We start from the raw sequence: 57472 nt of genomic DNA on the forward strand, positions 1-57472 counted from the left end.
AGAACATTAGCCAAACAGAAAATGTAATCTGCTCATTGAATTACCCGCTCGACTGCTACCGTTTGTGTAAGGCTTTTGATCGTTCCACGCTCACCATTCCCTTTCCAGCTGAACTAGCTGAACCGTGAAGAGGCGATTTGTATCTCTTTGGTCCAGTTCCTGGGCGCAGGAACGTTACCAAGGATCTTCTTTTGTCCTTTTTAGATGGAATGCCTTCGATAGTCGATGAGAGATAATGTTTCAATTATCTCTTCGGACAACTTTGCAGGACATGATCAAGCAGGAAGGAATTTCACGCTGTTTGACTTTTGAGTATTCGTCCAGTACAGCTGCCGAACGCTGTGAAGAATTGAAAGTGTCACAGCGACTGATCGGATTAGGCGCCTGTTGAAATGTAATCCTCCAATGACGGCAAATCTCTTCAACTAACGAATGTGCCATCATCGCGATCAAGTTTCAATCAGACCAGACGACGACAAACCAATTAAATTGTACAATTGCTCGTACTTCACAAAACACATTTTCCCAAGCATGTTTGAAACATAGTAGAACATGAAGGTCACAGTTACGTGCATACGGCTTCCACGTGTTGTACCATCCAGTTGGAAAACGCATGTCCCGAGCGCATCGGATTAGCATCAACTCTTACCTCATCTAACTCTTCATTTTCATGCTAGACACCACGCTGTGTTATGGAACAATTTGTGTTATTTTTGAAGACTGTTATTCAAAAGAAGCATTTCCCCAACATGATTACGTTCATTAGTTGTAGGTATAACCACTTGCCGGTTGTTCACGGTACAATTCAATTAGAACCCACTGGAGACACTTGAAGGGATTCTCCATTCGGCCGGCATAGTTTTCCTGGTGGACATCACTTGGGGACAAATTTCAGTTGCGGTTTTCTAGTTGAACGGTGCGGTCGAAAAAGCTGAAGGAAAAGCTAACGGTAGGCAAAAGTGATTCAATAGACTTTGGATTTTAAGTTGAAATCTTGAAAGGACTATTTTTGGATAAAGTGATGTTCTGGAACCTGGAACTCTTCATAACTTATTTGATTAGAGTGTAGCTTTAGATCATGACAATTCTGAAGACTTCTGTGTTCGGTAAAAACAAATTCGTGGAAAATCTAAGAAGATCTACTGTTGAAAGCAATCAAGCCTTGAGGCAGTAAAATGTTGTACTTAGAATACTTCGTTGTGTAAAATAATTCTAACGAAATATTTTAACGAAAAAGATCCAAAACAATTCAAGCTCAAATGAGATTTCGCTACTTTTCAAAACTATACTAGCATCAAATACGCAAAGCTTGCGCATTATATCAACAAAACTCTAAGAAAATTCTTTCTTTCTGCAATAATTAATATTTGTTTCAAACTATGAAATGAATTAAATACATTTATTACTGTTTGTGCATCAAATTTGGAGAAACTGTCTCATAATAGTAGCACCATGAGTTGCGATGAATCATGAAGTGCAAAATCGATACCTAACAGGATTAAATGTGACGAAGCCACTAAAAGCCAATCATCGACGATCGATACCGTTACGTGAATGAGAGCGGTGTATCGTCGTAGAAGGAAGACTCGAGTTCAACCGTAACTTGCACTAAAAGTTGTTCCAGACGAATAAGCAACAACAGAGTGAAGTATGGACATAATACAAACGTATGAAAGTTTAAGATCTTTCGAGGAACAAACTTATAACCAATAAAAGTGGACCGAAGCTTTCTCGTAGACTAGTAGTGATGTTTTGCTTAATGTGATAGTTTTAACTGTGACTTACCTGTGAAATGTAATTATAAGAATCATTCATGAAAAATTCTAAAAATCCGTGACTTCATGATGGTCAAGCATCCAAAAAAATATCCATAATACAGTTTCCAACAATTTTTCATGGAATTTACAGTAGATTTATCCAAAATTTCGGCGCATATTTATAGAGTTTACAGTTCATTCAACGTTTTTATTTGGAATTGTTCAAACATTTATTGAGTGGTTTTCGTAGTTTTCAGTGAAATTTATCTATTCATCAGCGATTTTTTCCGTAAATTCTTCTCATTCTGGGAATTCAGCAGTTCAAACGTATAGTCGGTCAAATAAATGGGGGCAAATATTTAGAGGATTTTTAAATAATTGCTCCAGGGAATAAGACACTAACTCCACAATAAAATCTTTCTGTGCTTCCTTCCATATTTTTTTTTTCTAAAACTTCCAGCAAAGATGTTTTTTTTTGAAATACATCAAAATATGTTTTTACAATTCCCAGAAATGAATTTAAGAATCTTCCAGATGTTTGTCCAAAAAAACATACATTCAATAAAAGTTTGCAGGATATCACGTTGAAATCCTTTGGAAGTTTTCTGAAAAAAGTACTCGGCTTTTAAGGATGTTTATCAGTAGTTTTGTTAAGGTGAAAGTGAATAAAAGCCAAATCTCAATTACTCAATAACACTAATTTTATTTTATTTTTTTTTTATTTTTTCGAGAAAGACCTTTCCAGATTTCTTCAGAAACTTACAAGCTTCACATTTTTTTTTTTGGATTCTTCCAGGAAATAACTAATTGAATCATTCAGAGATTCCAACGTAATATATTCAGTGTTTTATATCGGAGATTTTTTCAAAAGCCTCTTCAAATATTTCTGCAATTAGTTATCCATTTTTTTCTAGGACTCTTATACAGAAAAGGTTCTTCCATATATTATCTTGTTGATTCTTTCTGACACTTCTAAAGAACTTTCTCTAAAGTTCTTATAAGTTAATAAGAGATGATTAACTTTGTTCCTATACTATTCAAAGTGATTTGTCTGAGTACTCCTCAGCAAAATTAATTATCACAAGAATGTCCATTTCTTCTTCTAAACATATCTTTGCAAATATCTAAGTTTCTGAAGTAATTCGATTAGTAGTTGTATTACCTGAGATTTGAGGATTGGTTGTCATTTTGATGAAACGTGAAATGTTTGAAGATGGTTGGATTGTTTGAATCTGAATGAATTTAGAAATGTTTGTATGATTTTATTATGTGAAGCTTCGAAGGGATCCTGGAAAAGTTTCCAGCAGGAGTTTCGTCGTAGCTCTATAAAAGAAAATAGAAGAATGCCTTGCAAAACTTCTGGAAAAACTCTTTGAATAGCTCCAGACGGAACTATTGGGAGAGTTATCGCAGTACTTCATGCAACGGCTTCCAAAACATTCTTTTCATGAAATCTATTGTAGAATCCTTTATGATGTATTTTTTAGGAGTGTTCAGCCCGAAAGTTCAAGAAATTTTCTGGCTGTTGAATATGCGTAAAAAAATCTCAGGAGGGAAATTTCTGAAGAAATTTTTGGCGAAATTACTGAAGATATTACTGGCGATATTCCTGAGGAGGTATTGCTGGTAAAATTTCTGAAAGAATCCATGAATTAATTTCCAAAAAAAGCAAAAGACCACGTTTCATATATTTTTTAGCAGAATTCAATGACGAGATTAAGTTGGAATTCCACAAAGAATATCTGATAAAATCCATAGAGCAATTTTTGAAACCCCTGGAAGAATCTCTGAAGGAATTACTGGAATTCCTGCAGCAGTTTTTGAAAAAAAAAAATCCTAATAATTCAACGGTGAAATTTTCCTAGAGCAATTCCTTGAAAAAAGATTCGAAGATGTGCAAGGAATTATGTGGACGAATACTTGAGAAAAATGCTAGAATAAAGAGAGTCCCTTCGGGATTGTTTAAAAGAATTCATGCAGAATTCTTGGAAAAGTTTCATGTGTACTCTTTCTGAAGTTTCTGAATAAAATCTGTGGAGGACTCCTTTAGAGATTTATTTAAAGAATTCTTTGGAAGAATTACTGGAGGTTTCCTTAGAGAAATTTCTGGGACATGTCTGATATATTCCTCGAAGAAATCTTTTTAGGCAATGCTTGGAGAAAGTACTGTTATCACAGGAGAAGTTTTCGAAAAAATACCTGAATTATTACCTGGGGAAATGCTATTACAAAACATCGTTTGGAAATTTCTGAAGGAACTCTTCGAAATGATGAAATTCTTGGAGGAATCTTTGAAGGAACTCTGGGTGAATTCTTGGAGAAATTTCTGGAGGTGTCTCTGGAAGAACGCGTTGAGAAATTTCTGGAAAGTATCTGAATTATGTCCAGCTGAAATCTTTGAAAGGATTACTGAAATCCTTGGAGGAATTTTTAAAATAATCTCTCAATTATTTCGTGGCGAAATTTTCCTTAAGAAGTTCTTTGAGAAAACTCTGAAAGAATTTCCTTAAAGAATACTGTAGAGGTATCTCTGGAGACATTTGCATGATAAAGCCTTGGCGAATGCCTTGAGGAATCTCTGTGAGAATTTCTAGAGCTTCTCTTGAGAATTCCGGGTGGGTTATACGTATTTCATCGGGGGCCCCGATAGCCGTAGCGGTAAACGCGCAGCTATTCAGCATGACCAAGCTGAGGGTCGTGGGTTCGAATCCCACCGGTCGAGGATCTTTTCGGGTTGGAAATTTTCTCGACTTCCCAGGGCATAGAGTATCTTCGTACCTGCCACACGATATACACATGCAAAAATGGTTACTGGCATAGTGAACTCTCAGTTAATAACTGTGGAAGTGCTCATAAGAACACAAGCTGAGCAGCAGGCTCTGTCCCAGTGGGGACGTAACGCCAGAAAGATGAATATGTATCTCAATAATTTATTCTTTCAAGACAGCCTTGAATAAATTTCTGAAATACTCCGAGAAATTCTCGAAAATATCTTTATTTCTTGTAAAAAGATCTTCGAAAAAATCAAACAAAAAATCTTTGTAGTAAATTTTGGATAAATTCCTGTGCGAATCACTGGAAAAATTCCTTGAAGATCCCTGGAGGAATACCCGTTTTGAAATTCTATAAGGAGAATTCTCGAAAGAATCCTTGGAGAAATTTAGGGAAAAAATATCTGAGTTATGTCGAGGTGCAATTTATGAAGGAATAACTGAAATCATTGGAGAAGTTTATGCAAAAATTTCTGAACTATTAGGCGGTGAAATTTGTCTAGAGCAATTCCTTAAAAAATCGCTGGAGGAGTTCCTAGACGAATTCCTAAAGGAGAAATTTTTGAAAAGTGTTATTATGTCAAGGTAAAATCTTTGAAGCAATCATTGAAATCCTTGGATAATTACTAAAATCGAAATAATCTTTGAATTATTTGGCAGTGAAATTTTCCTAGAGAAATTCCTTGGGAAGTACGTGAAGGATTTTTTAAAGAAATTCTTGAAGAAATCGCAGAAGGAATTGCAGAATCTCTTTGGGAATCCTCGGAAGTATTCCTGGTTGAATCTCTGAAGAAATTGCTGGAAAAGTCTCTGCATGTATTCTTGGAGGAATTTGTGAAAAACATACAAATTATTTTTCTGGCGAAATTTAATAATTTAAGAAAACACAGAAGTACCCAGAGAAGTTCTCACAAATATCTCTGACTTATTTCCTGGCAATATGGTCCTAGAGAAAATCCTTGGGAAATTCCTGGGAATGTCTAGTCAAATTCCTTAAAAATCTCAGCAGGATACTCATGAGGAATCCTTAGAGGAGATCTTTGTAGAAGGAATTTCTGGAGAAATCCCTGGTGTAGTTCTCAGAGAGATTCCTGAAGGAATCCGTAAAGAAATTACTAGAAAATGTCTGAACTATGTCTAAGCGAAAACTTTGAAAAAACTACTGAAATCCTTGGAAGAGTTTTGGAAACGCTACTAGGTTGAGCGCAATCCCGACGAATCTCAAACGATTGAGATAAACCGACAATCAAAAGATTCACGAAGCGAAGGGACCATCATTCCGCTCTTAAATGGAAGACACGGATGTACAGATTTCGCATTCACTGAATCATTTCGCCGGGTGTATTGCTAGCCAGTGAACGCTCATCAGCTCTCAAACACGAATACCACTCGTGCGGAATGGGAGTGTAAAGAACCATTCGCTACAGTACCTATGTCAGGATGCCTTCGGTACACGGAGTCGGTAGTGAATCATTCTGTTGCCGTTTTTGTCTCACATGTCGCTCGGCAAACAAGTAGAAAGCACATCTGAAATTGGAACACTCAGCTTAGTTTGGAGAAACGGCAACCTCGCTCTTGACTGCGTGTGGAAGTGAGCGGGAGGAACGCAATAATCGAGTGAATGTTTCCCATGCTTGCTCTGGAGGTATCATTGGAAGAATTTCTGAAAAATATCTGACGGAATGTATTACTGATAACTTTCTAGGAATCCTCGAAAATCTAGACATTTGACTAGAAATTGTCTACGATTTTTTTCGATAAGTTATTGCTGATTTTCTGTAGAAAATCTTCCGCGTAATAATCCACGGTTTTTTTCATGATTCGAGTTGAGATTTTTGTAGTAATATTCCAATAAAACCAATAAACAAGTTCCTTTCACAACACCTTTAGAATCTATTGAATTATTTTCATTAAAACAAAATTAAATACATAGATACCTTAAACAAGCTGCACAAAATACTGACGACTATTTCATGAGAGGGTCTCATGAAATAGTCGTCAGTATTTGTTTATACCTAGTTTAATATTTTGTTTATTTCTAGTTCAATCTTTTTTTAAAATGTTGAATCTATCAAATGCCACTGCTATGATTTTTGCTAAAAATCTCCTCAATAAACCCCTGTAGCATAATTAAATTTTTAACTATGTAAGAAATAATTGTGTTTTTTAAATAATGGTGTTCATTACCATCAACTTTATCTTCTAATTCCACTGTATATTTACAAATTATTATTCCTCCGTGAGCAATTCCCACTGAGAAATTTAAGGAGGCATTTTTACAGGAATTAGTTTAAAAAAAAAAGGATTTCTCAGGAAATTGAACCAAAACTCTTTCCAGATCTAACACTTCAGAAACTCCTCAAGAGATCCTACCGCAGTTTTCACTAAGAAAATTCTTAAATGTTCAAGTAATTCCGCCAGGAAGTTTTCCTTTTGATATTTTAGGCTATGTTCTTCTTGAAAATCTTTGCAGGACTTTTCAGGATTTACACCAGTAATTTTTGTACAATAATTTGAAAAAGAAATCTCTTGGTCAATGTATGTGAAAATCTGTGGAAATTATTATCAGAACAATACCACCTGAGAAACAGACTCTGTCCCAAATGGGACATAACGCTGAAAAAAAAAAGTAACTTGAGAAATATTCGGAAGCATCAGCGAGAAACTCCTGAAGGATTTCATTTAAAAGTTTCATGTAGACTTGTTCAGATGGGTTCCTAGAATAGTTCCAGAAAAAAATCCTACAGTCAGTGCTGGGAATGATTGATTGATTGATTTGACTTTATTAACGAGATTTTTAGCCCTGGGCTAGTTCATCTCGGGAATGGTAATAGTAGTAGGCTTGAATTTCGCGAAAATTACGTGGCTTTCCCAGTACACTGCCCATAACTGCATAACAGTCACATTCGACATTTTTGACAAATTGGAGTTAATACCATGGAGAGTCATCAAATGATAAATACTTTCGATCTACTTACTAAAATCTGTGAGATTGTTCTAGAAAATTCGAAAAAAATACCAAGTTGTTTTGTCACATTGGCATTTGTAACCGCATAACAGTCACATTGAGATTATACATGAGCCTCATAATGTAGTAGCAACGAAATTTCTATCAGAATCATTTTCTGACTATTCACCCAATATGTGATATGAGCTGTACAACATTTCAGCCTCAAATAAGCTCTTTTGAATTCTTAATGATTTTCTTAAATTTTAGTTTCCTCCCATACTGCATTAAAATGCAAACTTGGTATCCCATTTACTCAATGCCTACTTTTGTCGAATGTTACAAATATGCAGTTATGGGCAGTACAGTAGTTCAAAAACGTGAATCTCATCAAGTAGCCTATGTTGGGTGCATGAATTTTCTAAATCGTTAGTGTCATTGAAGGCTCTTAAAATGGGAAATAGAACATTTTTCTACAGTAATTTTGGGTTGCCCTTAGCAACGGGTGTTTTGCAATTTTCAAGGCTCTTTGCCTACAGCAGCGATAGGCGTGAGCTTCACTGGCTTTGCTGACTGCGATTAGCTTTGTTTGGCTACTGTAAAATGAATTTTAGATTTTTTCCCAACCCTGCCTACAGTAACCACTAAAAGATCGTCTGCAAAAATGTGCCGAAATGCAAAAAAAAAGCAAAATCGTTGAACAAAATTATTTATTAATACTGAATCTCAGATTAATATTCCTGTTGTAATCTCTGGATAGCCTACCCAAGTAACCACTTGCCCGCTAATTTGCCTTTGTTGTCTTATAGGACTATTATGCGGCTAGTTTAGAACATGTTAGCTCTGTAATACCACTATATTAGCACGGAGGGTGAATTAAAGTGCCATTTGGTTACTTGGGTACTCTGCCCATCTTTGCAAGGTCGACGTAGCCACCAGCACTATCATTGCTGGAGAAATGCGTATTGTGTTTTTTGAACCGATTCCTGATTCCTTGGAAAACTATCTGAAGTACTCTTTAATTTTTTTTATTATTCCAGGAAAGCTTAAAGGCTTCTTCTATCCTGACTGACGAAGCACCAATATGATCAAAATACATTTTTCCTTGCTATGTATATTTTCCTAATAATACACACGTTGAATACGCGAACAGTACTTATTTGTTCGAAAATATTTGAGTAACATGAGGTAAACGGATTGACATGACACATACACCAACTTACGGTTTGTCTAGTAATTGTTCGGATAGTTTAGCGTATAAACCAGGTTGCCAGGACCAGGATAGTTTAGCGTATAAATTCATCCATAAAATCGTTCATCAAATACACTATTTCTTCGGATAAAATGATGTATGCGTTCTCAATTGACAAAAGTATTGCATGACCCAAACAACCTTCAGAAATCAAGTTAAGTTTTGAATTTCAATCCTTAGCAAATAAATAGAATATTTGATTTAAATTGTTAACTGAATGAATGCAGCCGGGAACACAAAAACGCTTTTTAACACCAACGATACATAGTGCTGGTGGTTACGTCGACCATGCGAACATGAGCAGTATCATAAACCTTCTCAAAGTTAATTCAGGAGTTTTTGTTTAAATTTATCTTCAAAGTTGTCCACACTGAATGGTGATCAATGAAACCTTCAACTATCGATTCAACAACAACAACTTGAACGGTAACTCTGTTGAGAAATTCACTCCCATGCAAAACTTTGGTTTCATCTCATTAAAATGTATACAAAAGTATTTTATCCACATCTCAGGAATAACATGTAACTCCCTTTGGCTCATTTGATAGGCAATGAGATAGACTTACTTCATCGATATCATTTTTTTTTGAGTTTAGTTTATAACATTTTTACATAAAACTGACACATTTTTTAGAATTACAATGGAAAAACATGGCTAATTTCCTCAGCAATAGATCGACCAAATTTATAAACCAACTCTACATTAAAACTGTATTTCATACTTATGGAAGATCACATGCACAGTTTTGAAATTTTGCAAGTGCCTTATCTAAATTGTGGGATTATGGTTTACAGAGTTCCAGTTTTCTAAAAAGCTGGCAAAAACCCAATTACAAAACACATGTTAGCTAAAAAATAAAGTCAAAGCATCTACATCAAATAGTTGGGAAAACATACAAAAATTTCAAAATAAAAACATGTCCAAAAACATTTATTTTTACTTTATAACTAAAGTTTTTTATCTTCATAAAAATTTGCTCTTTTTTTGTTTTTTATCATAAGTTTTTCTGACCAGTAACTCATTTTACCTTGATTAAACTTTTCCGTATACAAATTTATTTTCATCTGTCGTCAATCCCATTAAATTAACAGATATGTTTATATCCTGCCCAAATGCTCTTTTAAGTTCAAGGAATCGACTAGAGGAGAATGCTCTTGCCTGAGTTTACCTATGCATTCGCCTCTTATTGTATGGAAAACCGCAGTTTTGATAAAATTTTGTTCGACGAAAACCAAAAAATGGTGAATATGCTCAGAACAGGGTCTGCATCTCTGAAACACGTTCCACAACACTTGTCATAATCGAAACTTGTCAAATATTGAGAATGCGTAATTTTTGCCATGAAATCTGGATCACTGTGCGGTTCTAATTACGTACCTGTTTTAAAGTTTGCGGAGAAAATTAGCAGAGGATTTTGGTGTATTTTTTACAAAATGTCACATATTTAAGTAAAAATGTATTGAATAAAATTAAAAAAAAATGTTGTGGTGAAAACACCAACGAAATAAGGTTAACTTATTGCCTTTTTAATGAGCCATAGAGAGTTGCAATTAGACGTGTAATTCCAGAGATATGGACACAACATATTTGTATATTTTATAGGGGGTCAACTCAAACCTTTGCACAGGACTTTAAAACTATTTTGAGCCCCAATTTTTCCAAACCGCTAGAACATACAAGATGTCCTGATATTAACTAAGCTTAAACAAATCATACACATCACTTTTAGTAGTAAGGTGCCACATACCTCTGATTGGCCACCAATAACATTATGTCACCTGATCGCACTCATCGCATAGCATTGAAGTATGTGATGGTAGGTACATTCCTAAGAACAGAACCCCACATCTCTGGAAACGCATCTCAAGTTTCCTTCGCACCGTGCCGACACGTGACGAATGCTCACTCGCAGCCAGCCAATTAGTTTTGATTGACCGCAACACCTCCAATGCCGTTGAACGTCGGTTCAAAAATGGCATTCGCACGAATCGATGAAAATGTAAATTGATAGTCTGCCCGTTGTTTTTTGTGCTACTTGCCGCAGGAATATATGTATGTTGACTGCGCACATGGAATGCTATATCATTTCAACGATTAGTGTCAATGTCTGGAGGGCGTTACGATCGAAAGCAAATGACGTGATCTCCAGTCACGACCTTTCCCATGTGCACTAATTGTGCGTGAAAATCGGTATCCTGCCAAGAACGCACATATGAGTACTGGATCAAATTATTTGTCAAAAGTCGGAATATTTTTTTGGGATTTCCAAGTGCATTTTTTTAGGATAATTGAAGATATACTACATACATATCTTCAAAGCAAAATTACTGGTTGTCAATATCGACTAAGATGCTGAAAATTAAGGAAATTTTTGAGAACTTGTGGAAAAATATTAAGAAACAAAACAGAAAAAAAAAACAAATGATCCGAAATGTGTTCTCAACAATAAAATCTATATTTATAAATGTACAAGCTTTTACTGCTAATAAATGATTGTGCTACTTTTCCCCGAATGTCAGATCCCCGAATGCCAGTTCCCCCGAATGACCCGTTTCCCCGAATGCCAATTCCCCGAATGACCCGTTTCCCCGAAAAGTGGAGCAGCTCAAATAGGCGCAAAAATAGTTTTCAGTGGCATGATGGTGAATAGAAAGAACGATAAGCAATCAAAAGAATGAGGTATTTGGTCATTCTCGGCTATATACATGTTGCCAAAAATTCTGAGGACGGTAAAACTCGTAAGAACCACCAATCAAATAAAGAAGGGTGCATATCAGATGACCAGTACCTTCACCACCCTGAAATGTATAAATATATGACAATTATGAGTTTCAAAATCTCTTCGGGGAAGTAGGTTATTCGGGGAAACGGGATATTCGGGGAACTGGCATTCGGGGAACTGGCGTTCGGAGAAACGACATTCGGGGAAAAGTAGCACAACCCGTATAAATTTATAAAAGACTAGACTATTCAACCATCTTTAAGAGTTTTGACCAAGAATTGGTCCTGTTACCCCTATGTGAAACGCTTGCGTCTGAGCAATATGATTACCTTGATTGATTGAGAAAATCGCCCTGAAGGCCAATAATAAGTGCCTGATACGATTTGTTTGCATTTTGTACGGTTTAGCTCTGACTGGTAGTGCAATCATTCATCGCATGGAACGATCGAAAGCGGCAACCGTACCAACCAATTAAGATGTTGAACCTGAAAATCGACACCCTGCCTGAACCAGGCAACCGCTACCAACTCGGGGAGGTGATCGGAACCGGGGTTTGTGCCAAGGTGTACAAAGCGGTCGATACCAAGGCAAGCAACAAGAACGTGGCCATCAAGATCCAGAAGTATGAGGCAGAGCTGAAGACGGCCATTCAGGAGGAATATCGCATTTTGCGTGATTACTCCAATCACGGCAACTTGTTGGATTTCTATGGAGTTTACCGGAAGAAGGTCCCTGGCGATGCGGATGAAATTTGGTTTATATTGGAGGTGAACTTTTGAATGATAATTTCTAGACATTTTCTAACAGAAATTGTTTTCAGTATTGCGACCATGGACCGGTGATTGATGTGGTCAAAAAGATCCATGCGTCCAATCGGCGAGTATCCGAGGAGCAAATTGCTTACATCTTGCGGGAAACTGCCAAAGCTGTCGTCTATCTACATGAGCACCATGTCATACATCGGGATATTCGGGGCAGCAACATCTTGCTGAACAAGGAAGGAGAGGTCAAGTTGTGTGACTTTGGTTTATCGAGAGACAGCAAGTCTACCTTGGGGAAGAGAGGGACTTGCATTGGGTCACCAAACTGGATGGCACCGGAGGTCATCAGCAGTTCTAAAAATGGTATGTTGGATGCGAACTCTAGTTAAGAAAATTCTTCAATGATCTCTGATTCACTATTCCAGATGACGAAGTCTACGACAACAGATCCGACGTTTGGGCGCTTGGAATCACAGCGATCGAGCTGGGAGATGGTAAACCTCCGTTCGGAGATATGCATCCCACCAGAACGATGTTCCAAATCGTTCGCAATCCACCACCTACTTTGTACAGACCGGCGAATTGGACTCAGAACTACAACGACTTCATTACGGAGTGCTTGGAGAAAAATCCCGATCATCGTCCGTTCATGATGGAGATCATGGAGCACCCTTTTTTAACCGAGCTTCCGGAAAATGACTACCATGTGAGTTTCTCTTGATACCCTAACATGATAGTTTGATAAACATTTCTTTCCTTCTCCATCTAGTTAAGTCAAGAACTGAAAATGCTCGCGGCATCTGTCAGTCACCTGCAGATTCCGAAAAAAGAAGAGTTTAAATTGATCAAGGGAGCGCTGAAAGCGGCCGACAACAAGACGGAAAAGATGTTCGTCGAGGATTTGGCTGCACTGGAAACCGTCTCGGAGGAAACCATTCTGGAAGAGCTTATACAACGCTACAAGAGCGGGTCGACGTACACCTTCGTGGGAGATGTGCTGATTTCGATGAATGCCAACCAACCGCCGCCGGAGTATGTTCGTGGGGTGAGTAGTCACATATTCAAGCCTCATACGACGATCTGCTTTAAAACGTTGTAAATTTATGATATTGTATAAAGAAATTTATATGCTAAGCTCGGAACTAGTAAAAGGCTTCGATAAAAAACGCATCACCTCGTTGCCAAGATTCACAACTAGACCTTGCAAGAGCGGGTTGCGGTCAAACGACTTGAAAGGAAAAAAAATCTTTCAAATATTCCTACCAGTGGATTTCAAAGTATTCCCTCATACATTTATGCAGTTATACCTTCGAAATTCCCATAGATATACCTTGGGAAATTTTAAAAAGACATTCCTAAAAGTACTGTTGAACGAAACCTGAAAAAAATCGATACGGATTACTACCCGATCAGTGGATTACAACAGAGTTGTAACAGATTTTGTTACTCAGTTGACGCGCTTTTTCAAGCAAAATATGTTATAATTTTGGCTTTTGGTTAGTAGTTAAAATAACAATAATTATTACACAGTTTCCTCCACACTAAACAAAAAATATAACAAAATATGTTATAATTTAAACAAGAATGTAACTCATTGTGTTTCAAATCGACCAAAAATATAACTTATTTTGTTTCTTTGCATAACTGAATTACAACAAAATTTGTTATAAGCAATGACTCTTTAATTTTTATTACGAATTTTGTTATAATTATGTTTTGAATTGAAACAAATTTGAAACAGCTTTTCTCATTATAACTGATGTTGTTTAAATTATGTTTTAATGTACTCTATAAACTTAGAGTGCTTCTAACAAAAATGAAACAAAATTTGTTATGTGTAACAAATTTTGATATGATTGTGCTACAATTTTGTTGAAGTCTACTGGTCGGGTAGATACATTTCGGATACAAACATCAAGTTTATAAAGAAAACCTGGATTTTTTACTTGTTTTAAATTAATTATGAATCGTGGTTTACGGCAAACCAGCCGAGTGGAAGTTTAACGACTACCGAAAAGCTAAACCTTACATATACTTTTGCAATTGAATTAAATGGACAAATTGATGTGAAATTTTGCGAAAAAGTTGTACGTCTTCTCGGTGAGAATCGAACTCCCCACTCCCTGATCTCTAGTTAGGGCGCGTATTGAAATAACACACTACACTAGCCAACGACTGTGCTGGCTGAAATTTCTATAGTGCGGGCTTCCAATGCCACATTGGACCGAATCGACAATTTACCCGGAAAAAAGTGTTAGGGGAACTGGGTGTAAAATGCGCCGTTGGGGTAAAACGCGCCACCCTTGTTTTGAACGAATAACGTGCAGCGTCCCAACTGTTTTTCACCCGAGATAATGCAAAATGTATTAAAATGCTTCTCCATATACATTTTTAAGTGTTTTCCTGGCAAAAATCGTGAAAAACTCAAAAAAACGTTTTTCGCTGTTTGCGTTGTAATTTTGTGTTATTTTCTAGGCCATTTTTCAGGCCGATGAATAACAAAACTTTTGAAACTATCACCGAGAATCGACTTGTGCACTCCCATAGTTCGTATTCCATGCGAAAATAGAGTTAAATTTGTCCTTGAAAAGCGTATTGAAGGACTTAAACTTTAATCAACTCGTGGGGCAAAACGGCCACACCTATTTCATAACACCAAAACAGCCGTTTGAATTCAAATTCCAGCAAAAGTAATGCCAAGCTATAGTTACGTTTCAATTTGAACCTTACAAATGCACATTTTTCGAATAAGCATGTATACTTTAATGGAACAATAACATCTGATTACACCCAGTTCGCCTATGCAACGTATTTGCTAGCACTATTGCGCATGCGTGCGCGCGAATGACTAACGCCGAGATCAGGTGGCGCGTTTTACCCCGCAAAAAAATAAAAATGCAGATAAGCAAGCATTTTATAAAAATTGATTTATTAACTCCAGGAAAAAGAAAATGGATTGCTATTTGTACTATTTGATAGAAAACATGTTTGTCTATGAGATAATGAATAAAAAATGGCTTATAATAATGTTTTTCATAGCTAAAAACGCTTCCTTCCTTAGAGGGCGCGTTTTACCCCCAGTTACCCTATCTCTGTTCTCGTCGATTTTAGACGTTCGATGTCTTCAGAGAAGTTATTCGTAATTGAGTTTTGCATCATTTAAGGAAAAAGTTAAATAGGGTGGCCCATATTTAAGCTAAAATTTTGACTCAAACTTTTTTGTTTGATTAAATTTGTGGCTGCGCTCTTCTGCAAACTTTTAGAAAATGTTATTTTGAACAACTTTGTCCAAGACACTTTTGATCTAACTCTTCATTTAAGCTAAGTAAATTGATTTTGAAAGTTTTTACATAAGGTGGACCCAAAAAATCAGTAATTTTGATCTAACTTTTTTGTTTTCAGTTTTAAGTGAATGTGATCTTCAGAAGAGTTGCAGACGAAGTAAAGATACACATTTTTGCTGAACATCGCAAGTTTGTAATTTATGTGATTTTGAAGATATAAGCAAATTTAAGTGAAAAACTATGAAATCTTAAGATGCCCATAACTCATAGTGTTGGTTCGATAAAATTTTTCTTTAAGTGGCATTCGAAAGGCCATACAATAGGCAACTTTTGCTGCAAGAGAAACGTATTTTTTGTAAATTGAGAAAATTCACTTCAAAAATACACTTAAAAAACTCTAAATTCGCTTGTAACTCACAAGATTTTAAAGTTAACGGCGTGCTATCTTCAGCAAAGTTGAAGAATTTCATTAGATCTAAAACTTTCCCATACACCAATTTTTAGAGAAATGTGAAACAAAATATGTAGAAATGATGATACGATTCAGATGTAGGTCACCTTATATTTATTACTATAAAACATTCAGTTAGTATATCAGCAGTCGCTTTAATATACTTGCTGTTGTAAACTTTGTATGGTATTATGATTTAATTATTATTTTATCAGTACTCAGTGGTATAACTCACGTATAATTCAAAATGTAAAATGATGCCAATGCAATATAAGAAACTTTAACTGTTTCGTCATTGTGACTGCTATTATTGTGACTGAATACATACCATAGTGTCCTGGGATACAGAACTGTGGAAATGGTGGAATAATCTAACATTATTGAAGAAGACAAGGTAATCAAAAAGTGTGCAGGTTTGGAAAATTATTTAAAAAGATTAAAAGTACAATTATATTGCTGCTACTTGAATAATTTTATATTAACTAATAGTAAAATGTATTATAAGACCAACATATTTTTGTTTCACATTTCTCTTAAAATTGGTGTATGGTAAAATTATAGATCTAGTTAAATTCTACAACTTTGCTGAATACAGCACGCCGTTAACTTTAAAATCTTGTGAGTTACAAGCGAATTTAGAGTTTTTTAAGTATATTTTTGCAGTGAATTTTCTCAATTTACAAAAAATACGTTCTCACAGATTTTGCGGCAGAAGTTGCCTATTGTATGGCCTTTCTAATGCCACTTAAAGAAAAATTTTATCGAACCAACTCCATGAGTTATAGGCATCTTAAGATTTCATAGTTTTTCACTTAAATTTGCTTATAACTTCAAAATCACAAGAATTACAAACTTGCGATGTTCAGCAAAAATGTGTATCTTTACTTCGTCTGCAACTCTTCTGAAGATCACATTCACGTAAAACTGAAAACAAAAAAGTTAGATCAAAATTACTGATTTTTTGGGTCCACCCTATGTTAAAAATTTCAAAATCAATTTACTTAGCTTAAATGAAGAGTGAGATCAAAAGTGTCTTGGACAAAGTTGTTCAAAATAACATTTTCTAAAAGTTTGCAGAAGAGCGCAGCCACAAATTTAATCAAACAAAAAAGTTTGAGTCAAAATTTTAGCTTAAATATGGGCCACCCTATTTAACTTTTTCCTTAAAAGATGCAAAACTCAATTACGAATAACTTCTCTGAAGACATCGAACGCCTAAAATCGACGAGAACAGAGATAACACTTTTTTCCGGGTAAATTGTCGATTCGGTCCAATGTGTGCAATGGGTCGTGACGTTCTCAAACGACCGGTTACGGAACATGAATCCGTTGCTCGATAAATATTTGTTTTAATTACCGTAAAATGGGGTGTTAAGGACGCGTGGGGTTTTAAGGTATTGAACTTCTCCATCAAGTTTGACAAGCCACAAAAACGTCGAAATTCGATACATCAGTCATATGATATGCTTGATTTGTTCGGAGGATTTACAACATTTTACAACAGTTTGAACATGATTGTGCTACTTTTCCTCGAATGTAATTTCCCAAAATGCTAGTTTGCTCTGATAAACAATTAAAAGAAGGCGATATTATAGATATTATAGGCAATATTTTGCCATAAATGCCGAGGACGATGAAACCTGGAAGAACCACCAATCAATCAAGAAGGTTGCATATCAGATAACCGGATCGTTAAACAGTGTTAATAAACACCGCCAAACGCAAAATGTTATAACAATTATGAGAGCTAAAAACTTGTCGAGGAACTGGGCTATTCTGGGAAACGGGATATTCGGAGAACTGGCGTTCGAGGAAACGACATTCGGGGAACTGAAATCCGCGGAAATGTAGCAAACCCGTTCAAGATATACTGCTCATGCATATGATTTACTATGTTTTATTATTAAACTTGGCATAAGCTATTGGATTTTTTTGTCTTCAAGTGATTTCTTCAGGGATTCCCTAGGGGCTTCTGCAAGAGGTTCCTCCAGGAAGCACTTTTGTTCGTCATGAGAGATTTTAGACTGGTTCTGATAGGGCTCTAGGGATGTTTCAGGAATGCTCCGGAATTTATCCGGGGATTTCTCCAGAGATTATTCAAGAGATTTCTTCTGATCTGCCAGAGACAAGGATTCCTTCAAAAAATATGTACAAGGATTTTCGCAGAGATATCTTCAAAAATTTTCTATGGATTCCTCCAGGAATTTTCTCCAGTTAAATCTCTACATTATGAGTGAACCTAAGCTAACCGTGATAAGTTTAAATTCACACACATAAAGTCTAAAAAAATCAGGAGTTACACTAGGACAATCTCTACAAGGATTACTCTAGATATTTCGCTTGTGATTTCTCCAGAATTTCCTCTGAAGATTCCTCCACGAATACATACAAAGATATCCCCGGCTTTCCTTAGCCGAGTGGTTAGAGTCCGCGTCTACAAAGCAAAGCCATGCTGAAGATGTCTGGGTTCGATGCCCGGTCGGTCCAGGATCTTTTCGTAATGGAAATTTCCTTGACTTCCCTGAGCATAGAGTATCATCGTACCTGCCACACGATATAAGAATGCGAAAATGGCAATTCAGGCAAAGAAAGCTCTCAGTAACTGCGGAAGTGCTCATAACAACACTAAGCTGAGAAGCCGGCTCTGTCCTAATGGGTACGTTTATGCCAAGAAGAAGAAGATATCCCCAAATAGTCTTCTCGAGATTCGTTCAGGAATTATTCCTGGGTTCTCCTGAGAACTCGGAAAGTTCTACTACAAATTCCTCCGGCGACACCATTAGTAATTTCCACTCGTGTTTTACAGCCCCCGAGATCCGCATGGGATTCCTCCGAGAATTCTTCCGAAAATACAACCATGAGAATTGCTTCACACTTAAACGGATTCGCCGAGAACCCAACAGCTGACGATTCTCGGTAAATTGTTTACCGAGATTTCGCTAAAGGTTTGCCGAACCCCGGTAACGTTTGCCGAGATCTCGGCAAATAATTTGGATTGCCGAATCCTCGGTAAAATAAGTTCCGAGATTCGGCATTGAAAATTACCGAATTCTCAGGTGTTGGGTTCGCAGCGAAAAGTTTTACTGAGGTCGGTAAAATAATGTAAGTGTGTAGGGATTCCCCAGAAATTTCTCCCGGGATTCGTTCTGGGCCTCCCAGAAATCGCCCTGGGGTTCCTACCGAAGTTCTTTTTTCGATTCCTCCAGAGATTCTGCTATGAATTCCTGCAGTAATTTCAGCAGAAATCATCCTAAGAATTCCCTACGGTTTACAGTAAGAAAACTTCTCAAGTAAAATCTCTAGAAAAATTCCTACGGAGATTTCTCCGAAGATTTCCCCAAGGATTATTCCAGAAAAAAAATAATATAGTTTTTTTTTTTTAAGATTTCTCTAGGGATTCTACAAAAAAAGTCTCTACAGAATTAGTCTTACTGGGATAACTCAAAGGATTCTTCCAGAGGTGCTTCCAGGAGTCCTTCAGTGATGAACTTAGATAATCCTGCGCAGAGTTCCTCTAGAGATTCCTACAGAGATTTCTCCAGCTTTTTCTTCAGGAATTTCTCCAAAGATTGCCCCGGAGAAAATCTTAAGATGGTTTCTTCTAGAAATTATTCCAGTTATGAGCTGATTTGGAAACGACTGCTTTTTATCTACGTAGTCTTTATTATGAAAAAAAGTTGTAGATAAAACAAAGACTGCGTAGCCGAAAAGCATATTTGATGTTCCAGGCGTTTCTCAAGGAATTCCCCCAGAGATTTCTTCGGGAATCCCTCCATAAGCTAGTGCATGAATTTCTCCAGGGATTTTTAACCGGAGATTCATCTAGGATTGTTTTTTTAATAGATTTATAGAATAAAGTTATTTCTTGTAGTATCACTAGATGAATTACTGGTGGAATCTTTGGAAAAATTCCTGATAGAATTCTCGCAGGGATTCCAGGAAGAAATCTCAGGAATAATTCCTAGAAGAATATCGAGAGGACTATCTGTGAAATTTCTGAAGAAATATCTGAAACAGTTCTTGAAGAAATTGTCGTAGTGTAACCTGAAGACATCCTTGCAAGAATCTCTTTAGAGATTTACTTGAGAAATCCTTAAGAATTTCGGAGGAATATCAGGAGAAATCGTTTGAAAAATCTTTGCAGAAATCTCCGGAAGAATCCTTGAAATAATCTCTGCAATAATTCCTTGAAAATTCTCTTGAAGAATCCTTGGAGAAAATCCTGAGGAATCCCAGGTAAGATTTACTGAAGGAATTTATGGAGCAATCACTGGAGGCATTCCACCAGAAATTTCTTCAAAAACTCCAGACAAAATCGCTAGAGAATTCCATGTAGAAAAATCGCTGCAAAAATTCCAGAAATAATCCTTGGTTAAAACTTTCGAGGAACTTCTGGAATAATCTCTAAGCGAATTGCTGTAGTTATTTCTGGATCCCTATCGGAACCGGCCTAGAAAATATGAGAGTGAACAAAACTTCTTCCTATAAGAAGCTCCGGCTCAAACGCTAGTGCAACTCCAGAAAAAATCGCTGTAGGGACTACGGTAGAGACTATCTTGGAAGAATTTCTAGTAAAATATTTGAAATAATTCATAGAGAAATCTCTGGAAAAGTCACCGAAGATATTCCGAGAGGAATGTTTTAAAGAATATCTGAAGGTTTTCCTGGAGTATTAATTGCAGCTCTTTTGGAACTAGTCCCAAAATTTCGATTTCTGTGAAAAGTTGTAATTCGTCATCGATATATATTTTTTGTATGAGGCGAAAATCATGAATTATGACTTGACGATTGATCATCCGAAAAAGATTATGGTTGGTGTTTTGCATGGTGTCCAGATACTTTGAATAGTCATAGCGGTAATCGTGCAGCTATTTAGCAAGATCAAGTGTAGCGTCGTGAGTTCGAATCCCGCCGAGGATCTTTGCATAACGGAAATTTTCTCAATTTCTCTGGGCATATAGTACCGTTTTGATTCATATTACGGACACTTAAGACCACAGTGAAGAAAAATTCATCGAAAAGCATATGAAATAAATCATTCTGTATGATTTCACCGCGTAATCGAGTCTTGAAACATTTAACTTTCGAATGGTGGGTGAAGATTTTGATGGCGTAACATGAAAAATTTGAATTATATAAAAATGTGCGGACTTTTCATGATTCTTATTGTGGACGCTTCTTTACTTTTGCCTCATATTTCGGACACTTTGATTCGAATTCTGGACAGCTATTGAAAATAAGAAGCAGAAAAGTCAAATCATCAATTGAAATCGTCAAAGAAGTCACCGCTAAAGAGACGTCTAATGCAGTTTGGCATTATAAATTTTCATAGATACAGTCGGTGACAAAAGTTAGTAATCAAATGCAGTTTTTCCATACAAAATGTCCATATTTGGATGACGAACTACAAAAAATCTAAAGTTTTGTGTATACCAAGCTCACTAATTTTCAGTCATTTTCTGAGGAGTTTCAGAGTGTTGGTCAATGCGAAAAGTAAGCAACCGAAAGATTGTTTGATTTTAAAATTGTTCAAACTTCTCCTTCAGAAATTCCCCTTTAAAATAGTTTAAAAATTTTGTCAGAAATTATACCAGATCGTTACTATAGTGTAACAGCTAGCAAAAAACTGAAAAATTTTCAGATATGAGATAAAATAAATCAACAGCTTTCAATCTTCACCACTTTCAGTTCCACACCAAGTACATGTGCAAATCCCGCTCGGACAACGCCCCGCACATCTTCGCCATCGCCGACAGTGCCTTCCAGGACATGCTCCACCACGAGGAGCCACAGCACATCATCATGTCCGGCGAGAGTTACTCCGGAAAAACAACCAACGTCAAGATGTGCATCAAGCACTTGTCTATTCTGGGAGAAGGCAATCCCGGAGTTTACCAAAAGATTGAGTCCGGCTACAAAGTTATGTCCGCCTTGGTCAATGCCGGTACGCCTCTGAATTCGGACTCCACTCGTAGCATCGTTCAAACGCAGCTGACGTTTGGCTCGACCGGAAAACTGTCCGGCGCTATTTTCTGGGTGTACTTGCTGGAAAAGCTCCGCATTTCATCTACCAATATGTGAGTAACGGCGTTCCACAAAAATTAAATGTTCAAAAAGTTATGGTGCTCAATCCAAAAATGTTTATGGCATTTTTGCAGAATAAATCAGTTTGGTTCCGCCAGATCGAAATGATATCTGTGATAAAATAGTCATTTTTTATTGTCATATTCTGGATCATTTTTGTTAAATATTTATTCTAAAATTTATGAATGATTTTTTATTCCAACACCTGAAACCACTAATTGATAGTACTATTTAAAACGAAACGATCATTTTCGTGAGAAATATCTCATAATTCTCATTCTAGCATAAAGCACTATTGCTTTTCGGACATAAATTTGTGTTCTGGGCACACCCTAAGTAAGTGCACGAATCACAGTATGTACTAGATCAAAGCACGACACGATTCGAGCCCAAGCTAATTTACCGATTTAACCGATTCTCCCACTCTATCCGAGACAGGAACCAATCGAACTTTCACATATTCTACTACTTCTACGACACGATGGAAGCGGAGGAGCGGTTGCGTGATTTCTCGTTGGCAAGTGGCCGCCACTATCGCTACCTCCGCATCCCGGAATCGAATGGTGGAAGCAAGCTTCGATACTGCCGCGACGATGTGGCGGGAAACATTCGGGCGTTTAAAGAGTTTGAGCAGCTGCTCTTGGAGCTAGAGCTTACACCGGATCTGCTCGAAACTGTATACCGAACGTTGGCAGCCATTCTGCTGCTGGGTGAAGTACGATTCAGGGATAATGAAGGGGTAACCGAGTTGGAGGATTTTGAAGTGGCAACCAAAGTAGCAGCCCTGCTCAAATTGGACGAGAAGAAATTCCAGTGGGCATTGTTGAACTATTGCGTGATTATTCGCGGTTCGGCAGAGCGTCGCAGACATAGCGCAGACGAGGCAAGAGATGCCCGAGATGTACTGGCAGCGACGATTTATACTCGACTGGTGGATTGGTTGATCAACACGATTAATCATAAGATGTCTTTCGGGCGAGCCATTTAGTATGATTTTAATACAGAAATTAGACGTGCTAGAATTAATTTATTTTCTGATTGCAGTGGAGACCAGCATTCCATCACAATAACGGATCACTTTGGATTTGAATGTTTCCATCGGAACCACATCGATCAGCTGGTAGTGAACTCGCTAAATGAGCAGATGCAGTATTTATACAATCAACGGATTTTCGTGTATGAAATGATTGAACAGGTAAATGAACACTGGATATCTTGATAAATGTATTTAAATTAGATTAGTTTCAATCTTTTCGGGAGTATTACAAATTTCAATATTGAAATTAAGTGTTGTGATTCTGAGATTCCATACCTTTGGTGGCTAGTGAATACGATATAGGAAACCCTATCCCCCAAATCGTTGGATAGTAATAAAAACTCTGCAATATTAATGTGAAATAGTTTTGAATCCAACTTCCAAGACTGCACTAAAATTTCAAAGGCACTAATCTCGCGAAGAAAGCACTAGTAGAAAGCTTAAAATAAAAAGATCATCAAAGTTTGCCTATTGCTTTAGTTCAGTGTCTTTGAAAACGTGAGTGGCCATTGTGACGACCGTCTTTAGATTCCGAGATGTTTTATCATAAATGATGAAGTATAACACCAGTAACAACCTGGGTAACAACAATCCTTCATAAAATGAGAATTAATTCTAGAACTCAAGCAGTTTTCTGTAACATTCTTCTCTTATAACCACTATATTCTACTTCCTGACAATACGTTCCAACTGGGACGCAATCTGTTTCTTAGCTTAGTGTTCTTCACGCACTTTCACAGTTGTTAGCAAATAAATATCAGAGATAATATATGGAAAAGGTTTTCCAGATTTCAGGGTCAAAAAGTCTGAATAGATAAATAATTATATGAATCAGTCATTCCACACGAAGTTTCAAGAAGTAGTCCATAGTAGGAAATGCAAGGGTTTAGCTAAAATTTAAGTTCAGAATTTAAAGAGTGTACAGTACGGTGGTTCAAGGTACCATTTTTGCGGTCAGTTAATATTAGTGCTAACCCTCTAATATCCATTTTTTTTATTTCCGATCAAAATATCATTTTAATTATCTAAAATCGTTCTGAACACGTTGTGGGCAATTATTTACTCGCAAAACTATGAATTTTGGTTTTTGATTTTTATAATTTTTATTGTTCAACATCCCTATCCTTTTTTATTTTTTCTTAAAGCCTCTTCTAGTTACTGATGTTTGTCAATAATAAAAATCGAAGTTTTTGCAGTACTTTTAAAAATATTTAATTTTTTATTTTTTTTTTCTGTTATTTTTTTATTTTTAGTATGATTAACGAAAAACAGGTTTTAAATTATTTCAATACCACCAGTTCTTCTGTGATAGGCTGATCGTATAAAAATATAAAAGGTACGATTTTGTATATTACACGTTATATGAGCCCCAGGCATTTGAAGGTTATATGGGAATACAAGTTTTCAAACAATTTTCAAAAATACAAAAAGTTTCAAAAGTCATATATTTTTCTTATACGTTTTATGAGTCAAGGTTTAAGCCAGAAATAAAATTATTTTGATTTCCGAACTACGAAAAAATACACGAAATTCCAAAGTGTACCCCGTCTAAAGGCGGGGTTTTGTATTAGAGGGCTAATTCCCACACACGAAAATATGGGTTGCTAACATCTCAGGAGAGAATACGTTCAGCCGTTTGATGTAAGCGGTACGTGCTACGTGCTAGAAGAACTTCTAAGGGGGCAACTCAAGGAATCCTTAGAATCCATGTAGGAATCATTCTCTCGTTAGCAATAGCTTTAAGCTCTTAACTAACATAGTTTCACTTTTTACATTGGGAAAGTCTTTGTAAGAATCTTGGTCAATTAACGGGTGGAATTCTTGCGAGATTTCCTGGAGAAATACCGGAAGAAGTGTCTAAAGAAATACCTCACGGACTATCTGGTGAACTTAGTGGTAAGATCTCTGGAAGAAACATGACAAAAAATGCTAAAGGTATTCCAAGGAATTCTTTGCAGATATTTCTGAAGGAATCCTTTAACTCCGGAAAGAGAAAAACAAAATACATATTGGAACAAATAATCACGGAATAATTTTTCACTCAAACTATACCCGATTGACATTCGAATCTTAAATGACATACCACAAGGTAGATCGCGGAATAAAAACGTAAAAATCCCCCAAAAGTTATGACTTTGGCTTGCGAACAATTGATCGTTAGCACACATGCCGAGCGATTCATTTTTCGCGGAGCGGAGTTTGTTGTTAGGACTTGACGACTAATGGTTAATCGTTGTTGCTATGATCGCACGATAAAGAACAACCGCGATGCATAATTTATTTTGTCATGATCACTACATTTCCATCCTTGGTTGCAATACTAAGAGAAAAGATTTTCTGGAGAAGCAGGTTTCTCTTTAGAGACTTGGTCTCTATATTTATGCAAGTCTCTATTTCTGATGAAAGGCCTATAAGGTATCTCTTTTAACCAAAATATTCTCTAAACGATCTATTTTCCTCATCTTGCTTGCAGTGCATTCTGATGCAAAGTCCTACAGTGTCTCGAGAAGCTTTCAGAGACTGTTACTAGACCATTCTACTGATTCTTCAAGAATTTTTTCATATGTATCTCGAGAAAAAGTTTAAATAATTATCCTAGTGGTTTCTTCAGATGTTTCATCTGGAATACTTTCACGAACTAATACAGGATTCTCTCCAGCAAATCTTCAAGAGATGCCTATACTAATTCATCCATAAATTTTCCAAACTAAGCTTAGATGAATGTCTCAAGAATTTGCTTCTGTAAATCTTAGAACACTTCAACGTTACTGCATCCAGTAATTTTCTCAGGGATTACTTTGAAAAATTTTCCCAAGACTTCTAGGAGTTCCTCCAGGTATTATCACTAACTCCTTAAACAAATTCTACAGCTGTTACTCTAATAGATCGTCCAAAGATTCCCACAGAATTTCTTCCAAAAGACTCGCAAAAAGTTAATTTATGAGTTTTTAATGAAATTCATCCAGGTTTTTTTTTTTTCAAGAAACCCGACAAGAATTTTGGGGCCATTTTGTTTGCACTCATTTCACAGAATTCTTTCAAAAAATCCTCTTGTTGTTATTCGAGTAAATCTATTAGGAACAAATTATTCCTCAAATTCGAGTTGTGTTTGATCTTCCGACCTTGACGCTTGCTCCTGCGGGGGCCGGCGATGAGGGCAGGATCAAACATGTCGCGCGTCGATTGAGAAAAGTGAAAAAGTGCCGCTTTCGATTAGTTCTTTATGATCTTCCAACATTGACGCTTGCTCCTGGGCAGTGCTTCAAGAAAGCCCGAGTAGTTATATAGCCGAGCAAACGACTGAAGCTGAAAGAGGATTGTTGCTGCTCAATGATGACGGATCAATTGGTGAGCTCGTTTCATGCTACTGTTCCTATTCTATAAAATATGTATGACTGTACCGTTAATCGTTACAACGGTGAGATGTAAATATGATGTTTCAAAAAAATATGAATGGTTCGTCACTGTGAGTGTCGACATAAACTCTGATTCATAAATTATTTATGTCTAAATTTTTTTTTATTCAATACACCTTCTTCTTTTTACCTTTATTTTTGTAAACAAAAATAAAACTTTGAATGGTTCGACACTTCAAGTGTAGACTTCCGAAAGGTTCACTTTATTCAACAAACTTTGAAAGGTTCGTCACCTCGAGTGACGGCATAATTTTTCTCTACATAGATATTGTTCATATCAAATGAAAATATTATATTTACTTATAAGCATGTTTATATCTCACAAATAATTATTTATTATGGTCTAATCGCTTATGAAAGTGAATCCTGTGATCCAACGATCCTTCCCATTAACAAACATCCCTCCCAGTAACCTTTGTGGAGATGCAGAGGCAAACACGGTCTCCAAATAGCAAAGGTTACACACTAACATTCCTTCCCCCAATCCCACCTGACTGCAAGGACGTGGCCGGCGCCGTTATTGACCATGTATAAATAGAGGCACTGAATTATGTACACTGAAGAAGATTATGGCCAATCCCAGCCGAACTTCTAGTTGATTCTTTGTGCATTTTCACTGACTTCGGTCAATCACGGAATAGCAACCATTGATATGTGTAGTCAGTCTAAACTAAGCTAAGCTAAGCTAGGAACAAATTATTCCTCAAATTCGATTTTTTTTCTTGGAAATTCTCCAGCATGCAGTTCTTTCAAATATCTCCCATTGAATTTGTCAAATAAAAAAAACATATAACTCTCACAACATCATTTAAAATTCCACACTACTACTACATCTATTTTTTTTCCAAATAACTCTCGTTCATTCCTACACAATTTCTTAGAGACTTCGTTTTTCGAAAAGTTCTTTCACAGAAATTCAAAATTGGTTATTTTTTTTTCAATTTATCTTAACAATTGATCTAGAAAATCTTCTACTGTTTTGTCAAGAGTTCTTCTAGAAATCCTTATTAATCAATTCCGTTTTGATTCATACTACGGACAGCTTTTTATTCCGGACACTCTTCTTTGTATGGGAAACATTTCAAACGAAATGTTTCAACTTTTGCCGTTCAAAAGTTCGCACTTTCGAAACTAGTTTTAATTAGCATTTTTCATAAATATCGATGCAAATTTTCAATGCCCAACTGCCTTAGACGTCTGTTAAGTGGTTTGGCGATTTCAATCGATTATTTGACTTTTCTATTTATGATTTTCATGAGCTGTCCGGAATTCGAATCAAAGTGTCCGGAAATCAAGGCAAAAGTAAGGATGCGTCCGGAATAAGAATCATGGGAAGTCCACACATTTCCATTTATTTAAAATTATTCATGTTGCGGAATCAAAATCTTCACCCACCATTCGAAAGCTAAGGGTTTTCAAGGCTCGATAACGCAAAGGAATCATACAAACTGATTTATTGTATATGTTTTTTGATGAGTTACACTTCACTGGGGCCTTAAGTGTCCGTAATATGAATCAAAACGGTAATTACTTAAGAACATACACATGTTTTATCAAAGGTTACTCTAAGATTTGCTTTCGTCACGAAACCCTTCTGGAAGAATGCTTGAACAAATTTTTAAAGACTTGCTTGAAAATCCTCTTAGAGTTACTGGAATTTCCAAAGAAATCATAGGAACAATCTCTGGAGTCATTCCTGAAGGTATCCTTATAAAAATTCCTAGTCAAAATCTTAAAGAAATTCTGAAGGACAATTATGTAGCAAATCCTGAGAAATCCCTGTAAGCCTCTCTTGGTAAGTTTCTCGTTGAATATTCCAACATGTTCAAAACGGGAGCCTTGGAGGATGTTCTAGCAAAACCGATGGAAGAATCACCAGAAAGGACTAAAGAATTTCTTGAAAAATATCTGAAATTATAATGAAGTTATTCCTGATGGAATCTCTGAGGTAATTTCTGTAGTTATTTTTGTACTTTGTGGTTCCAGATTGTACTTTGAGATTTCCAAAACCAAATTCTTGGAGGAATTCCTTAAAATTCTTGAAGTGGTTTTATGGGAAATAATCACTAAATGAACTCCTGAAGAAAAATGCAAATCTCTCAAATTAAAATATCTATCCATCTATCCAACCTGAAGAAATGTTCGGAGTTATATCTTTGAGCAAATACCTAAGATAATTTCTGATGGAATTCCTTGAGAAAATCATTGAAAATGCATATAGTAATACACGTAATGTCACGAGGAATTTAAAAATAAAAGTTCTAGAAGTTCCTGTTTTCAAGACACTCAGTCATTCCTGTTTCATGAACAATTTTTAAAATTATTGGAAAAAATTTTAATTCTGAAAAACCTATTCTAGAAAATCAATCTGGAATTTAAGCAACTTTCAATTTCGTAACGTTCATGAGCTCTTGAACGTTTTCAAATGAAATGCAAAGAATTCATCATTTATATAAATTGTCACATTTTAATTTATATACAGGTCGGATTTGATAAGAGCTCTCACAAATAGAAGACACAAAATTATATGGCAGGATTTGCAGGAAGAAATCATGAAAGGTTTTTCCCAAAAAACAAACATTTTGTAAATATTTTTTTTTTTTTTTTTTTTTTTCAATTGGACCCTGGCTCCAAGCCCTTTTGGAAATTATCTAAAATTTTGAAAAAACCTCAGAAGCCAATACCGGCATTGAAAGAGGAAAACAAATTATTACTAACTCATTGCGAAACAGCTCAAAAACTCGCTATGCAGTTTGAAAGCGCGCAAAATTTTAATTTAGGACTTACTAGTCCAATTGAAAATCAAGTTACTCAGGACTTCGAAAACATTCTCAACCAAGAGAACGATTTCGAAAATTCCTGGGAGACTGATTTGGAAGAAGTGAGAGATATTATTAAAAAATTCAAAAATATGGAAGCTCCTGGCGATGATGGAATTTTCTACATCCTCATCAAGAAACTTCCAGAAAGTAGCTTAGCTTAACTAATATATTTAACAAATGGTTTCAGTTGCCATATTTTCCTGACAAATGGAAAAATGCTAAGGTTGTACCAATTTTAAAACCAGACAAAAATCCTGCAGAAGCTTCTAGCTATCGTCCAATCAGTTTACTTTCTTCCATCAGTAAACCTTTTGAAAAGGTCATTTTGAACAGTTAGGATTCCGCCATGGACATTCGACCACTCATCAACTTTTACATGTAACAAATTTAATTCGTTCCAACAAATCCGAAGGCTATTCTACTGGTCTTGCTCTTTTCGACATAGATAAAGCATTCGACAGTATTTGGCATGAAGGCTTGATCGTAAAATTAAAAAACTTAAATTCTCCAACATACATTGTTAAAATAATTCTAAGTTATCTGTCAAATCGTACACTTCAGGTCAATTATCAGAACTTTAGGTCTGAAAGACTTCCTGTAAGAGCTGGTGTTCCTCATGGTAGCATTTTGGGACCAATATTACACAATATTTTCACATCTGACTTACCTGAGCTACCTCAGGGATGTCAAAAATCTTTGTTTTCGGATGACACAGACCTCTCTGCCAAAGAACGAAGCCTGCATGTCATCTGTAGTAGATTGAAAAAAAATTTTCTTCACACTTGAAAAAATGGATGATTTCTCCTAATGCTTCCAAAACTCAACTAATAATATTCCCACATGTTGTTACGATTACAGGGGTACCAATAAATTGGTCAGATGAAGTTAAGTATCAAGAGCTCATGCAAGATAAGAATTTAACTTTCAAAAATCACATCACATCACAATCTTCTATTGCCACGATTAATGCGTTATATATTTAGGCTATGTTAGGTTAAGTAAATTGAAAACGTGTTTTTTCTCTTATAAGCAGGTGGAATTAACTCACCTGTAAAACATCTGATCTGCTACGGCAAATGAAATGTAATATGTTGATAACAAAATGTTAATAAAATCTTAAATTTGTTTTACCAGATTAGGATGATAGTGTTTTCTAACACAGAACACCGAGGTATAAGAAATGAATGTAATGTTTAGAATGATACTTATAAAGGAATTAAAAAAAGCTCTATAATCACTTTTTCCTTTTTTTCACAGGAAGAGGAACAAGTTCCAGTCGTCCAGTTGCACTTTTACGACAATAAACTGGCCGTAGACCATCTGATGAACAAACCGAAGGGTTTGCTCAGCTTCATAGACGACGCAAGCCGAGGTCGGCATAGTCAAAACTACATCATCGATTCCATCCACTCCAACAACAGTCCCTTCATCAAACGAGCCAGTGGGCATGAGTTCAGTATTGCCCACTACACGGGTCGCATTACGTACGATGCTCGGGATATGGCCGACAAGAACCGGGACTTTATCCCACCGGAGATGATCGAAACTCTGAGAAACTCAACTGAGCCCGTCGTAACAATCATGTTCTCGAATCAACTGTCGAGGACCGGAAATTTGACAATGGCTGCCGAGGAAGCCCTGGGCAAGCAGACACAGAAGCCCAACAAGAAAAAACGATGGGGCGCGGCATTGGTGGCCGAAAAGAGCAAAGCCAAGAAAATGATGAATACTTTGTCCAGAGGTCAGTACTCGCAGGTTCACAAAATGCGCACGATTGCCAACGTATTCCGGGCCACGTGTTTGGAGTTGATTCGCACTTTGGCTATTGGACCAAATAGTGGAGGAACACATTTCGTTCGGTGCATTAGATCGGACCTGGAATACCAACCGAACGGGTTATCCAAGGAAATGATCCGTCAACAGGTCCGAGCGATGGCTATTCTGGATACGGTTAAAGCACGACAGAAGGGATTTTCTCATAGGATCCCGTTCCAAGAATTTCTGAGGAGGTATCAGTTTTTGGCCTTCGAGTTCGACGAAAATGTCGAGATGACCAGAGACAACTGTCGGCTGCTGTTGATTCGTTTGAAGCTGGAGGGCTGGGTAATTGGGAAAACGAAGGTGTTCTTGAAGTATTACAACGTGGAGTATTTGTCACACTTGTACGAAACGCAGGTCAAGAAGATCATCAAAGTTCAAGCGATGATGCGAGCGTTCCTTGCAAAACGAAACATCGCTTCAAAGTTGAAGAATATACACAGGGCTTCAGGTAAATGGTTATGTCTTAGGATATTCGTAAACAATTACATACTGACATTCAAACTGATTATTTCCCAGTCCGAAAACGTCAAGTAGCGGAAAACCCAGACCAGGCTGCCCTTAGGATTCAAACCGCATTCCGTGGACACATTGCCAGGAAAAAATATTGTCCATTGATAAATGAGCGTACGGGAAAGCTGGACCATGATACTGCAGAATTTATAAAACCCTTCGCCGTTCGTTGGAGAAAGAAATCGATGTATCAGATCCTGTTGCAGTATCGTGCCGCTCGCTATCAGGATCTTGTCAACTTCTCACAACAGGTATTATTATCATTACTCGTTGCGGTATTAAAGGAGACTCTAATAGTACCATGTTGTTAGGTTCACATCTATAATCAACGGTACGTTGCGGGTGCCACAACCTGTAGTAACTGTATCTTGCTGGAGAGGATTGATCCTTCCCAGCGAAGCCGGGCATTGCTTGGTCAACCACGTCCAACGGTATGGAAACTACGCTTCAGATGGGATGAAATTCCATTCTTCGATACAACATACATGTGCGACCCTTCAGCCGCATCGTACATGTACACCGGAAATGATTCCGACACCGAAGACTGGGACGCTCCGCTGCGTCGGAGAAAGAACCTGTCATCAGACATCACTAGATCGGCGCAACGTGGCCACCCGAACGATCCTATGGATTACGGTATGGCTAATGAACCGTTTCATCGGGACCCAAGTTTACCGATCAGGAAGTAATGATTATCACTTCTCGAATTTACACCATGACAATTGGATTTCATTCCGCAGATTATCGCCCCGACACAACGCAGACTACCCGGTACGGAAGTCTCCGGTCCACGCACCAGTGAACATGTCTTCGGTTTACTCTCCGGTTCCATACGCTCGCCAAAGCATCGACGACATTCGCAACAAGTTCGACCCAACGTCCTACGAAGACCCGATGATGAAATCGGCTATCTACAAGAAACGTCCAGCTCCGAAAGCACCGATCGTAATGGAAAAGGAACCGTCTCCACCGATCGAAAGTCGAAACTACAAGAAACGCCCTGCACCTCAGCCCATCAGACAGTGGGAGCCCAGAGCAGGACCGGAATACAGTTACGAACCGAAAGTTACGCCGACCAAGATTAATCCCATCAGGGAAATGCAAATGATTGGCAAGAAGAGTATCGATGAGGTAAGAAGTGCAATTTTAGCATTTAACAATTTGTACAAATTCTTGACGATACAAACCCAGACTTTCAGGTCTTCAGGTCTCTTAAGAAATACCTCCAGAAAATGCTACAGAAGTTTCTTTTGGCTAATCACTTTAGAATACTCAATAATTCTTCTGGTAGTTCCTTCTAGAAACCTACCAGAAAATCTTCAAACAGTTTCTCCTTCAATTTCTTCTCCACATCATCTCCCAGATTTTTTCCAAAGATTATCCTCGGGCATGTAATTTGTATGCTGACGTCCGAGAAAATAATGAAAGAAGCGCGGTATCGGCTTAGACTGCAGATAATACGTAAATTCTCCTGTTTCTCCAAAGATTCTTTCATGAATTTCTTTAAGCATTTCTGCATTACATTCTGAGAGCAGTGTTTGATGAACTATTTTCAAAGTATTAGTATTGAATATTACCCATATGTTCTCACTCATTTCAGAACGATAACACGGACGACGAACCGCCCTTCAACTTCCAAGGAATGCTTCGAAAGACCAATTACAACAGAGCATCGATGAAACGATCCAATGACAACCAAAGAATGTCCTTATCCAATTTTGACTTCGATGATACAAACAACAATAGCAATGGTAACAACAACTCGTACATGGATAGTTTCAAACGCTCCGATTCGAACGTAGTCTACCAGAGTAAGATTGGCGACAATCGTCCCAAGTCCTGTCAGGGTTTGGAAAATGAAAGTGGTTCTACGTCTCCAACGCCACGTAAGCTTTCACTGGCACACGATACGATGATGTTCAACGAGGCTACGGCCGGTCCATCGCGTAGTCGCTCGACGACTCCGTTTGACGAAAACAAGAACAACTACATCCAGGAGGAAATCGCTCCGGGAATATTTGTGGAGGGATACGTTGCCGACATTTAGGGGATGGTATTACGAATGTCATCTATTTTAACTGTTAATTAATTGTATTATGCAAGATTAAAGCTCCTTGAATGTTTCACCATCCTTAGGGATTATTTTGGAATAGACGAAAGAAACCCTATGATTTACACTGGTAATAATCAAATTTTATTGCAACAATCTCAAGTGAATGACAACTGGAAATTTATGAAACTTCGTATCAGAGCACTATTTACAGAGAATCCTTAATTTTAAAAGTGTTCCACAATTCTGAAGCGAACAATAGACACATTGTTATAATAGCGGTAGTATTTGGCAACAGGATTTCATTGGAGCAAGGGTGATTCTGGACAGCAACCGTTTCCCTTCGACTTAATTCAAGCTACATGTTTCAATCAAAAGAGTATTATTAAATCTCACGCATAGTACCTAACCCTAAACTTCTCCCCAACCTCTTACTGCGTACTGAACGAGATTGGAAACGAGTTGGATTCTGATTTTTGTCCCTGTTTCTGAAGGTAAATCTCCCGGTTAGCTTCCTGAATGGCTTCCCACAGCTTGGCCTCGGACATGATTTGCCTCATCAGATCTTCGACGGCGGGTTCCGTGTTCAGGTCGATTAAATTGGCCAGCGAGTCCTCGTTGGGGTCGAAACCTTCCGTCACCTTGGGTCGATTCTGCTCCGAAGTGAGCGCGTGCCTGTGAATCATGTTAACTGGCGTCACGGGAACTACACTGGAACGTTTCTTGCCACAACCCGTGAAGGCGTTGCAAAACGGTCGTTTGGCTGGAGGAGGTTCGTTGCTGTATTGTTTGTAGGCACGTGGTTCCTAGTGTTGAGAAAAGGGGGGGAATAATTGTAAGCAATCGATTGTCTAATTAGGGCTGAGACTTCTTACCCTATCCACAACGCCACAATCTATCACATGCGCCAAACAGAGAATCGTAACAGCCAGCGCCAGGAGGATGGTGACTGCGGTGGAGTTCATCTTTGTCGTCGTCGTTTCTTTCTTCTTGCCTGGATCAGTTGCGCGGCTGCAATCGGGAGAATAAACAGAAGACACTCGTTAATTAATAGCACGATATGGAAACGATCCATCACATGCATTCACATTTTCCCACAAATAAATTTCAAGGTCCTGACCCGGAAACATGAAAGGCTTCAACAGGATTGCCTCAAGAAATCAATCTTATGGAAAGCAAGGAAGAAACCAGGAAATGATTCCTGTGCTGTCAGCAATAATGGCTCCATCGTCTGGCCGAGCAAAAGTGTAGTGTGGATGCTTGTGTATGTGGATATTATGCGGTAATTGATAACAAGTGTCGTGACATGGAGTCCTGGCGCGAACATGGAAGTGAAGTAGCATGTTTCGAAAAATGGGCTAGTGGAAAATTGTGTGTCATTTAGAGTTTGTTCTTTCCCCTCGGCATGCTCGTCGAACTGATCTGAAACAGTGCGGTGCTGTGATTTGACATACAATTTCCATATAGAGAGACGGCCATTTGACGTTATTTTATAACTAGACTATGCTTTCAGACTAAACCGAAAAACAAACTTCAGTGCTGGAATCCTCATTAACGATTTTGTTACGTGAATCCAATTAATCAATACTTTTTCTTACGAGGTTTGTAAATTGAGTTTCGACGAGTCAATGCAAAATTATGTATTGGAATGATAAATTTCGCGGTAATGTTTTTATTTATTTGATTTAGTATAACATGTTGAGCCATTTTTTTTTCGTTGCTGAAGAAACAAATTCCTGATGTTTGCTGGGCTGTAATCCCATATGAAGCTTAATTATATGGTTTGCTCTCATTAATATCTCTTCTCTTATTTGTCGGATTGAATTGCTCCCTTCAACAAATTTCTTTATTATAGTTTGAAGAATGAGTTGAATGGGATGGTATGTTTGTACTTACATTCCCGTCCCAATGTGTTTGAAACATTTTCCAATCTTCTTCATAGTAATTTCTATATAAACCTAGATCATAGCTGGGCCACCTTTAAATCACCACAAAACATGCTGAATATTTCACCGAACACTATGTTTGTGGTAAGAATGGTAGGGAAAATATGGGAGATTGAACCGCCCGGGCACGCCCTAGAGATCTACAAATCTATGAAAATCTTTACATATGCAAGGAAGCTCTGGGCAATATGTTGCTTGGTTTATGTTGTTGTATTTTAAAGTTATGTTCAAATGTATAAATATGTGGTGCCTTCCAAGAACTTCCTGGAATACAGATTTTTAATTCAACTTACGTATTGGACGATTGATACATTACTTGCTTTTAGTAATTCATGGAATCCAGATAACCTTAAATGGAAAATATGTTCGTGGGCAATTTGAATCATCCAAAAACTTCCTAAAATATAATTTAAATCCATGAGCATAATTTAATTGCTGTAGAAAAATTTTAAATTCAGTACATGCCAAGTAAAACTTGAAGAAATAAACTGCACTTCTTGATGAAAATAACAGAAGCTCTAATTCATACCTCTAAGATACCTATGAGCATGAGCATGAGCATAGATGACCGTACAATTCGTAGTTGCCACTCCGTGATTGACCAGAACAATCGAAGTTGCACAGGGAATTTATGAATGGGGCTTGGGATTAGCTTACCATTCTTCAATGTGCACAAAACGAGAGCTCAAATTTTAAAAGTCAATAACGGCGCCGGCCACGTCTTTACGGTCCGCGACATAACTCGAAAAACGCATTGCACCCCGAAGAAGTGTTCATCACTCGACCACGCAAGAGCAAGCGACTCGATCAATAGATCAAACACCACTAACGATCAGCGGCGCTTTTTCATTTCACTACTCGACCGACGCGCGACACGTTTGATCATGCCCTCGTCACCCGCCCCCGCAGGAGCAAGCGTCAAGGTCGAAAGATTAAACACAACTCTTCATACCTCTAAGATACCTATTAGCATATTAACTGACTGTTTGATATTTATGAGAGCAGTACTTGTTTGGCAGAGCCATGTAATTGAGCTTGAAGAACACTACGGCCCGCTTCAAAGTTCTACATACACCACGCGGACCCCTTCAAATTGAAATTCTTGGAATTAATCAGATTAGAAAAAATCTCATTTAACGTCTGCAAATATGGATAATTTATGAGTGAAATTATGCAAACAAACATCTGCTCATGTGGGTTTTGAAATCACAACTTTTACTTGCTTGAGGAGCGCTTTGTCCAAGTAAGCTACTAAGCCACTCATAATCCAAAATATCTGTCAAAAAAGTCAGAATGATCGACAGACTTGTTACACAACGTAACAAAAATGACATTTTCGCGTGTCTCAAGGATCAAATTATGTGTCTCTAGTAGATTTGGCGTTGCTTAATCTGATGCTGTTCTCAGAAATATTCCATCACTTCACAATTTTAAGCTACAGGTCGCCAAAGTTGTAAATAACACTGGTTTATTTGATGTTTCCATGAAAATTTTAAGTATGATTTATCAAAACTTTAAGTGATCTAATCCACCAAACATCCAAATTTAACATTAACTTCCATTTGAGACATAATTTGGTTAAAACACGACACTCATTTACAATAGATTCGTGGACCCCGTGATGAAGCTTCACGGTTCTTCACAGACCACCGGTTGGGAAACCCTATTTTAAATCAAATAAATTTTAAATAAAATTGATCATTCATACAACCGAGTGAACCACGAATGGTATAAGAACGTACGTCCAAAATCATATATTCATACGTCAAAAATCAGCACCCCACAATATGCCAAATTCTGGACAAACATTTCAAAAGGGCACATCGACATTGGTAAACATTGGCTTTGAAAGACGCTGTTGAGCCCAATTCAACTCGATCACGCTCACCAATACCACTATAAGGAAGAGCTAACACCAATCTTTCTGATAGTGGTGTTAGTTTGCGTGGGCGAGCTAAGAAGGGCTCAAAAGCAGCGTTTGTAAAAAAAAGGCTCAAGACCTCTTGGGCCCTTTTCAAATGTTTGTCCAGAATTAATCGTAATAAACGTCACTGCGGTTCATTTATGCAACATAGATTCGTGTCAAGCTGTATAAACTGACAGATCATATATCAATCCAAGGTAGCATTAAATAAAATTGCAGTAATATATAAATAAAATTCAATCATCTACTGACGATGGGTCTCGAATCACGTCGAGACGAAGCAAGTGTCACTGTATATGGAACTTGCATTCATAATAGCAAGATGCACTATCCCTATTCTAGAAAAGCGCCATCTACGTATTTAAGCTTTGTGTTAGATCACCAACTGCGTTACTGCAAGAACAGCTGTACATACACATGGAACCATCAGATGCTACTCGGAATCAGTGTGTTAGTATTGGTGCTCTGATCATTATTACAAAGAATAACAGCTCTGGCCGCGTTCGAATGCAGGTCAATTTGAGGTTGGGAAGGAAATGTTGACGTGTTTCTAGCTTTAGGGAAACCTTGAACTTGAATTGAAACTTGACTTGAAACTTGAATTTAGGTAAACTCGAATAAACCCAAATTTGGCTTATTCCACGCACATTCGACGCTGGGTCAGAGCATCTCTCTCTCTCTCTCTCTCTCTCTCTCTCTCTCTCTCTCTCTCTCTCTCTCTCTCTCTCTCTCTCTCTCTCTCTCTCTCTCCTCTCTCTCTCTCTCTCTCTCTCTCTCTCTCTCTCTCTCTCTCTCTCTCTCTCTCTCTCTCTCTCTCTCTCTCTCTCTCTCTCTCTCTCTCTCTCTCTCTCTCTCTCTCTCTCTCTCTCTCTCTCTCTCTCTCTCTCTCTCTCTCTCTCTCTCTCTCTCTCTCTCTTTCTGTTTTGATAACATTGCTGTAGCGAGAAAGGCAAAACAACCCAACTGTGGATAATAACCAAATGCAGTTTATCCAAATTTTAGTTAAAATAACTTATTTTATGAGTAGTCTGATTTTTCCGTGTACCTATTTCAGAAGTCATCTGTTGACCACCATAGTAATTTAGTCACAGAATGAATGTCAGAAAATTGGAATCATAGAGTCGTGTCTAGTAAATATTTAGGACGACAATGATATCATTAGATCCGCTTGGTTAACTCTACTTATAATATAGGACGACAAATACCATATTCCATTTACTAATGTTATGCGTCTGAATCATATTAAAAACCGTCAGAAGATTGCTAACACTGCTGAACACGTTTTTGTCTCAAACACCAGAATATCTCTATTTTCTTAATTGAGGGTTGTTGAATTCATTGCCATTTCCAAAAAGAGCATAGCACGTCTAGTTTTTGAGATATTGACTTCTGATAATGCAAAACTTGACTATTTCAGCCAACTTGCATGCAAGTTTGTCAGCTTGTATGGCAATTTATTTGCCTAATTCGCCATAGAATTCAAACTCCATGTTTATAACGATACTTATCAGTACCAAATGTAATGAAGACACATAATTTGATCCTAGAGACACGCAAAAATGTCATTTTTGTTACGCTGTGTAATTACATCTACTGGTGATAAAAACCACAAGAAATAAGTACCAAAAAGAGGTACTCGACGGAGCAACAGATGTAGCTAAGATGACAATAACATAATTGAATGATCTCAATTTGCACACATTTGGGCCTTAAATAATAATATGCTAAGCATTCTTATTCGTTCTAAAGAAGTATAGCTTTTTGAAATAATAAATATAAACTTCTTACAGACAGACTGCAAGAGGCAAACAATTTTTTAACGAACTGAACTTCTTCGATTCATACGAACCAAATCATGTTTTTTTTTATCTAGTTCGTACATTGAGGTTCTGGCGTACCGTCTCGAATTCCGAACATGATTCATTTTTTAACATTTTTTAACAAAGGTAAGGATTGATTTTTCAACAACTTTTACGTGTAACGAGCTTGAATTGTAAAAGAATAATTGTATTCACAGAATTCAATATCCTGTGAAGAAATTTGAGTATTTTTTTTTAAATCGCCATTAAAAGTCGAGTGTTTGGAGTTTGAAACAATCTCGAAATTTGAGACAAAACTGTAACTTCGTTCTGTTTCTGGCTTTATATCCATACAGCCACCCAGGTAAGCATTCAATGAGTATCATGTTGCACGAAATTCTCTTTTGTGCAACAAGGTCAGAAGGCGGTAGTGTTGAACTTCAAACACAAAGAAAAACAATACGTGCCCCTCTGGTTGTCAGGTTTGTATCTTAGCGAATTTGAAATGATCGATGGTTATACCCTGGGAGCACAGATACTACACACGAAATTTGATACAGAATTTTTTTTTCCAAGATGCAAGATAACTCCAGTTTGCAAACGCCAATCAAGGCAGGCTTAGTGAAAATCGCTAGTTTTCATTTGTTGTGTACCTTCGATCTTTCTGGACAAACATTGAAAAAGGGCCACAGTTTTCTATGCGTTTAATTTTCAGTTTCATTGGAAACAGTAAAATGAGCTCCATTCCAGTACATTACATTCAATTAGAATAAACGGTACTCTCGTGACGTTACTTTTGAATGTGCATGAATTGATTCTTATTCGATTTTTGCTACCCTTGATGAAATGCAAAAATATGCTTTGGCTAATTACGCGCTTTTATCATATTTGTTTATTGTTTCAGATCCGGGTTCACAGTGACAGTTCGTGACAGCAAAATATCGGCTCACTGTGACGTAGATAAATTTTGTTTTGGTTTTTCCCTCCCAGGTTATACCTAGCACCAAACCAGTGGTACAAAACTGAAAAAACAGTGTTTGTTTTTTTCTTTTTGGATAGTTAGATTAATATTAATGTTATATAACTTCATCTTTTAACAAACGTTACAGGGGGCTCGTGAAATGAATTTAAGATTGCATCCGGTTTCAGAAAATCATAACGATCAGATGTTAGAATCCAGATCCAAGGTATTCGCCAAAGTTGAAATATGATTCGGGAGCTTTTCGAAAGGGTCATCCAATTCAAAATTATAACTTTCGGTAACAACACTGCTCGATTGTCATAAAAAACACATTTTAAGGGGACTATGGAAATTCAAAATTGAAAAATGTTTGAAAATACCACCTTCATAACTTTATTACCATCCTTACGATAAAATAGCGTTCTGCGAAATTTTTAGGTTTTTCGGTGGTGATTTAAAGGCGGCCCAAAGACGATGTAGATTTATATGGAAATTACTAAAAAGAAATTATGAAAAATGTTCCGAACATGTTTGTACTGTAATGTAAGTACAAATTCATTACCTCATAGTGCAAACTCATTCTTCACATTAATAAAAAAAAAGTAGCTGAACAAACAAATTATGCTTGTGATTGTTGCAGAAGTTCACAAGGCAAAATTACCATATGGAGCTCAATAATCACACATAAATTCATTAATATCTCTTCTCCATTTGCCGTATTGAGTTGCTCTCTGCGGCAACTTTCTTTATTAGTCTTTGAAATGTAAAATTTCATTATGCTAAGAAAAGTTTGTACTTACATTACAGTACTAATGGATTCTGGGCATTTTTCAAAATTCACCCATAGTTTTTTTTATATATCGCGACTCCAGTTGGAAACCGGAATCATCGACACGCGACAATAGATTTTTCTCAAAATCTATGCGTTGGACCTAACGTCCTGCATAGTGCGCTGGACATTGGATCTAGTGGACTAACCAGCGCACCTTGCCCGACGTAGCTCCGACGCATGGGTTTGAAGAAAATTCGTTTTTCGTGTGAGAATAGTATAAACCTACATTGTCTTTGGGCAACCTTTAAATCACCACCGAAAAAGATGACAATTTCACAGAACGCTATTTCTATCGTAATGATGGTATGGCAGGTATGGGAGATTGGATTATTGAACTTTTATGATTTTTGAACCGCCCTAATGGGGATGTTGGGGTGTTACACTCCCAGTTTTCAGGTGCAAAAGAAAACAAATCAATGAAGTATTGGTTATATTTTTGTGATTTGGGAAAGTATTGTATCTGGCCATATAAAAAAACGACGAATTTTGTATGAAGGCTGCAACCTGCAGCATGCAAGCATGCTCAAAAAGTGAATAAAACTAAGTCTTATACCAAAGTTTAAATCCTATTTTGCATGGTTGGTTGATTTAATTACCAAGAATTCAATAAATCATGAATTGAAAAGCCAGTTGCAACGAATTCAGCAGCCCCAAATTCACTGTAGATACATGATTTTACTTTTGGGACAACTGAAAAATCAACAAAAATAATTGGCGGCTGGCAACACTTCTTAAATAAAATCTATGAAGTTCAACTATTTCTTATTTGCTGGATGTTATACAACTGGGCTCTTCGAAATAGTTGAAGCAATCGTTTCACGATATGTATTGTGTTGTGTTCGGAAAAGTTAAAAACAATTGTTCTCGCTAGCAATATTGCACCACAATGGTCCAAATTGGCAATTTAACAGGAAATTTTGATTTTTTAATTTCTTTTTTATCTTAGATATATGATGTGTTTAGATATTTTGTTCATAATTTAGTTTTGCATCATCTTACAAAAAAAATAATGGTGGTCCTTATTCAAGTTCATTTTTTTAGCTGATTTGTGACTGCCCTCTTTAACATAGTTTTAAAAAAAAGTTGTGAGTCCATTTTCACAAGAATGTGGCCTTCAGAAGAGCTGGAAAAAATTGGAAATGTTTCACTTTACTTCAAAATGTTGCATATAGGAAAGTTCTAGATCTTGTTGAAACCAAAAACTTTCCCGAAGAAGTGTTTTGTAGTAAATACACGGTATTTTTTTACGCAGTCTATTTTTGCGACGTGAAAACCACGTTATTTTAAAAATGAACTAATAGGGTGCAGAGCTACTTGGGCACTTCCATGAATCACTTTGGCATGGGGGGTTTTTCTTGTCCGAATTGTCTGAAACTTCGCAATGAGAAGCTCTTTAGTACGGCGCATAATGTGGCTAAATATGAACTCTGCAGCTTTCAAAAAACCCCACTGCCGAAGTGAATCAAAAGTGCCAAGAAAAGGATCCGGCTCCCTAGACTTGCGTCAAATTTTTGTTCTCATACAAAACAATGTTCTACATTGTGTTTCGTATGGGCATGAAACATCGAGAAACATTAAAAATTTTCATCGTTATTCCAAGCATATTCAGGAGTCTGGATATTTTCAATGGGATCCTGAAAATTCGATGTGGAATTCCAACAGCAATACATGCGGGTTTTTCCTGGAGATTGTAAGAATTATTAACGAAATTGTTAGCGTCATCTTGCGAGACATTTGAGATTATTTAAAAGATCCTGAATATAGAAGCTTCCACTCGAAATTCTGGATACATAATTGGAATATGGTCTGGTGTGATCCTGGAATTAACAGCCGAATCTTGATAATAGTCTTTTGGGTTCACCTGTAGACTCCTAGCAATTACCTGCGATTAACATGAGAACTTTAATGAGTCTAAATGGGATCTCAGTTGGATCTTGGAATTCCTATCGTAGTTCTCGGATTTTCTTTTTTTTTTTTTGAGTATTTTCATAAACAATTAGGCATTTTCAGCGGGATATCCTTGGAATACAGGGATATACTGAAGACTCTTTGCGAGAATATGTGAATTTCTATCAAGCTTTTGCAAGGTTTCCCAACGAAAGTCCCAACGAAAAGAAATCAATGACGAATCCTGCCCCCTTAAACTTTCAGACAGAATCAGGAGAGTTAGATCGAAACCTTCAGCAAAGTGGGACCATAATATTTTCTGAAGAAATCGCCTAAAATCAACGGAAACAAAAAAAAAAACAGTTTTTTCCTATGAAATGGTCCAATTGTGCACTGGAAACACGGTACGCATAAAAACACAATATCCCATCATCACATTATTTAAAAACAGCTGTTTTTTAGTAAAACTGGAGTGGTCCACTATCACTGTCTAATATTTTATACATGGTACCAATAAGATCCTCGACCAAACACTCAGCAAGGTCTTGCTCAATAGATATGTGTCACGCTATGACTATATGAAATTTCGCAACTAGCACTTTTACATTTTAAAAACTCAAGCAGAAATCCAGCCCATTTTTTTTAGTAAAACCACATCCATAGTATTATCAAAGCCACAGATTCAACTTTGTTTATACCCGGTAAGATTATAGGGTATGCATCGTCCACTGAGATTCACTTAATTTATTGCATCTTGCATCCAATCGTATCCCATCAATGAATTTGCGCAATGTTCACATCCGGCAAATGCTCACTGGTATGTAATATTAAATAACATGCTTTCCTCCAGCAGTAATCCGTGGAATATTTTACCAACTGCATCGACACACAAACATGCATTCTTAGCCGTCGTAATTAATCATACGCCAGATTTAACCGAAATTCTCACTCCACAACACGAAACATTCCAAACACCGGAATGCATTCTTACGTTCAGTCACCTTTAGTTTGGCGCGCAAATTCTCTCGAAGCAGTGCGTTGCAATACAAGTTTTCCTCCGGAAAAAGCTGAATTTCACTCCGCTTTGCCGAAATGGCTTTCTCCTGTCTTCCTGGGGTTGATGGATGGATGAACAATCGAAACTGTGAATCCTTTGCTCCGATCCCGGTGCTTTTATACAAGGATTGAGAAGTGTCGTCGTGCGGGGTTTGGACCTCCTAGCGTGCGATTTTCTTGTCGATAACCCGATCAATTCGGTCGGCGGATAGGTGCGTTGGAGCGACAGCTTCCCTAAGAGGGCTTGTTATTATTATATAAATGCATAAATGACTTTTTTGCATAAATATTCTCGAAGGATTGGATATCCCATTCTCTCCCTACATTGTTTCCGAACAGGGGTGGTGTATTGTGAATACTTTTTTCGTGGAGTGGTGTCTCCTCTTCCTAAACCCCCCAGTAAGAAGCATGTCGTATGCCACGAGATGCAACTGACTGTTACACAAATGTCACTGCACATGGTTTGCGCGCAAATGCACGCCCGATGGAATGTGCTTCTGGTAGCTTCAACAGCTGAGACCACTGCCAAGTTCATGCCAGGATACGTGCAACTGATTGCTGAGGCTTCCTTATGTCAAATGCAGTGAAGCATATGTTAATCCTTACCGCGGTTATTCAAGTCTTTTCCTAAGAATAACTAACTTATTTCACAATATCTGGTAGTTGAATGATCTGGAATGTATGTTACTTTCAAACGGACAAGGTGTGATTTAAGATAATATTGTCAATGGAGATTGACTCGCAATAATTTTTTTTTTTTTGTTATTGATGACTTTAAGGCTCAAGAATCCATCATTCAATCATCAGCAATAATCAAAAATGAAAAACCAGTTTTTCGTTTAAATTTAAAGAAATACTCATAAAAATCTGTTATTGCCATCCAGATAGCATGTGTAATGCAATGACAGATTTTCTTGAACATTGCTTAAATTTTTAGCAAAAAACTGGTTTTGAAAATTTGTAAAACGATTATGGCTATTTTCCTCTTAATGCCAAACATCGCTCGTGGAAAAATTAACAAAACGATTCTAACGGCTGGATTTTATTTAATGGAACTTTTCTGAGAACAGCATCCGATTCGACAACCCCAAATCTATTAGGGACAAATGATTTGATCCTTAAGACACGCAAAAATGTAATTTTTGTTACGCTGTGTTATTTATGAAATATACATACATTGACATTTTCAATTTAAAACAAGAATCCTTCTCAAACAGCACATGCATATTATCGAATTTGAGTCACGCATGGTGTTGAAAATGATAGTACAATAGTACAAAAAACGTGAAATTGTAATAATTTTCACATTTTTTTTACAATAACTTTGTTGTTTGAAGTTCTAGAACTTCGGTGTCTTCGACATTTTGTCGTATTTTAACATGTTCTAAAGCTTTGCCGAAGACATGAAAGTTCTAGAATGTGAACCAAAAAAGTTTGCATCGCAGCGTCACCTTTGCGACGAACTTTTCAACTAACTTTTATCATCATGTTGAAAAACCAATAAATCGAAGATAATAATGAATTAAATTTATGATTCGTTCACATTTTCGACGTAGAAAAAATACCATGAAACATGGCATCATGATTATCGCATTGTTCATGGTCCATACTGTGCTGCCCACGTCACCCCTATTATCAACCTCATTAGCCGCCCCCGCTCCCATCATTATAGAATTTGCTGAAGTCCATCTTTTCCCGTCAAAAATATCCAAAACCGCAAAATGCAATTTGCTTGCCCTCAGCTAAACGTCGCGAGGTCAATATTTTATCACACACTTTTCTTTCCGCACAGACGCACCCTTTGGTATTTATAAGAGGGAAAATCCTTCTAGGTTGACCGTTTACCAACGGCCGCGTCATCGCTTGAGTGACAGGAGCATATTATCTCTTAGCATTACTACTCATTTTCACAGTGGGCATTCTTTTTTTCTCAGGCATAATCACCATCGCATTGATGAATGGCATAATAGGGTATATTACTCGTTTAACTGTTTTTACGTAACATATTGCATGAATGTAATATTCAGCTTTATCGATGAATATACTTCCCATGTACACCTATATGATAGTTATTCCAACATTATTCAATGGAACGAATCATAATGCGTTTTGGGCTATAGTTTTATCCGCGGAAGGTTTTCGAACACATCATTGTAGCTAACTCCTCACATTTTCATTTCAGTTACAATCCATTGAGATTGCTAGAATGAATCAACCTCAAAGTACACGCAAACAAATTTTGTTGTATAATCTACCGAATCCATGGTAGAATTAAGAACTGCACCAACGATTTTCAACCGACTACAAAAATCAATCTGTTAAGTTTACTATAATCTGGTAAAAATCACTGAGTCGTGTAGTAAATGTGACTCTGTCCATAGTAGCCGCGACTACAAAGCATTGTATTTCAATCCGTGACACCCTCCGTATAACACAGTATGGTGAGAAGTACAATGCCAAACTTGTCAAATCTAGAATGTTTCTAGTCATAAATACTACAACTCTGGTTAAATAAACAGAATATATTTTCTTGTTGACTATGTTATGGTAGAGTTAACAGATTAATGTAGTCGGTTGAAAATCGTTGGTGCAGTTCTTAATTTAACCATGGATTCAGTTATTTCTACAATAAAATTCATTTCAGTGTAGATAAAGTCTCGCGTTTAGTATCATACAGGAGTATCTGCAGTGATCGATTTCTCTTCGTCGATTTTTTCTCTGGGTTAGTACTCGAAATTTGATATATTTTCCAAACATTTCACGCTGTAGCATGACAAAGGACGATGCGTACTTTCTACTGAATCAAAAATATCGGTTGCCAAAGGGAAAATCAACGAAGAGAAATCGATCACTGCAGTTACGCCCTAATGATACTGAACGCGAGAAGTAAATGTGACGGCATGCACAAATTGCGTAACGCTCTAGGGGAAGGCGTTACGGTTCATACAAAAATTTTAATTTTTTCATACAAAAAGCGTTACGGAGGGGGAGGGGGTAAAAATTTATCAATTTTAGCGTTACGTAATAAATGGACGCTGCCTGTGAGCTTTGCGGCCATGTGAATCAGGCATTTAGACATTCAAAGGACAAACCATTCTCTGGAAATATCAACCTGTCGTTTTTATTAATGAAAAAATATTCCGGATCATCAATATTTTATATTTGCAGTTTTACCTGTTTTAAGCTACGAATTTTTATTGCCAGTATCATTCCATTCATTTTTTCTTAAATCAAGGTGTGCTGTGTTAGACAGCAGTATCATTTTGATTTAGTCAAACTAAATTAAGTTGTTATTTACAAGTTTTCGTAAAAACAACAACAGTTCAGCAAAAGTTCAGAATTTTCACAAGTGAATAGGATTTTACCCCATTACCCAAAACCCATCACCTAGAATGCCATTACTCTGAATGTACCATCACCCCGAATGTCCAAACATCTTGAATGACATTGCCCCGTGGTATTGAAAGTCGAGGTAATGTCATTCGGGGATATGGAATTCGGGGTGCTGCTATTAGAGGTAATGGGGAATCACAAAGCACTTATCATGACAATTGTCGTATCCCGAAAATGTACGCGTTCTCAGCGTGTAGCAACACGTCCGTTGCTCTCTACAATAACCGAATAACTGATCACGCTTTATTTCAGCGATCGCTACGAAGTTGGATTTTGCGAGTTATCTGAGAGGATGGCTTCATCTGTGAGAAATGTCTACACAGATTTAAATAACTCTCCATCAAACGTTCTCCTCAATCACAGTACGCAGCCCAAAGAGTGCACATTGAAATGGGCCTAAGCTGTGGATGCTTTTATATTCAATTAATAATTACCATTTATTCAATAAACATTTCTATTCAAAAACTTTCAATAATATGGGTAACTGATTATCTTCACCACAATCCCTCTCACCTCTACTCTCTAATTAAAGTTCGCTTCCGCTCTTTCTATTTAAATAGTTTCCACATTATATAAGAAATTTGAAACAAAAATGTTATTAAAAATATATTTAACCTGCGCATACTTATTCACTAATTCAATTAATTCACTCCAACCTCTATGCATACATTTTTGATAATTTATTGGATCTGTTCGTACATACTCAAGAAGACAGGCATCATTTCGCTATCGATGTTTTATTCGATTTTGTTTATTGTAGTCTAGGAACATTTTTTTTAGCATAAAAATTATGAACCACAGACAAATAAGAACCTTCAATTTGTTACGGTAAACGCAACAATTTCGAACAGTCTAAGAGAAAATATTTCTTATGAAATCTGGAAAGGCGTATATATTATGTCGTACCCAAATAGCTCTAAATTCAAAGGCGTCGTTTAGATTGCATATCCCCTTCTTTCTTGGACAAAAAAATAGGTAAACATATTTTGCATCCTGCAGACAGGGTTAACTTTACTTGTTGGGAATCAATAGTAGCGGAATTTGGTTTCCTGTAAACATATTTTGTGTTTTAGTATTATTCCATGCATACCCTCCAATCCAATTCGTTTCTTCCTGATTAAATCAGATCAATTAAGACTATTGGAAGAAAAAAAGAAAAATATGTATTGTTGTCCAACTTTGTTGTACAAAATTGTGGAAGCATCCGAAGAATTTTCACCTGCATTTGATAATTTATTTGACTTGTATATTATCACTAGAATGAAACAATAATTGTTTAAGTAAAAAATATAAAAATATAAAAATATAACAAGATCTACCATGAGTTGTCATTTTATCATCCTATCAAGGATTGATACCCGGGAAAATTAATAATACTTTCATTTCTCTTTTTCTGTAACAATTATGATCTGAAGTACATCATAACAATCATACTCCTACAGTTATGATTAAATTTGGTTGACCATTTACACAGCAGCTCAAACCATCAAACCCTTTTGAACATGCTCAAATTTCAAAGTACATTACGAATATGTCATTTTTTTTATGGATTATTTTCCATGTTAGTAAATCATAAACCCTACTTGTAAGGGCAAACCGACGAGAATAAGCAATATTATAATCAATTTAGATTCTATTTCTGGGTGGAGATGCTCTGCTGTAATTTATCGAGCCTGTTGCAACTTGCGAACTTTGCCTATCATAGACCGATCCAAATCCAATTTAATACCAATAAAATTCCAATCCACATCAAATTCAATTCCAATCCAATCCAAACCCAATTTAAAACCAATCAAATCCAAATACAATTAAACCGAATTGAAATCTAATCCAATCAAAATCCAAGTCAATACAATTGGTGCATTAAAATATAATCCAATCGAAATCAAATTCTATTCCAATCCAATTTAAAATCAATCAAATTTCAATCCAAATGCAATCCAAATACAATTCAACCGAATTAAATTCTAATCCAATTAAAATCAGTTTCAATTCCAATCCAAAACTAAGCCAAATCCAATCCGAATCCAATCCGAATCCAATTCAAACCTAATCCAAATGTAATCTAAATACAATCCAACCAAATTAAGTTTTAATCCAATCCAAATCCAATTCAATTCCAATCCTTATCCAAACCGAATCCAATCCAAATCCAATCTGAATTCAATCCAAATCCAATTTATATCTGGTCCAAATCCAATTTAAAATTAATCAAATAACAATCCAAATACAATTCAACCGAATTGAAATCTAATCCAATCCAAATCCAATTCAAATTTAATCCTTATCAAATCCAAATCCAATTCATATCTAATACAAATCTAATTTAAAATTGATTAAATTCCAATCCGAATACAATCCAACCGAATTGAAATCTAATCCAATCCAAACCCAATCCAAATCCAATTCAAATCTAATTTAAATCCAATCCTAATGCAATCGCACTATAATCCTACCAAATTCAATTGTGACCCAATTAAAATCCAATCCAAATCCAATTTAAAACTAATAAAATACCAATCCAAATGCAATTCAAATACAATCCAACCGAATTAAAATCCAATTCAAATCCAGATCTAATCCAGAACTATTCCACTCCATATCCACTCCAAATCTAACCCGAATCCAATTCGAATCCAATCCAAATGCAATCTAAACACAATCTAACCAAATTAAATTCTAAACCAATCCAACTCCAATTCAATTCCCATCCAAATTCAATTTGAAACCAATCCAAATGCAATTCACCAAATTAAATTCTAATCCAATCCAAAACAAATTCAATTCCATTCCAAATCCAATCCGGAATCAGTTCAAATCCAATCCATATCCAATCTAATTCAAAGCCAATTTAAAATGCTTAGTCATTCAAAAGAAAAATAAATCTGCGATCCCTAACCACAAACATTTAAAACCGAGTTTTCTTGATGTCAGAGGAAATATGTCCTATAGGGGAAGTGGTGGTAAAATGAACAGGGGTGGTAAAATGAACACCGTGCCTTTTACCGAGAAAAAACAAATTTTGATGAATTTTTATCACGCACGGACGATTTAGAGCATAAATTTCAGTGTTCAAGTTGATACGTAGGTCAATTGAAGTGAAAATATCAACGAAATCTAAGATTTTAGAAAAACCATGTTTGAAAATTAGAACTGACATAACTTTTAGCTCGGACGACTTGAGGTTTTTCAGTGAGGATAATATCGTTATGATATGATGTCAAATCTGATACCTTTAGAATTCTTTTTGAATGGGTTACAATCATTAATGGATGTATTTTCGGTGGGGCAATGAAAATTTTCAGAAATATTTGTTTTGTCCACGTTTTTTGCATGGTGTTCATTTTACCACCAACCGCTGTTCATTTTACTCACATAGTGCATGTTAACGCCAAAAGGGCGCATTTTACCCAATCTTCCCTTCCATCTGAATTGTATCTGCACTGATGCGTTGTGGAACCAAATCAAGCCATCTACATATATGTATCCCTATACACAAAGGCAAGATAGATGATAGGTATCGCTTTCCGGGGCATTTCTCCGCTGTTTCACAAAAATTTAGGCAATACTATTGTTTGTTCAACAGCAGCTGCTGGGGTTACATGCGTTGATGAGCAGGGCAACCCCCCTCCTTTGCTTTCGTTTCTCATTTTCTACCATTCTACCGAACCCCTTCTGTAGTAGCAAAAATATTAGAAAACTGAGTTCTATAGTTGCCGCCGTTTTACGAAGTTCTGTTGCGCAGCCAGAATGGCTCGCGCTTGCGCACTGAAAACCGGTTAATAATAATTAGTGTTGTAAGAACGATGTACATACCTTGTGTAAATAAACCGTAGCATTCGAAAATTAATTGTATCCAGTGGTTTATTATGGACATGGACAACTTTTTTGTGAGAAGTACCACGAAGTTTAAGTGCTAGTGACAATTCAAATATAATTGCCAATTATTTTTTTTTTTTTTTTTTTAAATCTTTATTTGAGTGTATTGCCAATTATTGCTCCAATGGCCCGGGCTCGACGACATCGCATCGGCGGTAACAGTGCAGGTAAAATGAACATTTGCATCGCTTTTTGATAGCGATGAAAACATGTGAAAATTTAGCTATTTTAGTCTGAATCCATGTCGCTGCTATAGATTACATCCCTATTTTTGATGTTGTGCGATAGAACTAAACAAATTCCTCGTTTTTCTATCAGAAACAAGATGATTTCCTTAGGGTGTTCATTTTACCACCCCATCCCCTACCATGCATCCTCGCTAATTTGAACGGCACCTCACGCAAACCATCGAGACTCATTTTTAATTTGAAAATCTAAGTAGTTACCCTACGCACAATGCCAAAAACGTGTTCAATGTTATTTCATTGGCTGGTTGGTTTTAATTCTGCGACCCGTTTCACAACGTTTCATTTCACTTCATTGCGTTTCATGAACTAAATGACGTTTGAACCATCAAAAATGTGATTCATCAAAAGTACTATATTGTACGGGGCTTTGCAGATTTCTGTCCAAATAATCGATCATGTCGGAATCCAATCGAAGCATCATTTCGGAACAGCATGCAACTTTTATAAAGTGATTAACCACCAGCAAACTTCATTTGCATAACAATTTCGGCTCGATCCATTCAGGATATCGCAAAACAGGCCAACAATATTGCTAAAACACAGCATCGTTTAATGTCTGCTCAGTTCCTCAAAATGAATTTCGTCTCAAACACACTCAAGTGATTAAAACCAATCGACTCAAACTCCAACGAAGAACAAACATTTCCAAACTAATAGGTTTCAAAAAACAAAATATACTTTTATATTCACAACACTCACTAAATTTCTTTGTAAACAAAATAAAAAAATAACTTTCACCACCACCAACTGTAGAATTGAACTACTAACAAATATGAAAATTCGCATTTCAAAGCAACATTCGACCAAAATACTGAATTTATGCCGCACTGGATACTTTTCTCAGGTTCACTCCAACATGATGGTTGTTTTGCATTCCATGGCTTATGATCTCCAAAAACATGTTTTCCGCCACCTCCACCATTTATTATTTATTTTAACAGTTTTCACCTCAATTTCCTTATCAAATCCATTTATTTTTTTTTTTTTGCATAAGCATAAATAACATTTTTTATCTTATCTCATATTCATGCATTTTGAGCTCCATCAATCTTAAATCTTTTTTTGTTGTCCCATATATTTTTTTACCATATTTTTCAACTTCATGTATTTTTTAGCTCCATTTTCACGTCGTATTTTTGGCTCCATTTCACTCATTTATTTTTTAGTTCTAATCTTTTTGTTTTCCATTCCATTTTTTCCATCTATTTTTCAATTATTTTTTTCTCATTTTCTTGCATCTATTTTTTCTTATTATTTTCAATAATAATTTTTCCCCATTTATTTTTTAGCTTCATTCATATAGCTCATTACATTTTTTGGTAACTTCAACGTTTCTATTTGATCACTCTTTTCGAATCAACCAATCAAATATGGCTTGCTTGATTTACATATTATAATGGGAACTAACTCTGGTTCAGCTACCGGCTGCACCATGTCGTATCCCGAAAATGTACGCGTTCTCAGCGTATGGCAACACGTCCGTTGCTCTCTACAATAACCGAATAACTGATCACGCTTTATTTCAGCGATCGCTACGAAGTTGGATTTTGCGAATTATCTGAGAGGATGGCTTCATCTGTGAGAAATGTCTACACAGATTTAAATAACTCTCCATCAAACGTTCTCCTCAATCATAGTACGCAGCCCAAAGAGTGCACATTGAAATGGGCCTAAGCTGTGGATGCTTTTATATTCAATTAATAATTACCATTTATTCAATAAAGATTTCTATTCAAAAACTTTCAATAATATGGGTAACTGATTATCTTCACCACAACAATAGAGTATTCAATGATTTTGTCTAAAATTATAGTAAAATTTATTCGGTGTTTGCTTCAGGATTATCTTTGAAGTTTTATATTAAATCCTTAATAGAACCATCTTTATGATAAAGCAAAAGCTAGTCCTTTGGGGGTTGGAGACAAAACGTCGATAGACAAAATGTTGCATTCCAAAACGTCGAATGGACAAAACGTCGAAAAGAAAAAAAAAGAAAACAAATATTTCTTGAAAAAAATTCTTTTTCGTAAGAATAAATAATTCACTATGCGCCAATCGCACATTTTTGACCATGATGCGTGTTAGGATACCTTCAAAATTCGTCCTCTCGTCTGGCTTGGTTGCCCTTCAGATGACGTTCTTGAGATTGGTAGCGGTCAAGTTTGGCAAGAGTAGCTTTGCGCATGCAAGGGTCGAAAAAATCTGGAAAACAATTTCTAATCGCTGTTGAAATTTTACTACTTTCGACGTTTAGTTCCTTTTGGCGTATTTGGATTCAACGTTTTGGCATTCGACGTTCTGTATGTAAACGTTTTGTCTTTCGACATTTTGTCCTTAAACCTCCATTTGCTAGTCTATGACAAAGGTCGGAAGGACAGAATGTCGAAAGACAAAAAGTCGAAGGGACAAAATGTCGAAAAACAGAAAAGAAATAGTAGGCAAAGTGATATAAAATCATTTTATAAACAGGGAAAATATTTCCACATGGCAAATAATTTTTGACCTTTTGTCCATTAACCTGACACAACATACAACCAAGCTTATGTTTTATTTTACGTCACGCCGAATGAAGTATCTGCGGCGTGCCATAATTCTTCAAGAGACCAGAAATTATTTTAACGATTCCATCGAAAATCCTTCCAAGGATGCTTTCGATAATAACTCCTGTTTTTTTTCCTATTCCAAAAGTTTCTTGATGGCATCCTGGAATACCTCCAAGGATTCATTCAGGAACAACACTAGGGTTCTCTGCCAGGATTTTTTAGAAATTCCTTAAACAATTTTACCGAGTTGATCTAGGGATTCTTTTTGGAGCATATGTAATACTTGACCGAATATTTTTTGATTAATTTCAAAACGAATTTATCCAGTGATATCTCCAGTAATTCTTCAATGAAATTTAAGAGCTTCCACCATTAGTGGTCGTAAATATTTTTCAGACATTTTTCCAAGAATTCGGAACATCATTAGAAATTTCTCTAGGGTTCTTCGAAAATTTCCTTCCAATTCGTCAAACTATTTCTCCAAAGGTACTACCAGGGATTAATCCAAGAATTTCAAAAGGCTTCAGAGCTTTCTCCAGGAATTCCTATAAGGATTATCTCTAAAACTTTTAAAGGGATCATTATAAATTCTTTGAGGCATTTCTCCTAAGATTTTTCATAATTATTATTTTCCGAAATTTCTTTTAAAGGTTAATCATTTAATTGCTTAAGAATTTTGATTTAATTGCTTAAGAATTTTGACATTTATTTTTTTTTTTTCAAGGGATTTCCAGAGGTTTAATGTATTGAGGGATATGATTACTTGAACTTGGGAAATAACGAACTTAATCGTCTAAGGATCGCTCTAGGACCTCAGAAAATTCTTGGATTCTTGGAAGTTTTTCCATGGAGTCTCACAAAATCTTTTAACTAAGGTACCGCAGGGCAAGTGGGTAAATGGGGTAAGTGAAAACAATTGATATATTTTACTGAATATGTGAATTAACGTTTTAAACTCATTCGTAAACCTTTGAGGTCATTGAGAACATTACGATAGATAAGAGATTTCTGAGATTTTTCAGCCATTATTGCATAATAGAGTGAAAAATTGTTAACCTGTACACTGTTACTCCGTAACAAGTTGGCGGCGTACAATCTTATTTTAATATTTTCAGTGGAAAAAAGTTGCGGAAAATATTTTTTTGTACCACTTTTTAGTTGTCCTTTGTGACAGTTTCAAACTTCAATAAAAAAGTTTTAGAATTAATTCGACGTAGACCTAAAAATAATTAAATTTAAACACCGTCAATTTTCTTATCAGGTGGGGCAAGTGAAAAGTTTATCATTAGAGATTGAATTTGTGTTTTCTCTTTAAGTATACTTAAAGCTATAGCCATAAGTAAACATGGTTCGCAATTATCACAGAAAAAAATAACGTGCTGATAATTCTCTAAAAGATGTTGGCAAACATTACAATATCAATATGTCTGCTTCGGGCAGCCAATTAAAAGGAAGACGTTGACTGAAAAGTTGCAATATTAGAAAGCACACGGAAATCTCGTCTATGTAAAGCTAGTTCAAAACATAAAAATGGGGTATGGGTCTATCCACATAAAAAAGACCCCAAATACGTTATTGAAGGATTCCGTTTGACATCTCCCGAAGAGTTATCCGACGTCATATCCGACTTTCTCAAAACAAATAACGAGCGGTGGAAATTCTACAGAGCAAAAATGCAATTGCGGTCCTATAATGTAAGAACTAACATTGGAAATGTTGCAGTTATAATGTTGTCGAATCATTTCAACTAACCTAACTAAACAGAAGAAAATTGAAGTGAAAAGAATAAAATTTCCTTTGTTTACATGTTACTTATGTTATTGTTCATTGGGAAGCCTTAACAAGTGTTAAAACTAATAGAAATCGTGAATATAACTGTTTGTTTTTGAATTTATTGTTAAAAACGGTAAACTTCTCACTTGCCCCAATTTTGGGGCAAGTGAAAAGTAAGGAGACATTTTTCAAAAACTTTTTCTGTATTTTTTCTTTAATTTTTCATAAAAATCAATTTTAGCATGCTGCTTATATAAGGTGGGAGTCAAGCTAAAAAATATACACAACCTCATTTATTTCAATTTAAAGTCTCTAGAATTGGAAGAATCTCAACTATGCGAATTCCATTACCCACTTGCCCCACGGTACCTTATTATTTGTTTTATTGCATTTATTTTTTATCAGGGATTTCCAGAGAATTCTTCTAGGATTCTGCAAAGAATTCTTGTAATAATGCTCATCTAAAACTTCTTCAAAATACATCTAGTTATTTATTTGAAAATTTATTCTTTGAATACTTCACAGATGACTGGTAGAGTGTATGCAAATATTTCTGTAAGATGTTTTGCTGACTCTCCAATTAATGTTTAAAGGATCATTCCGAGGAGTATTTCACGTAAGGTTTACTGAAAAAAGACCAGTTTAATAGTCTTCGGATTTGTTGTAACGAATCAAACTTGTTATAAGGTACAGTGAGGGAAGTGTATCAGTGGTGTAAGAGGATCATTTGTCCATATTACCGTGCACCCCCGCTAATTTGAACGGTACCTCATGCAAACCATCGGGGTTCATTTTTAATTTGAACATCTAGTCACCCTAGAAACGTGTTTTTGGTTACCTCTTTCACTGTTTTGTTTTGATTCTTCGTTCCGTTCCATGAGCTAAAAGACGTATGAACCATTTTTAAACTAAACGATGTGCAAATTAGCGGGGTACAGATTAAATGTGGTCAAACCAACAGGGGTACCCGGTATATATTTGGAATATTTTCACCTCATTGCTTAGTTTTAGGTTATTTTTTCACGTTCACACTGGTTCTACTGCAAACTTGGTATTACGTATGCACTAACACAAGAAAACTCGTTAACTGTAAAAATCAATTCATTTCAAAATTGTTTTCTACAGTCTCTCTGGTATGATGAAAGTATAGAAAAAATTCAAATAAAATTGTTAGTGGTTTATCTAAACTGAATCCTGAAAGAGCAAAAATATACAAATTTTCCCATTGAAGGCATATTATCGTACGTTTTTTCACCATATCAATTGTTCTAGACAGATGACACAAATATATTCACAAATAGAATAAGAAAATTTTAGTCTGTTAAACAAAATTAAATGTCATTAGTATATTTAAACTACAAGTGTCTTTCGAAAACATCGTAAGGAATAATCGTTGCACTAAACCTGTAGCCCACATAGTGAAAGATTTTCACTAATCGGGCTGAATTTCGAGCTGTCAAATAACATAGAAGAAATGAAAAACAGAGCTACCAACATTGATAAATTGCGTCTTATGTCAGAAAATGACGTTTGCCTTCGTTTTAGG

General features: G+C 36.5%; 2 protein-coding genes across 3 annotated transcripts; one reads left to right on the forward strand and one right to left on the reverse strand.

Annotated features, from left to right (window-relative positions):
* The first annotated feature begins 867 nt into the window (after window positions 1-867).
* Window positions 868-33764, forward strand: LOC5564852 (neither inactivation nor afterpotential protein C). The gene is made up of 13 exons (XM_021847312.1): window positions 868-949; window positions 11858-12217; window positions 12271-12574; window positions 12637-12917; window positions 12981-13256; window positions 21635-22023; window positions 22469-23017; window positions 23075-23225; window positions 30562-31573; window positions 31642-31886; window positions 31947-32320; window positions 32376-32766; window positions 33236-33764. Exons 2-13 carry the CDS (start codon window positions 11927-11929, stop codon window positions 33680-33682), a joined length of 4710 nt encoding a protein of 1569 aa, XP_021703004.1. The 5' UTR covers window positions 868-949; window positions 11858-11926; the 3' UTR covers window positions 33683-33764.
* Window positions 33765-33806: 42 nt separating this feature from the next.
* LOC5564839 (cardioactive peptide) lies at window positions 33807-44189 on the reverse strand. Of its 2 annotated transcripts, none has more exons than XM_021847313.1 (3): window positions 44026-44189; window positions 34561-34696; window positions 33807-34491 (listed from the first exon to the last, which is right to left on the reverse strand). In XM_021847313.1, the coding sequence occupies exons 2-3, from the start codon at window positions 34648-34650 to the stop codon at window positions 34117-34119; spliced, it is 465 nt and encodes a 154-aa protein (XP_021703005.1). In that variant the 5' UTR covers window positions 34651-34696; window positions 44026-44189; the 3' UTR covers window positions 33807-34116. The 2 variants fall into 2 exon arrangements, with proteins under 2 accessions (XP_021703005.1, XP_001649193.1); XM_001649143.2 differs by having other exon boundaries at window positions 44036-44188.
* Between the last annotated feature and the right edge of the window lie 13283 nt (window positions 44190-57472).

This window comes from Aedes aegypti, chromosome 2 (assembly GCF_002204515.2).
Source record: "Aedes aegypti strain LVP_AGWG chromosome 2, AaegL5.0 Primary Assembly, whole genome shotgun sequence".
Classification (NCBI taxonomy): Eukaryota; Metazoa; Arthropoda; class Insecta; order Diptera; family Culicidae; genus Aedes; species Aedes aegypti.

What these genes read in the sequence shown, in the direction of transcription:
- LOC5564839 (XM_021847313.1), bottom strand. Translation starts at nt 34,650, where the DNA reads ATGAACTCCACCGCAGTCACCATCCTCCTGGCGCTGGCTGTTACGATT. An exon ending in ATTGTGGCGTTGTGGATAGG is followed by an intron (nt 34,492 to 34,560) that starts GTAAGAAGTCTC and finishes TCTCAACACTAG; the next exon opens with GAACCACGTGCCTACAAACA.
- LOC5564852 (XM_021847312.1), top strand. Translation starts at nt 11,927, where the DNA reads ATGTTGAACCTGAAAATCGACACCCTGCCTGAACCAGGCAACCGCTAC. An exon ending in TTGTCAACTTCTCACAACAG is followed by an intron (nt 31,887 to 31,946) that starts GTATTATTATCA and finishes CCATGTTGTTAG; the next exon opens with GTTCACATCTATAATCAACG. An exon ending in GCAAGAAGAGTATCGATGAG is followed by an intron (nt 32,767 to 33,235) that starts GTAAGAAGTGCA and finishes CACTCATTTCAG; the next exon opens with AACGATAACACGGACGACGA.